Source organism: Phyllostomus hastatus, unplaced genomic scaffold (genome assembly GCF_019186645.2).
Source record: "Phyllostomus hastatus isolate PE091 unplaced genomic scaffold, TTU_PhHast_1.1 phas_contig_402, whole genome shotgun sequence".
NCBI lineage: Eukaryota > Metazoa > Chordata > Mammalia > Chiroptera > Phyllostomidae > Phyllostomus > Phyllostomus hastatus.
Window position 1 is genome coordinate 17,562,405 of NW_025333873.1, and position 64,846 is coordinate 17,627,250.

Here is a 64,846-nt window from a genome sequence, read left to right on the forward strand (position 1 = left end):
TGTCGGTGCACCTGGCGGTGAGGAGGGCAGAGTGGGCGGCCCTCTGCAGCACTGCCGGAGTCTGAGGGGGCAGCGGACGCCCAGCCTGCCCCCCCGGGCCTGCCCAAGCCAGCCTCGCCCACGTGGGGCCTCGGCGCCTGCCCCCGCAGCCGACCCAGCCGCTCCCAGGCTGGGCACGGTTCCCCCCAGCGCCCCTATCCAGCCCCCCAGGGGGCTCTACACTTTGGCTCTACACTGTCATCTCAGAAGCACGACCTGAACGTGACCCCGTGTCACTGAGGCCACCAGTCGGCCCTTGTGGGAGCCACCACCTCCTGTCGCTGAGACTACGGCCACTGGTTCCCGGGGGTCCCCTCCCGGCCTCGGACGGCCTGTTGTCGCTCACTTGGCCCACTCCGCCGGACCCCTTGGCCTGGACCTCCAGGGGGCTGCCCGGCTTCCCCACACCCGGCCTCAGCTGCAGGTCTTCAAACCACGTTCTCACCGGCTCTGGCCAAACGGCGGGGAATCCTGTTGCCCATCCCCCGCTGTTCGCTGCCCGGTGCTCCGTTTCCTTTCCTCCACTTTTTCTAGTTGGAAATTACTTCTTATGCTCCACTTATCGTGTGCTTACATTTAAGTTTTTCTCCGTTCTTCTGGGCATCGGCTTTCCCGCCGAGGGCTGTCACTCAGCACTTCCTCACCTCGCCCAGGCTGGGCCTGGAGAGCGGCTCTGTCCACGAGTTCCTGCCGGCTGCCCGCCCGCAGAGCCTCCGGGCTATGGCCGAGCGCTCAGGACCCGGCTGAGCATCACAGGGCCCACCATGCCACCTCTCTGCCGCCACCGAGCACTTGGGTCCTGGCCACGCCAGCAGAGGAACCCCTGCAGTCCCAGTGCTGCTGCCTCAGCAGCCAGCCCCTCCCTGTGATCTCAAAGCTCCTGAGACCTGCGAACCTGTCCTACACACCTGTGCACCTGACCCGCACACCTGCACGGTTGGCTGCTGCTCTGAGGTCATGAGTTGTCCCCCCAAACCCTAGAGGCACCCTTCTGAGTTTGACAGGTCTTTGCAGTCAAGATGCAGTATCACCTATAAGGACCTGTAGCTACTCCACATGCCACTGGCCATGCTGCTAAATTATCATTTATTGGCTTGGTCGCGTTTGGTATGAACTTCCCCGTTGGTGCGTCTCCCCTGCTCCCAGTGACGACAGCAGCGAATGGGAACAGAGCTGCTCCTCGACGAGTTCCTGCCGATAAAGAAAAGAATGAAGACCAAGGGCAGCAGTGAGAGCACACTTTTGTGGCTTCCGTCCTTCAATGATCTTTGAAAAGAAACGAGAAAGATAATTTTCATAAATTGTTAGATGTGCACATTTCAGCGCACACACACACACACACACACACACACACACACGTTTCTGACACGTGGCTGAGTCCAGCACCGCACCAGCCGCATTCGCCCGGACCAGCGGGCCATCTCAGGGCGGCGGGTTTCATGAGCTCTTCTCTCTTCGTACTTGACTGAAGTTATTCAATGTTTTACAGTAATATGCATATTTTCACTTAAAAAGGCAAGTTATTTGCTGAGTTCCACCTCTGGTTTGGCAGACTAAACATCTTGTGAAGACCTGAACTTCTGAACACACGGCAGGAAGCACCTACCGAGAGCTCTGAGAGGTGAAAGAGTGAGCAGGTTTTCAGAGAGTAACAGACGTGGGCGAGGGCGTCCCACCGGGCGCACGTTTCCCGTTGCGGTGGCTTTCACCTGCTAAAACGTCGGCGTTAGAATTCCCTCTGTCTTCCTGGCCTGAGAAGGACCCAGGGGTGACGACAGATGGTGGGGGAAGGGAGGCAGCGGGGAGGGCAGAGGGCTGGCGGTGGCTCTGCAGAGACTGGGCCCAGGTCCGCCTATGAGGGCAGCCCCCCACCACCCCCCACTTGCACGAAGGGAGAGTGGAAGGCGGTTATTACCACAGAAAAGGAACAAAGAGAAGGGGGATATGGAAATGGAAGCCACATCTACATTTTAAGTAAAAGAGGACGGAAAAATGAAATCAAGAGTGTTTTTAATCTTAGAAACCGGCATACACCCATAATGGACACCGGAGTCGAAGAAAGAGAGGAAATGATTACCTAAGAAATATAGACAAAAATTCCAGAAGCAATAGGTTCAAAATTGCTGTGTCTCACTGACTACTCTGAGTAATGAGCAAGAAGAAAGTAACGCCAGTATGTTATCACTGACTATCACAATATCTGAAAGTGACCTTAACGTTTTCCAGAAAAAGGACAAAGGTCATATACAAGGTAGAAGGGTCTTCCAAATGTCATAAAAATCTACACGTCAGCCTCAGAATCTGCGAGGGCTGCCTCCCAGACACACCCCGGTGGGGGATGGAGCCTGCAGCCTAGGCGTGTGCCCTGACTGGAGACAGACCCGAAACCTTTTGGGGTACGAGACGATGTTCCAGCCGACTGAGCCACCGGGCCAGGTCCAGAAGGTGCTTCATATTTCTAAGGGAAAGTTGTTTTCCACCTGGATGAATTGTAAACACACACGCATACCACACACACCACGCCACAGCAACCTGCTAAGCGAGCTGGAAGAAAGAACAGAACCAGTTTCGTGCACCTAAGGGCTCCTTAAAAGGCGGCTGGAAGTTGTACTCAGGCGAAAGAGGAAGTGAGTCACGACACAGGAGGACAAGGGCCCCGCCAGCAAGTGCCGGCCCGGGACAGAGGGGGCGGGGCCCCGGGGAAGGCAGCCCCAGAGAACGCAAGGTCACGGTCCCCGTGGAAGCCGATGGCTGCGGCTGGGAGGTTTCAACGACACAGAATGGACCCACACACGCGGAGGGACTAGCTTTGAACATTCGCAAATGTTCACACGGGGGCAGCAATACATCCGTGGAGCATTTGTGAACGAAATTACAGCCTTAAAGAAGAGTAAGCAAGTGACAATTAAGGAATTAATTAAGGAAAACAAAAAGCGTCATGGGAAAGGAGACGTAATCGCAGCGAGTGTGACTGGGCAGCCACAGCATAAACGCTGACTGCTGCTGCGGTGAAACGGCAAGTTCACAACGTTGGAAAGACATCAGGGACGGGTGCATGCCGACGTCTGCGGCAGAACAAGTGGGCAGCAAGGTCCCGTGTGGACAAACTAAGAAAGGGTCCTCTGAGCGCAGCCGGGAGGGCTGTGTTGGCACCGGCGGGTCGATATGGACCTTCCCCCGGGGCTGCCCAGCATCTGACCACAGGATGGCATCGCGAGCCCAGAGAAGCTGCAGGCTCCTTGTATCTGGTCACAGTGCCTGTCATTCCCTCGGGAAAGAGGTGGCTCCATTTATAAATTGACGGCTCTCCAAACATTGACTCACTGGGAAAAACAGCCTGCTTGCCACAAGGCATTGACCTTATGCTAACAGAACCAATAGCAATACTCTGGGCCATCCGGAACCTCTGGCTGGATATTAATTAACCAGAGAAATCTTTAGGGTGTGGTTAACCTTTGCGACTGGCCAGATCCTGGGGGAGATAAGGGCCCTGGCAAGTTGTGAGCATTCACGGGATCTCCCGCAGCCCCTGAAGTCCCACGGAAACAAAGCGGCCTCCCGGTGGGCTCCAGCAGATCGCGCTGATCTGACGCGGTGGGAACCGGGGCAAGGCGGCGAGGCTGCCTCCCCACGGTGGCGTTTAGTTCAGCCACGGTGGGCCCTTCCGCCGCCCAGCCGCCACACGCACCGCCAGGAAGCAGCGTTTCTTACCTTCCGCGGCCAACGTCCTAGAAAGCCCCTCTCTCCAGGGCCCAGAGGACAAGTGGCCGAGGGCCAGGCTTCCTCGACTCACTCGAGTTCTTCGTAAGCCATTTTTTGGACAGACTGCACACCTTTGTGTCATTTCCTCAGTCACCTGACCGTGTAAAAAGTGTGGTAAGGCACAGGATTTCCAGGCCTTCGTGTGTGTGAGTGGGGCTGCTGGAGGCACGAAAAGCCCACCCATGCGTACGACAGCGGAGGGACAGGAGTCACTGCGTCCTGGGGTCCCCTCTTCCTCTGAGTCTCCCCCACTTTCAGGTCCCGGAGGGCCGCACGGGCCAGGCCTCCTGGGGCTTCCATGTCCCCAGCCAGATCCTCGCCCTTCCTGCAGCCTGGTCTTTGGACTCCCTTCCCGGGGGAGTTGCGTCATTCCCCGCCCCCACCCCACCCCCCCCGTCTGTGTTAAGGAAGTCGGGGCCGGGTGGGGGGTGTTGCAGGGACTCTGATAAGTCAGCCGCTCCCCCGGCGACAGTTCTGCTCCACTGACAGTCCCCACGCATACGGACCACGGACCACGGACCACAAAGGCTGTGCCGTGTTTAACTGGCCTGTGCCACCGGGGGCTGCGGAGCTACACACCAAGCACCACAGGCCAGCTGTGCACGGGCTGTGGTTCGTCCGTCCGTCCCTCTGTCCGTCCATCCGTCCTGACGCTCTCCCGGCAGGGGCACCTTTTGAGCCCAGCTGCCAGGTCCTGACCACTGCCGGCCCCGGAGGAGAGGCTGGCCCTGCTCTGGCCACCGGGCACGGCTCACGGTGGCTCTTCTGCAAGAGGCACACGGGGGCGGCAATGGGCCTGCCGACGCCCGTCCTCGCGGGGCTCGGGGCTTTGCTCCCCAAACCTGACATCAGCGTGACTGCCGGGCGGGACTCACAGCTGCTGTGCAAACGTTGAATCGGCCCCTGGTCCTGAAGACGGGACGAAGGAGAGCTCCCGGTGGCACACCGTCTGTGACCCTGACACTAGCGGACGGCGGGGTCAGATGTCTGCTCACAGCTGCGCCTCAGCCTTGAGAGGAGCTTGCCAACCACGGAGGCCTCGGTTTCCCCGACAGCACAGTGGAACAAATGGACTTGAGTCTCAGTGCTGTTGTGCAGTGCGTGCAGGGTAGCGAAGGCGAGGTCGCCTGGCACGTGGCTGGGCGTCTCTTCGGTGCTCGGCTAACGGTGGCGGTCGGCACGGCTGAGCGAGTGGGTGGGGGTCAGAGGTCACAATTCCACCAAACCAAGGTTGTGCGGGTCTCCTGCGGGCCCAACCTAAACTTAATGACTGGTAACGCAGCGTCCAGATGTCATTTAAAATTGGTTACAAAATAGCATTTTAAATGTGGGCACCCACCGCGCAGACACACACACAGGGAGTGCAGCTCTGGAGGACCTTGGTGTGTAGGAATTTTAAGCATCGAATTAACAAGCTGCACGATTTTACCTGCTTTCCTCCCGGGCCTCGGTCTGTCTGCTGTGGACAGAGGTGGAGTAACGGTGTTTTGGAAAGTCCACTCGGTGCAGTTACGGAGCAAGACGGCTGCGCTGTGAGTACAAAGTGGTGCTTTTCCTTAAGAAAGACTTAGCTGAGGCGACAGGGAGACCCTTGCTTGTGGACTTATTCTCAGCGATAAAGAGGATGGAAGGGACTCAGTAACACTAGAGATAGAGCTCAGATGACCCGTACACATCATAGTCAAATTCCGCCTCTTTTCGGAGGAGAAATTCTGTGAAGTCAGAAAGCCATGAAAAGACCAAAAGCATTTCTACCCATCATCACCAAGGTGACCCTCACCAGAAGACCCAGGGGCGCGGGAGGGCGCCCTGAGTTCCAGAACTGCCACCTCTGCCGCCTCTGCCCCTTCAGCACCCAGGTCCAAGCCTCTCTTCAAAGTCCTCCCACCCGTTTCAGTGGGTGCGCCTTGGAGCCCAGCAGTCAAATAAGTCTGGGCACCTTAGGAAGCAGGAAAGTGTGGTCAGCAAGATCGTGAAAAACCCGTCCAGTCCCCTCCTGTAGGTGAGGGCCACGGGGTCTGCCGCAGCCCTGAGCTCCCTCAGAGGCGGGCCTGGCTGGAACCCCGGGCGTGTGTGCGCCCCCGGCCAGCTGTCCCGGGAGAGGCCGCGTCTCTGGTCCAGCTGCAGGGGATCCGTCTCCCCTCCTGTTCTAGGCCCTCGGCCCCGAACAGCGATCAGCTAGAAGAAGCCTTTTGCCAACATGAAGAGGGAGGGAGGAAAGGGTGAGTAACTGCTTGTAGCCCCCGCTGGAAGAGGCGTCCCTGGGAGCCGTCCTGCGGTGAGGGGCTCTCTCTGCCAGTAGCTACAATCACTGGTGGGGGGACAGCCTCCCAGTCAAACCCACGAGAGCCGGGTCTCAGCCCCTGCGGCCGCTCGGTGGGCCCTGGGTGCGGCTGGGCCAGCCGGTCTGAGGCTGCAAGCCCCCCCCACCCCCACCCCCCGACCCCAGGCAGGTGTCTGCTTTCCTCTCTGTCCCCTAACACCTGCCCCAATGCCCAACACGGAACCAGTGACCCTTCACCAGCTCCCCTGTGCCGCTCCCCCTGGTGGGGCCCCAGCTGCAAACAGCAGAAAGACGCAGGCCCTGGCCTCAGGAAGTTTAGGGGTCCGTGCAGGTATGGACGTCCAGCGTAACCTGATTCCACCATCTAACATTCTCTCCTGGGAGGGCAGAGGGGCAGAGAGGGCATGCGGTCCCACTTCCTGTCAGCGTGGCCTCCAGCCAGTTGCCTGACCGGCCTCCCCTCGGCCTCCTCGCAGCTGGGGGGCACTTCCCAAGGGCTCTGCTTCTTCCGCTCGCCCGTCCTGGGCGGCCAGGCTGTCTCTGGCCGCGTTCCCGGCTCCGGGACGTGAAGCAGGCCCAGGACAGAACTCGGACGCTCTGTGTGCCTCCGCCCGAACCCGACGGAGGTGGGTCTGTCCGGGAGCAGCAGAGAGAAGCTGAGCCCCTGGCCCCGAGCTCCGTGGTGGACGGGCGAGGGCGGGCTTGCTGTGGCGGTGGCGGCGGCGTCGCAGAGGCTGCGGTCTGAATCGGGCATTTTAGAAATGAGAGGGTCTTCCTCAGCCTAGAAACCCAGAACTGGGCATAAGATCTGAATGTTTAACAGGTTCGTGGGTGAATTTGCTTTCTGTCGTGATGGATGACTGCCCTCGCACGTAACGCTTCTCAGTGGCCGGAGCTCTCCCGGGAGACGCTGGTTTGCACCCGCGGGAACCGTGGGCCCACAGGCTCAGCCGCGGTCTTGACTGCGCTTTGACCGCCCTCCTGCTCGCTGGCTGCCCCGTCTCCCGGGCGTCCGGTTTCAGTCCTGGTGCCAAACGGCACGGAAAGTGCCAGGACACTCTTCAACGGGAACTGTCAAAGCTGACACTTGCTAAACCCCGTATTTCTGCTCGGAACAAAACAAGGGAGTTTGAACACGCACCGGGCGTCTTAGTCACGGAGCTCTGCCATCACGGATATTGCCCAACAGAGGCAGGCGGGGGCGGGGGGGGGGCGCGCTCAGCGGCCGTCTCTGTGACTCACTCTCCGGTCACACTTCATTTCCCCACAGAACTGCCTCTTCCCCAAATCAGCGTCACGCTGCTGTCCCTCCAGCTTCTTACACTCCTGGGGCCTGTGGGTGACCCTTCTGGACCGTGGTCACCTACCCCTGGTCAGCCTTGAGCCAGGGCCCGGGCCTCCGGTGTGCGGGCGACTGACTCCCTCCAAGCTGCCCAGAGTCGGCCTGCGAGGCCGGAGGCAGAACGAGGCAGCAACTCTGTTTTTCCGTCCGTCTGTCCATCCGTCCGTCCGTCAGAAGCAGCTACAGCCGGTCCTCTGGGCGCACGCAGCCACCGCAGAGCAGCCGCCTGGGAGAGAGAACCGCAGCTGCTAACCGTCTCTCCTTCACCTCGGCTCTCCCCACTCCCGTCAGGGTGGGAGCGTGCACACACGTTCTGGAGACTTCCCGCTCAGTTTAATTAGCCGTGCACACTTTTCGTGCGTCTGCACGTCCTGCCGCAGTCTGCCCCAGCGGCGAGATTCTCAAATACCGGGGCAATCAAAACCCTTACGCAGTTGCCACTCACGGGGCCGCAAACCCTAACAAACGTATCCGTTAACTTTAATTAAATCCTCAAAATATGCCGTTGGCTCTGATGGCCTGCGGCCTCACGGCTCTGCAGCCGGCTCCCGGAGGCACACGTTTGTGGTCTGACCCATCCAGGAAACGAGAGGCCCCCGCAGAGTCAGGGCTGCCGAGTCCCACATAAATAGCAACCGGACCAAGGGCAGCTCGGCCCCTCTCGGCCCCTCTCGGCCCCTCTCGGCAGTGGGGTCTTAAACAGTGCTGCACCGATTCAAGCAGCCTGGAAGCTCCGTTGGAGATAAACGAGGAAGGTTTATCCAAGCGTCTTGGCGTGTACAAATGGGGAGCACAGGTAGACGCAACCCCAGGAGGGTTCTGCAGAAGACGGGACGCTGAGTTCTCACGGTGGGAAGCCCCCCCCCTTGAGAACAGCCCGTCCTGCGTCCTCCGCCCGAGGACAGGCCCAGGACGGCTGTCGGCCAGACGTCAGGGTCTGGGCGAGGGACGCCCGTGTGGCCGGAGACACCCTGCTCTTCTCTCCGATGCAGTAGAGAGCTGCAGATCAGCCGGTGCAGCAGCTGTGACCCCGGTCCCCTGGGACTCGAACGTTCCCACGGAAGAGGGCGGCCTGGCCGAGGTCGGGGAGACAGGCGCAGGGGCGGGGCAGGGCAGGGCAGCGGGAGGTGGCCACAGGCCCGGGCCCTGTGTCCCGAGGATTTCTACTGGCGGCGGGATGGCGGGGGGGAGTTACCTGTCGACGGACGGGCACAGGTGGTGCCAGCTTTCCCCGGGGGATGTGACCACCCTGACACGGGTGCACGTGGGGTCTGTTAGCCCGAGTCCTTACTGTGTTCCAGACCCCGGTTGCTCGCCCCGCTGTAAAGCAGATGAGTGACAGGAGGCCGTTAGTTAAAGTTGGGGCAGTCACCCAAAGCTATTTACGGGCTCTTTCTGCAGACACGAGGGACCCCTCCCAAAACAGGCAGCAACCAGAGGCAGGTAATTAAGCAAAGTTGTGTGACGTGTGTCTTCTTTGGGCACTCCGGGCCCCCACCCCCTTCCAGGCCTTGGGATGAATGCAGAGTCTGAAAGCCTTTCTTCCCCGGACCTTGGAAATGATACACAGAACTGCAAGGACGTCCCTCCTCCGGTGCCGGCGTGGTGTTCTTGTGGTGTGGGAACACCTGGCACTGTTATCCGACCAGGCTCAGGACCGCTGAGCCAGTGGGTGAGCCATGCCTCCCTCCTCCTCCCTGCCTCAGTTTACCATCTATCCTCCCTAAGACCGGGAGGTCTGGTCACATGCTGTGGGCTGGACACCTGAGTCCTTTGGGGGCAAGCAGAGGGTTAGGTGCGTCCAGGACCAGAAAGTTAAAAAAGTTTAAGTCCGCACGCTAGTTACGTAAGAAGAGAGTCTTTCTTCCTGCCTCAGCCTCCATGATGTTAGTAATTTTAGCAGCTTAGTCAAAGTGAGTTTATTTTACACACTCCCTATCTTCACTCTTTTCTCACCGGTTTGGAATTTCCTGGTCAGCACTAGGGAGGGAAGCCGCCTGGTAGGGCCCCTCTGCTCCCCTGCGTGAGGCTCACGCTTTGACTCCCTCGCCCCACCGCCTCTCCGCCCATCAAAGCCTCCCCTTCAGCCCCTCCCCGCAGCGGCCTCGGTTGCCAGGGGGGACGGCGCCGGTGCCCGCACTGCCCAGTGGAGCCGGCCAGGTCTCCACACTCACTGGGCTGAATTTTGTTGAGCACTGAGCTTACCATCTGGGTGGCGAATGTCTTTGATTTGTATGCATTTTCTGCAGCCATATCTACACACACTCAGGTTTTGACCCATGAAAATTTGCGTGAGGATCACTGATTTCCGTAATGAGGGGGTTCTTCCTAGCCTGTTATCACCACGTTTCTCAACATAGTCGAGGGGGGACTACCCCAAGGCAGCCCCTGGGCCAACTCATACTTTCTGATTCACCAAGGAAATGCTGGCACCACTCGACTTCCATTTCGTCAGTCGCAGTTGTTGGTGTGAGTGCCCCTCCCTGAGAAAACGGGGGGGGGGTGTTGGCTGGTCTTCCGAAAGTCTTCCAGGATGGATGTCTTCATCCAAAACCACGCCAATCATCCTGAGATGGTATTTAACTTATTTTTCAACATTTAATCCATTAAGTAATTAAATTACTTTTTAATGTATCGAAACAGGGGACCAAGATTCTGGTCACTGTTCTCCAGAGTTTTCCATCTCCAACTACCACTGAGTTTAAGGAGAGTGGGTGCAGTAAAGAAGCAGATAAAAAGGCAAAGTGCCTCGTTTCCAGAATGACCAGCTACACAGAGAAGTGCGCTGACACAAGGTTAAACTCAGAAATCACACACAGCGAGTCCCTGTGGCTTGGAGAGGGACCGAGGGCCAGGGCCAGGGCGGAGGGTCCCCCTCCCACCGAAACGACGAGAACTGACCGCGCTGGGGACAGCGGGCTGCAAGCAGAGCTGGCACCGCCGCAGCGAGAACTGGAGACTCCTCTTGGCACCCGCCATCGCGCTGGGCAGCCTTCGCCTCACACCTTGTCCATCAGAACAAGCGCCCGGTCTGGCCTCTTACCTGCGAGAACTGTGGGCCCAGAGAGACATGCATGCCCACCGAGGTTCCCACAGGTGAGGAGGGCCTGACCTGGTTGGTGCCCAGTCCCTGGGACCCGCCCGGACTCGGAGAGGCCGGTGCAGGCGCCGTGAGGAGGCCCGTGCAGTTTCCGGAGCAGAGAGCGGGGGGACAAAGGAAATCATCCTCTCTCCTCGTGGAATTCTGTGGTGTCAGGTGTTTCAGAGGCGTTTTGATGAAACTGGCAGAGGTCTGGAGGAGTCACTTTTGCAGCGTCCCCCCCACAGGCTGCTGACCCCGCGGGGTCTCCCGGACCCTCTTCCTGGGCCTGTTTCTCGGCCCGACGCCCGTGACTTCTTTGGGAGGCTCCGGATTCAGAGTCTGCACCCGGGCTCCCACGCTGCGCTCAGTTCCTCGCCGGTCATCCGTGCACCGGACTTGCCTTGGACCGGTGTCCTGGCTGTGGTGTCGCCCTGGAGCACCCAGGCCACCCCTGGGGCCGGGCACCGTCTGCCGCCCCCGGGCCGCCTGCCCCGCCGCCAGCTCCCTCCCCTCGCTCCCGGCCTCCCCAGACTCAGTGGTTCTTTACCTCTAATGTGCTTCCTTCCTTCCTCCCCTAGCGGGTGGCCTCTACTCACTGTTCCCCTCAGCTCAGTGGGGAGCTCTCAGAACCCCCACCCCCACCCCGTGGCGGCTCTGCCCCGACACCTCAGTACAGACACGCACGGCGTCCTTCCCCGCTGCTCGCCTTTGCCTCAGCCCCGCCCCCCCCCCAACAGGCTGCGCGAGGAGCCCAAGACCCCAGCGCAGCTTCTGTGGCGCAGCGAAAACCAGTCCTCGGGGTGATCCAGGAGAGTGTCGGCTCCCCCCTGTGTCGGCCACTGTCTTCCTGTCGGTCCAGCTCTGGTTTCTGCGACCTGCCCAGTGTCCCTGCGACCTTTCTCTCTCCCCCACTTCACGCGCACACGCCAGACCCTCACTTACCTACCACCTGCCGGCTCCGTGGCCCACGGCCGTCGCTTCTCTGAGCCTGGGTTCCCGCCTGTGAGGGGGCTTACGGAGACACCCAGCTCCCAGCCTCGCCCGTGTGCGCGGCCTCCCCAGGAGCCTCCACGTCGGCAAGTGTCAGCTCCACGTGTCAGGCCGCGGTCTGGCCGAGCCCAGCTCAAGGACTCACTGGGTGAGTGGGGGTTCCAGCTGGGGACGTGCATGGTGCTGCTGCGGAGCCCCCTCCACACTGCAGAAAGTGCCCTCCCTCCCACGCACGTGTCGGCAGAGGAAGGTCCACAGAACAGGACCCACAGCGGAGGCCCCCTCCCCCCCCCTGCGCAGCCCCGCCCTCAAAGCGCGTCCCGGCGTCCGCAGTGCGGACTCGCGGCGGCACCCGCTCCCCGCGTCTGTCCCTCGGGCCGCCGGAGCCTCCTCTGCACCCCGGCCGCTCAGCAGTGCCGAGGCCTTGGAGACAGATACACACACGGTCCTGAGAACGGCGGGACCGATACTCCATTGATTAAATCTGGGGACCCTGGCGCGTGGAAGGGGCTGCTCACAGTGGCCCTTGGACAGCAGGCACGGACCCGGGCTTCCCGCAAACCCAGGTGCGCGGCCGCCCCGCCTGCAGCGGCGGGCTCTCCCCTCTGGGGGGAGGACCCCACGCCCGTGGAATGCCCGGTGGTCTCCCCTCAAGGGAGCGCGACTTCGCTGTCGGGGGTTTCCTTGCGTCAGCAGCCTCCCCGCCCACGAGACCCCCACCGGGACGCCCACGAGACCCGCACCAGCGTGACCACGGTCCACCACCGGGAACCGCGAGGGCGAGGAGACGCTCGCCTCCCGGACGCCGCGAGCCGCTGTCCGGGGAGCAGGACGAGGCCTGTCCCAGGCGCCAGGCGGCGGACGGACACGCGGAACTGTGCCTGGACGGTGCAGGCTTCACGCCGCGAGGAAGACCCGGCTGCCGGTTCCCATGCTTCCCGTTCCTCGCGGCAACGCGCGGGCGTGTCTGGCGGCTGTTACAGCCGCGGGAAGGAGCCAGCGGGACCGACCCGGGGGCCGCGGGCCAGCGAGAAGCGCCGCCCGGCCCGGCGGAGGGCCCCTTGGGGCGCTCTGCACCGCTCACTCCCGGGCTCGCCGGCGCCTCCTTTGGCCGCGGTGACGGGGGAGGGGGGAGGGAAAGCGGGGTGACGCCTGACTCACGAACGACCCCGTCACCAGGCGAGCGGTCTGGGGCCAGCCAGGAGCGTGCCGTGGCTTCCTGCACGTCACGAGAGCGAGAGTGGCAGCCTTCCCGTGGCCGGGGAGGCCGGTGTGTGTCGCATTCTGAGCCAGAGAGACCGGAGGAGACCGGAGGAGACGCTCCGGAGGCGCTGGCGGGAGGAGCCTCCGCCTCCCCCCTTCCCCCGTCCCCCCTCCCCCCACCCCCCTCCCCCCGCCGTGTGCCCGGGAGCTGGGCCTTCGCCCTCCCTGACTCTATTCGCCGAGTGTTCGGAAGCCACATGGTCACACGTGGTCGGCCAACGGAATCCTCCCAAAGGAAGGGACCAGCTAGAATTTATTTTCGTGAGAAAATAGCGCAGATGTCGGGAACGCTAGGTCTCCCAGTGGCAAGCTGCAGGTCTTAGGCGTTCTCACGGGGAAACACAGGCGCTAGGACCTGGAAACTTGAGAAGCTCATGTTAAAATGGGTTGCCGCTGACATGTAATTTTTAAAAGATTTATCTATTTATTTTTAGAGAGGGAAGGGAGGGAGAAAGAGAGACAGAGAGAGAGAAACATCAATGTGCGGTTGCTGGGGGCCGTGGCCCACAACCCAGGCATGTGCCCTGACTGGGAATCGAACCTGCGATGCTTTGGTTCACAGCTCACGCTCAATCCACTGAGCTACGCCAGCCAGGGCTCTGACATACAATTTTAATGCCGCTTTAATCAAAACGCACGCACTAACAAACTGGCAGGGAAACTGGAAGTGGATAAGTGATAAGAACAAGACAAGCTGACCCCAGCGGTCCAGCTCCGGGGGCTGCGGCTCTGAGGCCGGCCCTCCGAAAACTGAGCCCCCGGAAGGAAGAGCAGCGGGTCCCCAGGCGTCAGTCCGTCCGCCCGACGACAGGGAGGCAGCCCAGGCCTGAGGCCTCGTCGGTCGGCTCCCCGGGGCGTGGCCGCCTCACGGCCTCCGGCAAGTCTGGGCCCCGGCTTCACGCGTGGTGGGGTGGAAACTTTCTACGCTCCTGCACAGGTTTGTTTGTGCACCGTGTTTTAGGGAGCGGTCATCGGACTGTGACTCAGGAGTTACTGGCCAGAGACTCCCCACCCCCTGGACTGAGTCCATCCTCGGGCAACTCCGGACTTCCCAGAGCTGCGATTGCGCAGCGTCGGCCAGCGCTGTCTCCCCCAGCCTCTCACGACGCAGAACAGGGGCCCCCGGCCAACCTGGAGTCTGCCCGAGACGGGCCCGCAGAGGGGGTGTCCGGGGCCCAGGGGCCTGGCCCGCTGGCCCCAGTCCTGCTGCATCGTGTTTGTGTCCGTGTTAGGGCTCGTTCGAGAGCCTCAGTTTCTCCCTCTCGGCCAGAGCAGGGGGCTGTCCCAGCCCGAGTCACAGAGCCAGAAACTCAGGGCCGCAGACGCCACCGGAGGCGCTGGGATGTGATGGAGACAGGCGGGCGCCTGTGCAAGGGTCCGGCCAAGAGGCCTGCTAGCCCTGCGGTGCCTTTGAAGTACTCTTCTCCGCTTGTCTTCTCTCTTTCTGCGCCACTTGTGTGCTTCGGAAAGGTAGCTGGGGGCCCAGCAGCCGAGCTCCGGTCCCTCGGCTCTGCGGCGCGCTGACCGGCGGCTGGTGCGGAAAGGGGGCCCAGTCTGCGGCCTCTGTGTCCCCCAGAGCTCTCGGCTTTCTGGCTGAGCTTGGGGCAGGCAGCCGCCCCTCCCTGCGCGGCACTGTCTGCGTCCTACCTGCTGCCTGTGACTCTGGGCTGCACGTGCACACGCGGGAGCCACACACAGGGTTTGATGGGGAAACCATGTCCCTCCCAGGGGGCCCAGCAAGCACTTCAGCTCCTGGCTCCCGGAGCAAAGACTCCTGAACGGGCTGAGATAAGAGCTTGGGAATTTTACAGGCCTCGGACTGGGCCCTGACTCACCACTTTGTTTTTTTATTTTTTAAAGATTTTATTTATTTTATTTTTAGAGAGAGGAGAAGGGAAGGAGAAAGAGAGGGAGAGAAACATCCATGTGTGGTTGCCTCTCACGCACCCCTTACTGGGGACCTGGCCCACAGCCCAAGCGTGTGCCCTGACTGGGAATCGAACCAGCGACCCTTTGGTTCGCAGGCTTGTGCTCAATCCACTGAGCCACACCAGCCAGGGCTGACTCACTTTAAATGAACTCTGTAATTTCAGTTACCAAAAAATCTCATGAAAATACCACTGTTACTTTGAGAGGGCCCACACTAAAAATAAACCAAGAATGAACGGGGAAAGCAACCTAAATGGTACCTTGTATTTCATGACCAGATTGCTCGTTGAACCAAGGGGTAAGCTGCGCTGCTGTGGCCTCTGGGCCACTGCCTCACATGCCAACTTGTTCCCAGTGGACTCAGTGGTCACACTAAGCAACATCCTGGAGATTTTATTTAGGAATAGGAAATAGTCTAACGTGCATGCATGTTCAATGATTATGTGAAGTCAGACTTTGTAAATATTTTCAAATTATTTTTTTTCACGCAACTGTCGATTTCTGTCTCCGAGGATGTGATATTTGCTTGCAGTCAGGTGTTCATGGGTCTTTATCGTGTACGTGTGGGAAATAACCTGAGGAGTTTGAGTTTCCTTCTCTATAATTAACGAAAGCATAAAGTAAATCATTTGGCTTCCTGAGGAAACTGTTATCACCACTAATAGGAGGCGGGGTGCCTTGTCTAGGACGCGACAGATGTCAACAGCATTAAACAACAGGAGAACTTCCAAAGTGTTTTGGCATCACACGAAGAATGTTAATTGCTGTTTTCCGGTTTGGGTCCCCCAGGATCCGCAAGGTCCGGTTGCAGTCACGGTTACAATTCTGGCTCACCGTTCCCTCGTCACTGGCAGCCTTGGGCCTCGGGGGCCCCACCCGGGTGACGGGACGTTCTCGGACTCGACGCGTTCGTCCCCACGTGGCGACTCTTGGGCGGGCGGCCGACGTTGGCCAGCATGTGGCTGCCGATGGCCAGGGGGGCCCGGACCACCCCCTGGGACTTTCCTGGGCCTGCACTCCCTGAACCTCCGCACCACGCCTCCCCTCACTCGCCTGCCGCTTTGGGACTGGCTTGGTTGACTTGGGTGCCCCACCGTCTCACTCTGCCTGCCCGTGGCTCTGTGGACCTGGCACTGTCCCGTGGCCGTCCGGCTGCACTCCGTGGGCAGTCTGTCCCCTGCCTCAAGCTGGTCCCTTCGTGGACTCCACTGTCAGCCTCACAGTGTCTCCGCCTCAGCCACCCGGGCTCCTCCTCGGGCACCCGGGCCTCCAGGCTCCGATGGGCCCCTCTGACACTCCCTCCGCCTGCCCGCGGAGCAGCCCCTCGACTCACAATGTGACTTTGAGTTCAGCTTGGTTCCCCAGCGCAGGAAATGCCTATGAACACTGCGGTCAACGACTCTCTGTGCTTGAAGAGCATGATGTTTCTCAATATGCTTCCCGATGTTGTGATACTGGCACCCCGTGGTTGAGACCTGTTCTGAAGACAGAGCCAAAATCCTGAGAAGCTGAACGGTTTCTTCAGGGGGCAACATCGAGGGGTGGACAGCGACAACCGGGGCCCTGAGGTCTTACCTGGAAGGAGGTCTTACCTGGAAGGATGCTCGTCTGTGGCTTTAATGGCGGAGGAAGCGACCGCACGTGTGGGCAGCCGTTGGAGCAGAGAAGGCCGGCGGGAGCCCTTCCCCACTGGCCCGCAGACGGAACCCGTTTCTGCGGACTCCCGTATGCTTCTGGCCTCCAGAAACGTGAGCTGGTGCATGTGCGCCGTTCTGAGTCACCGAGGTTGTGGTGACTTGTTTCAGCCGCAGTAGGAAACGAGTGCGGCCGCACACCCACATTGCCGGGTGTCTGCGGTGTGAGCCGTGCACTCCCACGCGGCCCAGAGTCCGTGCCCCAGAACGAGGCCGGGCCTGTGAAGGCGGCCCCGCCCCCGAGCCTTGTCTCGGCTCGCAGGAACGGGGCGCGGCCAACCCACTTGATGTGGCTCTTTCACCACACCCGGAGGCGGCGGCCCGCCACTGACCCTGAGGGCCCTCCTGGACCCTAGTGGGCTGTGCTTTAAGGAGGAGAACCAGTACCGGTCTGCTCACCTGGACTGTGAACCCCACGACCTTAGCAAAGTTCCGACGGGCTCCCCAGAGAGGCTGCGGAGGCGAAGTGCGTTCTGGGAGGCGGTCAGGGAAGTGCGGCCCACGCTCCCCGGCCTCGGAGCTGAGACGGGGGCTTCAGGGAGGGAGGGGGAGAGAGCTCTTCAGAGGCAGGGAAAGCCCCCCCCCACGCTGCCCTCACCATCCCCATAAAAGCCCAAGGCTGCTGCAGTCCCCCCCTCCACTCCCTGCTCAGGTGCACCAGCAGGTGGCGGAGCCCCAGGTGGCCCCAGGCCTCCTGGCTCTCCAGGGGAGCCGCCCTGTGGGCCAGAAACAGGAGCCAGCGGGTCTGTCCTCCGGGTCGGCCAGCATCCAGGTCTTCCAGAAAAACCGTCTCAAAATCAATAAACTTCCTCCTGAAGGGTAAAATAAATTATTAAACTTTTCGATTTCCTCTAAAAGTACACCTCTGTACAGGTAATTTATTATTTGCCATCCTGTTTAATTAATATCCAGTTTAATATTTGGTTTCGGGACCTTCCTCGTCTGTCTGATTCAGAGGGCGACATAATGTCACTTCAGTGTGACACCGTTAAACACCGGCTGTATCACAGGAGGCTGCCCGTCCCTGGGCCAGGAGGGCACAGGTGTCAGCCACTGCCTTTCCCCGGCGGCCCCTTCTGTTCTGGGCACAGCCCCAGACACGACGGTCGTGTTTTCTCCAGGCCCACAAGCCGCACCTGCCCTCCCGGAGTGCGCTCCAGTGCCGTGCGGAGCGCCAGCGGGTGGCGCAGAGCCGCGCTCCCCGAAGACTGGCATCGGCCAGCGCCTGGGAGCCGTGGAGAGAATCGTGCGTGTGCGGCTGCAGTTCGACACCAGCGTTGTCTGTGTCCAGGTCAAAAGGTCAGCATCTGAGCTGTTGGCTGGGGACGAATCACACTGGTTCCTGGGAAGAATGAGGTGCCCCTGGCGGCTGGCGGGCTTCCCCCGTAATATTCCTGAGAAGTCGCCAGCGCCCCGCACCCCGCCATCCGGGACCCGCACTTCTGATCGCCTCCCCTGCCTTTCCCCAGCTGTCTCCCTCCTTCCCCAGGTTACGACGGCGAAGCTTCGTTAGTGTGACGAGCCCTGCAGGACACGGCTGTCTGCTGAGGAGCCGAGTCCGCCAGGCCAGGCACACAGCAAAGGTCGCACAGCAAAGGTCGCACAGCAAAGGTCGCAGCGCAGCAAAGGTCGCAGCCCAGCGTCTGGACCTCTGTTTCCTCTCAAGAAGCCGTCTCAGTGGAGCCTTTCTGGGAGTCTCTCTGCGAGCGAGTTCGCCCTCCTGCGTGCCAGGAAAGTGTAAGAAACATCCCGCATCAGACCAGCCGCGCTCCCTCCACAGGCGGGGGGTGAGGGCTCACCTCCCTCAGCCCCTTCACTCTGAAAGGCGGACCCCGGGCACAGGAGAACGCAATTCCCCGGCGCGAAGTCCCACAGGTGGTCAGACCTGCGTGCGACCAGGTGACTCTACAGGTCGTCATCCCGACGAGGTGCTCTGTCAAGAGAACGGGGATCAGTAACTACGTCAGAACAACGGGGAGGGACTCGCACCGTGCCGGAGACCACCGTCCCGCAGTCGGCCCCCCGGCACGGGTCAGCAGGAAGAGAGAGACACGTCGGTGCAAGGATTCTGCTGAAAATGGAAGTGGGCTTTGATGGAGAAAATAATGTATATTTTCTTTCACCAACTCAGCTGAAAAAAACATTTTCATGTTTATGCAATTTACTGTAATAAATTTTGAATTCATTCTTCGTTAGTATTACTCTGACATCATAGATCTGGATTATTATAACTAAAAAACAACAAAGCCATTTGGTAATAATATCATTTTTCAAATTCTCCTGCTGGAGTAAAAGGAGGCAAAAAATTCACGCATCAAAGATTGGAACTTAATAATTTTGAAAGTAAAACTTTATACTTTGCTTTCACATTAGATTCAGGGATATGCTGTTATCCATATGTGAAAACAAATTTTAAGTTTTGCAAACAAAAATATGACAATGTAATTAAACTTCTGATTATGGAGTGAAAATAAGACATAAAAACATGTTGTTATAATAAAAATCTGAGAGATGAATTTTAATGTTTGCTTTAAAGAAATAGCTGGAAATCAGAGATGTCATAATTGATCCAGAAAACACCAAACAAATCTACGAAGTGCAGATTCGTGGCTAGTTGTTAGGGATTCAAATATGGAAAACTGAAGTTTCTCATCCTGAGGGACTTACGTGATCTTTTTATTTATCTTTAGAGAGGGGGAAGGGAAGGGGAACGTGGGGAGGGCCTCTCACCCGCTCCCAGCAGGCCCCCACCCGGGACCGGCCAGCAGCCCAGGCCCTGCCCGCGGGGGAGTCAACCGGCCTTTCCATTTGTGGGCCCACGTCCAGCCCGCTGAGCCACGCCGGCCGGGGCCGGCGCACAGTTTTCCAACGGCACTCGGGACCGTCCTGCATCAGCACTTAGGGCCCCGCTCGCTGTTTTGTCTCTGGGCAATGGCTGTTCTGAGCTGTAAAAACTCGGAGTTTGACAGGTGAGAACACGCAGACCCCGAGAGGTGCGTTCCGTGTCCGGAAGAACGGAACTTGCGGACGGCAGAGCCAGGCTCAGACACAGTCCAGGGACCCGAAGCCAGGGGTCCCTCTGTCAGAACCGCTGCGCTCACACACGAGACGGGCAAATCCGAAAAGGAGACACTTTGGGCAAAACGACCCGACACAGTGTTGCTCCCCTCTGACTAAGGAGACAGCCTGGGCCCGGCCCCACCGGGCGCCCCCTCCCCGGGAGCCCCCTGTGGGAGGCGGTGTGTCCCACCCAGGAGTGCGTCTCCCCTCCCCCCTCTCCCCGCAGCCCCTCGCCAGGTTTGTGCAGGGGTGGGCAGAGGTAGGTTTACGGCTGTGAGTGCGTGTAACACAGTTCATTCTGTGTCACTAACTACTGTATTATGAGTAGTTTCCACACACGACTGTGAACCCCCTTTTGCCCACCCCTGTGTATGCGTGGCCTTTGCTGTCTACCTGAAGGTCCTGGGGCCCTCTGGTTCTCAGGGGACCTGGCTCCCTCTTTATGGGATTTGGCCTCACAGAGACTAAGGTCTAGAGGCCCACCTGGCACAAACCTGCCACCATCTGATTGGAGGGGGCTGGAGGTGGGCTGGCACAGTGAGCCACACCTGCTGCACCTGCTGAGTCACCAGCAGCCCTCTGGGGCCCGCAGGTGCTTGGGTGCTTTTCTGGAACATGGGTCCCAGACCTAGGGCACCTTTCTGCCGGCTGCCCTCAGGAGGGGCAGCCAACGGCAGCTCCCAGGTCTGCGAGCCTTGCAGTGGGCCTTAGCACGGCAGACGCACAGACGCTGCACTCTGGCAGGTATTTTTAGCTCTCTGTCCAGCTTTGGGAGATAATGCAATTTCGGAAACACTGTCTCGTACCCTTTCAGCATTCCTAGGCTGGCTCAGTGCCTTGTGAGCCCGTGGTGTATGTGTTGCCTTGGTTACAGCAAAAACAGCCGTTTTTCTGGGCCTTAGGTCAGGCCTCACCCAAATCCGAGGAGCCTTGCCCCCGGCTGCCCTCTGAGTCCCCGCACCTGGTGCCCGGGTCCGGGTCCGGGTCCAGGTCCGGGTCCAGGCCGCGCGGGTACCTGAGCCTGGACCTGATCCCGGCCCCGTGGGTCGTGGCCTCTTCTACCAACACCCGGACTCTCTCCTGCCACGCGCGCTCTGTCCTTTATGTCCGTTTACTTCCTGGTGGTAAAGATCTGTGCTCAGGTAGAGACAGAAAACCGAAGCTTCCAAACGTGTTGAGGTCACTTTAACAAGTCAAAGGACACGGGACACCTGCCGGGGTGGGGTGGAGTGCCCTTTCCTTCCGCCCTCCCCCACTCCGGAAGTGCCAGCCTGCGGCGGTGACCCACGGCCCTCCCCGGGCAAGGAGGAGGCCGCTGACGCCTGGGGCTGAACGAACTCGGCTCTTCCCGGTCCTTGGTGCAGAGGGGACACGGGGACGCGGCTGCCGGGCCCTCCCAGCGCCCGGAGCACAGGTGGGCGGTGAGGGGCGGAGCCAGGTGAAGGGAGAGGCGGGCGCAGCAGGCTGGCAGGAGGTCAGGGGCGGGGCAGTGAGTAAGGCGAGGTGCGGGGCTCGGGTGAGGGGGCGGGAGGGGGCGGGGGCGAAGCCTGTGGGAGGTGAGGGGCCAGGCTGAACCTCTCAAAGCGCCGGGGAGCGGGCGAGAACCCGTAGGGAGGAGTCGCGGCTCTCCAGTCGGCGCGGACCTGTGTTCCCCAGCGTCGGTTCCTGGGCTAGCGGACTCGGGGAGCCGGTCCCCACCCTGGGCGGACTTCGGAATTGATCCTGGACTGCCGGGCGCCGCACCTGGCGCCACACCGGGCGGTTTTCCGCGGGGCCGGAGCCCCAGCAGCTCTGCCAGCGAGAATGCACGCGCTGCCCAGCCTGGACGCGCCCCGGATGGAGCGGCTTCTGCCGCGGCGATCGGACGCGGCGGTGCCGGCGCGCAGGAGCGCGGTGGAGAGGCTGGCCGCTGACCGCGCCAAGTACGTCCGAGGCCTGCCGGGGGCAGCCGGGGATCCTGCTCCCGAGGGCAGCAGCCCTGGGACCGGTGAAGGGCCGGTGGTCGACCCTCGGCCCCCGGCTTGCGCCCCTGGTGCCGTGGCACGCAGGACAATAGCGCGGAAGCCGCTGAGGCCGGATTCGCTGGTCATGTACCGGCAGAAGTGCGAGTTCGTGCGCGGGCCGAGCACCGACAGCTTCGGGGGCGGCCTGGTGAGAAAGCTCCTGCCCGGGTCAGGCAAGGAGAAGACGTCGGCGCCCCCCGAGAAGTCCGCGGCGGGAGGAGAGGCCATGGCCAGGGGAGAGGAGGCGGCTCCAACCAAGCCCAACCCCGCAGTGGCCCCTGGTCCCCCCGAGCGCCCCTGCGTCGCAGCAGCAACCACGGCGCGCCCATGCGTCCCGGCAGCGACCCCGGCGCCCCCAGCGCGTCCCAGCGTCCCGGCAGCGGCCCCGGCGCCCCCAGCGCGTCCCAGCGTCCCGGCAGCGGCCCCGGAGCCCCCAGCGCGTCCCAGCGTCCCGGCAGCGACCCCGGCGCCCCCAGCGCGTCCCAGCGTCCCGGCAGCGGCCCCGGCGCCCCCAGCGCGTCCCAGCGTCCCGGCAGCGGCCCCGGCGCCCCCAGCGCGTCCCAGCGTCCCGGCAGCGGCTCCGGCGCCCCCAGCGCGTCCCAGCGTCCCGGCAGCGACCCCGGCGCCCCCAGAGCGTCCCAGCGTCCCGGCAGCGACCCCCGTGCCTCCAGTGCGCCACAGGGGTCCGGCCGGGCCCGGCAGCCCAGAGCCGCGAGTGACCAGGCGCAGGGGGCTGCAGCGCTCGCAGTCAGACCTCAGCTCCCGCTACTCCATGTCCGCGGCGGAATTCGACAACTTCTTCCAGTTCTGCGGCCTGGAGCCCGAGGTGGTGGAGGCGCTCGGGAGGGAGAACTTCTCCGCGGGCTCGGACCGCCTCGCCCTAAAGATTCGCAGCGTGAGCATGGCCACCTCCGACAGCGGCTTCTCCCGGCACAGCGGCAGCGACGAGGGGCTGCAGGAGGAGGAGCTGATGGAGCAGCTGCCCAGCTCCACCTCGGTCGTGGAGAGGAACGCCCGCATCATCAAGTGGCTGTACACCTGTAAGAAGGCCAAGGAGACCCTGGGCCCGCGGCTGCAGGGCCTGGCGTGACCGCTGCGCCCGGAGCTCGGGACCCAAGGGTGAGCCGGGGTGTCTGTGCGCGCGTCTGGGAGGGCTCCGCGCGGGTCGGCCAGGCCTCTGAGGTTGGAAGGGACCCTAGAGATTGAGACGCAGAGTGCCGCCCGTGACAGTCCAGGTCCCCACGGGCCAAGCGCCCTTTCTCTTGAATGTGCCACTTCTGACTGCCTGGAGCGGCACGCTAACACCATCCCAGCTGGTGCAGTACCATGAGAAGAAGGAAACTGGGAATTGTACAGAGCTGTCAGAAAGCAGCTTCACCCTCCGATATCACTGGTTTGGGTAGAGCTGTCTGTGCCCCGCCCCCCGCCCCCAGCCCGGGCCGCCGCCATCTCCCCTGCCCACAGAAGGGCACGCTGCTGGGGGGGAGGGGGGGCGTCTGCAGCGTCTGGGCAGCACTGGGGCATTCGTGTGGCTGGAAAGCCCTCCGCTTGGCTCGACGTAGTTTTAATTGTTCCAGAGCTTTCTAAGCGGCGCCCGCGGGGGCCGCGTAGTTCCCGAGAAGGAGCTTCCGTGCTGACTGCGCGCTGGGCCGTCTGGTCGCTGGGGTCCGACCCACGTGGCTCCGATGACGACGCAGGAGGTGCGCCTCTTGCCCCTGGACACCAGCAGCACAGGGCCGGCCTCGAGGTCTTCACGCGCGAGCTAAGGAACCAGATTCTCGCTCCCGCGTGCGCCCCTCCTTCCAGGCGCCAGCGGGGTGGGTGCTCCGGGGACAGGGAAGGGAGAGCAGGCCCTACTTCTTCACGGTTCTCTTAAGGGAACCAAGAATTTAAACCTACAGCCTCTTTTCTTCTCCTGCCCTTCAATGACAGCGATGCAGATTTTTTAGAAAATCACGTGGTGGCAGTAATTTTGTCTGCCCTTGAGATAAGCGCATTGAAGACAGCGTCAGTTTTTGGCGCGGCGGGGGAGGTGCCCGTGTGCGTGGCCACCTGTCACCTGCGGGTGAGGACGCAGGGACGCCTCAGCCGCGGTGCGGGCGTGAGAGTGAAAGGGCAGAGATGCGTTCGTTGCTTGTTTTGGACTCGGAAGGATCGCGGCGGAAGTGGGGCCTTATAGTTTATTGGATTTTATTTTCCACCAGCGTAAGCCCCCAAAGAATGTAAACAGGCAGTTAAAATTTTAACATGAAGGAGATTCACTTGGGCCTTTCACAGGCTGACTTTTTGAGCTGGGACGCAGGCGTCACGAATGTCTGGGTGTGGAGGACGGAAGTTGTAGCGGCTCCACTGGGCCCCAGGGGGCCCGGGCCAGGGCGTCCGGCCCTGAACTGGACGTGGGGGCTGTGCTGTGTCAGTCCCCGCCTGCGCTGACCGCGTCCAGTGGCCACAGGGTGAAGGCAGATGGTCCCCAGCTCCGCACGCGGTGCTTCTGTGCAGGCGGCGACCCGCGTGTCCCCACTTCCTGATTGGAGCCCAGAAAAGACAAACAAGGAAAACCGCTGTCTGTTGGAGAACATGAAATGTGGATTTATAAGTTAGTGTCCTCCAGGCCGCCAGAGCTTCGTGCACAGGCAGCAGCAGGGTTCGTGGCTGGGCAGTGACAAGGTGATGCACAAACAGACCGAAGTAGAACTCAACGACAGGAAGTGAAAGTCTTCCCCTCCCTCCCACCCCTCTGCACCCAGACCCCCCACCCCCACCCCCACCCCCGGGCCCGCAGTGTCGAGCAGTGTCCTGAAGAGAATCTGGGGTGCGGTCGATGCAGTGCCTTTTCCAAGGCCCGTCCAGGGTTGAGCGAAGGGAGAGTGGGCGAAGTTGGCTTGGCCCCTGAGAACTGCCCATGACCAGGAGGAGCAGTGGGGGGAGGGGGGGAGGGGCAGACACAGCAAAGTGCTCCAGTGGGTGGGCCACCCTCCCCCCCGCCCTTAGCCCTGTCTGTCCGAGGCAGGCAGTGCTGCCTGCCTCCTCAGCTGTGCCACACTGTTGCTCAGAAGGGAGACTGACCCGCCCCCTGGGCTGTGCCCCCAGCGGCCACCAGCTCTGTAAATATTTACTTCACAAGCTTACTCTCCTAGACCCCAAACAGGGTGTGAGATCCCGGAAACTTCGGCCCAGGAGACCTAGTGTCTGTCTGCTCGGAGGGTGGGGAGGAGACCTGGAGCGGAGACGGAGACGGGTCTGCTTCTGATCACAGCCCCTCGGCTGACGCCTGTGGCCTGAGGAAGAGCCAGCGGGACCCTGGCGTGCAGCAGGGCACCCTTCCCCTTTCTCCTGGGGGTCGTTAGCAGCTGCCCCCTCCTCAGGGGGTCGCTGGTCTGGGACTGCTTTCGTTCGTTACCTCTGGATGCTGAGGAAGGAGCAGTGAAAGCTGTGATTTCCTTCTAGCGTATCAGGACATTTGTGTGGAAAATCATGCAGCTTCACTTGAGGATTTCATGAAAAATTCAGAAAACCTGAGATGAACAAAGATATGCTTTCTAAGTGAAAAAGAAAATGTGTATCTTATATGGAGGTTTATGTCCTATTGGTAGGTATTATCAATTAAAATGAAAATATAGCCCTGGCTCAGTTGACTGAATGCCAGCCTGTAAACCAAAGGGTCGCCAGTTCGATTCCCAGTCAGGACACAGGCCTGGGTTGTGGGCCAGGTCCCCAGTGGGGGGCGTGTGAGAGGCAACCCCCATCGATGTTTCTCACCCTCTCTGTCTCCCTCCCTTCCCCTCTCTAAAAATAAATTTTAAAAAATAAAGGAAAAATATACCACCTGGAAGTAAGTGACAAGTTAATCAGTTTATTGTCCCCATGGAGTGAACACATTTGCTTTTCAAGCCGAGAGTTCAGAGCCCGAGAAGGGCTCATGGAGCGCGCCCCCGAGCCTGCCTGCGGGGACCATGAGGAGCAGGCGCTGCCACGTGGGTGGTGCTGGCTCCGCGTCCCACTCCCAGCGTCTGGGTGCTGAGCGCCGCTCCCGTCTGCTGGCGGTTACTCATCTTCCTGTCCTTCCAGTCACCAGGACGGCGGGCCTGCCCAGATTAGGTCTGTGGTTTTCGGGCTTTGGGGTGGAATAGATGTTGCTGACTTTAATATTGTTATAAAAGAGTGGTAACTTGTCCTGTGGGTTAGTTAGGGGTAAACACTGTTTAATTTTAAGGCAAAAGTCTCAGATGTCCCACAGCTCTCTTCGCCTTGCCCTTTGATAGGAAAGGGTCCCCGTGGGGTCTCCGCTGAGGGGACGGACAGAGCTGGTCTCACCTTGGGCGGAGATGCCCTGGGGAGCAGCAGACACGCCGAGGCCCCTCCTTCCTGACCAGCGGAGGCTGGAGGCTGCGGGCCCCTGACTCAGAGAGCACTGCAGGTGCGTGGGGCCGAGTGCCGTGAGGTGCCGTGAGGTGCCGTGCTCTGTCCTCAGGTCGTACCTGGGCCCTCTTAGACACACCTGTGGGTGCGTTTGCCTGCACCTGGGTACCCGGACTGCCTGCCTGTGTTCTGCTCCGCTGGCAGCTCAGTGGAGGTCAGCGCTGGCTTCACCAACAGTCAGAGAAATTGTCTACTGCCTGTGAGGAGTTGGAGGGAAATAAAAATGAAAGGCAGCCAACTTCTTTTCCAGATTTAGGGCGCACACAACATCACAAAGCCAAAGACTGCAGGGGGCAGGCTTGGAAGTATAATGCTGGGCTTACGACTTTTGCCGGGACTGGTGTTGACTCACGGCTTTTCCTTACCCCTCAGGATCGAGCCTTTCCAACAGCAGGGACCCCTGAAGCATGTCCCAGATGATCGGAGACCCCAGGACCACACTGCCTGCCGCAGGCTTTGTCCAGCACACCCTGGTGACCACAAGGAACCCACTGCAGGAGCTGGAGTAACTTCAGAAAGTCTGGAGCTGAGAAACCGAGAATTAACTGGGTGATTGCAGCCACCGCCCAGCCGAAGCTCCAGGAGGTGCTTCCTTGTTGGGGTGGCCCCGCCCCGGCCTCCGGCGGGCAGTGGACAGGACAGTGGGGGTGGGGGAGGGATATGTTCAGGGGCATCGTTTTGCCTGGTTTACAAAGAGGCACCAGGATGCATTTTAACCGTATCGAGATTAATTTTTAAAAGGAAGAAAGGCAAAGAGCAGGAGAACCAAGCATGCCGTGGTGTTTACTGCCTTCAGTCATCTTGGGCCATCGGCACCATCACATTGGCGTTCTGGACCCACGAGGAGGTGTGGTGCTGGGCACGCACACAGACACTCCTCGGCGTCACCGCCGCCAACCAGGCCCTGGGGTGACACAGCACTTTCAAAATCACTGGAGAGCTGCCCGGCCTTCCACTAATGCCACTCCCATTGGGCGGCAGACCGTGCAAAAACTGGGAAAAGACGGGAGTTGAGATGCTGCTAAAAACACTTTGCTGGTACCTGGGCAGTTTTTTGAGAGGCGGCAGGAGCTCCATCAGTGCCCTCAGCAGCGTCTGTCTGTCCACGGCTGTCTGGAAGCTCCGAGAAGGGGCGGGGGCCCTGGCTCCAGGGCACCGGCCTGCCCTGCGCATGTCACCCAGCCCTCCCTCCGAGGCGGTGCCGGGCACCCTGCGGGCAAAGGGCGTGTTGCAGGGGAGGGCAGGTGCTTGCAGATAAGGAGTCCCCGGGGTCCGACCGAGCCGTCCGGGCACACAGAGGGAGGCACCAGCCTTCGGGTCAGAGCCTTGGGCGAGAGTGTCTGTCGCCGCGGGCCACCCCAGAGAGACTGTCACCCGCCCAGTGCCGCCAGACTCTGGGTTTTATCAAAACACATCTCCTCCTGAGCAAATTTATTAGAGGGAAGAATATGGGCAGGAGAGAAATGCGTTTCTCAATGGTAAAATATTTTTGAACCAACTCATTTTGTTATATTTGTGTATGTTTTTAATGTTGAATTCTGGTTTTGTAAGTTTTACTATGAAAGTAGGTCTTTGAGTTACTTAAATATTTATTTTCACACAGTTATTAGTCTTGAAATGGTTTTTATTCACTTCATATAATTTTAGTTTCAGCAGAATGATTTTAAATCACTTTCCCCTTTCTCACTTTCTGCACTTTCTCCCAGCTGTCTTCTTGTAGTTGTTGTTTAGTTGCCTTCCGGCCTTGGACTGGGGGCGGAGCCTCTGTGCAGGGTGAGGGCCGTGCAGTCTGCACCTGGGGAGGTCCCCTCGGCTGGTGGGCGGGCCTTTCTCGCGGGGGTCCCTGGGGGGACGGCAGTTCCCTGCCCTAAGGTTGCACCCCCCACCCCCACCCCCGGCGCCCCTCTGAAAATGCTGCAGCTCCCTGGGTGGCACTTCATTAAAAACGATGATGTCGAGGATGAGGGGACCTTCACAGGACCTTCTCCTGCACCCAGCTTGTTTCTTCGCAGGTGTTGCGTTGGTTTTGCAGGTGAGCGCTTTAGGTGAAATTGTTGCGTGGCTTCCCACACTCAGAACAGGAGGAACGGAAACTTAGGTCAAAATTATCTCACGTCAAAATGGTGCTGACTCACCACCCATCTAATAGATGAAAAATGTTTTTCCAAGCCTTGGTTTAGTCACCAAGACCTCCCAGAAGTGCTTGTGCTTGCGTGGGGCACGGGAGGGATGAGTCCCTCAAGTGGATTCCGGAGTCGCCGTCGGAGGCGAGTGCGGGCTGGGGCGCAGGGTGTGCTGGGGAGGACAAGCGCTTTCCCGGCCCTGAGGCGTCCCAATTTGCCGAGGGACTTGGAGAAAATCTAACCGTGCAGCTCAGGCTGAATGGAAAAGCTTGTAATTGCTTTTCTGCTTTTTTGAAAAGTAGCGCAGTAAGTAACACAGTGAGAAGGAGACAGGAGTGGAAAAGCACGGAGCACAGCCTGGCAGCACGCCAGCCAGCGCGCCGAACCGCGGGGGGCGCCCAGGAGCAAGGCCCCGCCCAGGGGGAGCCTCCCTGCTGCGCGCGCGCTCACGTAGTTTTCGCCGGGGTCCCGGGCGCGGGAATGAAAAGACGCTTTGTGAGACGCTGCCCTGGGCCAGCGGGCCAGCGGGCCAGCGCCCAGTGTGGACGCAGCTGGTGATTCTTACTGCGGTTTCTAAGCAGAGTTTCCGCTACATGCTTACTTGCAACAGAAGTGCAATACGGGGCATGTGTGTTAAAGAAACAAAGTATTGTATCATTTATTGACATAAATTTGTGCATTTGAACAGTGTGAACACCATCGGAGCGAGTGTCTGCCTATTATACTTTCTCCCGTCTTCCTGATGTCACCCCTCAGGACATCCGTGTGAGCGAGGGGAGCAGCCACATCGGTGCGTCACGTGCCTGGGCCCCACCGCGGTGTTGGTGAGCCGCAGGGATTTTCCAAACGTGCGACGCCTGGCTGTTCAGTGGGGGGCACTGACCTCTTGTTCCTTAGAGCGTCGAGTAAAGAACGACAGCAGCCGACACAACCACAGCTGTGGTTGTCACTCTGGTGGGAAGAGTGAAAATCACACCTGTTTTTGGTCAGATGGGCCGCAACACGTATTTTTTGCTGCGTCGCAGAACTTTAGGAACTAGTTTGTGTGCGCCGTGAGATGAAGAAGGTTGGAAGTCGCCGCTCTGAGTCTTCCGGGAGGTGGGGTGCAGTAAAACCAGTTTCGAGTATTTGGGACGGTGTTTGTCTGTCACTGATGTGTCATCATCAGTCCCCGGTGTGGAGAGACTCCCTCCCCCGGGTGTTGTTGAGGACCTCATCGCAGAGCCAGCACAGAGGCGTGAGAGCCAGCGCGGCCACTAGCCTGCCGTCACCTCACTGAGCAGTGGAGTTCGCGCTCGGTGCCCGCGGGGCTTGGAGCGGGTGCGACGGGGCGGGGACCTCTGGCCTGCCAGCCTGGACCCTGACCTCGCTGACCGGGTGCGTTTGAGCCCTGCAGGCGCTTACGCCCGTGGCTCCACCCGAGTCCAGAGACAGGCATTCCCCGGGAGAATGAGGACACCCCTCCTCACGCCCACAGTGACCAGGGCCCGGTGCCGGGGGGCCGTGGACGCTCCGGTCTCACCGTGTGGGGCCACCGCAGAGTCTGAGGGCCGTTGTCTGCTCTGCCTTCACGTGAACCGGTTCTCACCCTTCAGTTGCTGTTTCTGCAAATCCAGTAAAACGGGAAGCGATGAGATGATGCCCGGTGGTTTCGTGCGTGAACTCTGCTTGCGTGCGCAGCAGGGAAATAAACGGATCTCGCAGAGTCTCCGTGTGTTCCCGGTCGGAAACGCCGGGTCAGAGAGCGAGTCCTCCTGCAGCCAGGGCGTGGGCAGCAGCGGGCAGCGCAGGGAAGCGACACAGGAACCCCGGAACGGGCGGCTGCCCGGGGTTCTCCGCGCTCGCTGCCCGGGCCTCCAGCTCTGCCGCTGACTGTCACCTCCGTGTTGTCTCCTCGAAGACTGTGGTTGGAATGAAGTGCTTTCTGAGGGGGAGGGCGCGTCAACCCGTTAACAACTACTCATCCTTAACTCAAAATAGAGTGTCGGTGTCCTTGGAGAGGGAGAGCCTGGGACGCAGGAGCAGCCGGGGGGCTGGGCCGCGGCGGCAACGGAACCTGCGGGTTGCTCGGTCTGAGTGTGTGTCGGCCAAGGGCCCGGACAGGGAGGCCCAGCACCTGCCGAGCCCACACCCTGCAGTGCAGCCAGTGTCGCCGCAGCAGCCGTGCCCCTGAGCTGTCGTGACCTTGACCTGGGATAAGCCACCGGTGACCACGAGCAGAACTCGCCCACGTGCGTTCACCACGGAGCCGAGGACACTGCTGGGCGTCCCCAAGCTCCCTGCCGGCACGGGCTCAGCCCCTCGGAGGCCAGATATGCATGAGGGTGGGGGTGGGGGACGAGTAACGAACAGTCGATGGAGCAGCAAACAGATGACAGATGCGGGCGGCCGGGCGGCCTGAACCAGAAACGCAGCCCAAACCCGAAATGCGTGGGAAGAGTCGAGCGGCGGGCGGCGGGCGGGGAGCGGTGTGAACTCTAAACGGCACGTTCTCTTCCCTGGAGGTTTGCTCCACTGCGGCCCCGGAGGCCCTGCTCCTCGGCGGTGTGGAGCTTCGGGCCCAATCAGTGAGAAGCAGGACATGTCCACGCGACGCCTCAGGACTCGGTCCGCATCTGGTCAGGAGGTCGTCGTTGGGAGGGACTGTGCGTCCCCCGTGGTTCCGTGAGTCCACTTTCGAAGCTGGGGAAGCGCACCAAGTCGATGCAGCAAAGACGTGGGGACTCGAGGACACGCCCAGGGAGGCGGGCGGCAGGGCTCGGGCGGGGACCAGCCAGGCCGATCACCAGGACGCGAGGACCGTGGTCTCCTGAGCCGTGCAGCAAGTCTGGGTCACGGCATCCGGAGTGCGGGGGAGGGGGTGTGCACCCCAGGTGTTCTCGCTCGGCGTCGCCCTGCAGGCGTGTCTGAGGCTCCAGAGAGAGCGCGTCCACGCGGCCCCCTGCTGAGACGGGCACACACCCCCCCCTCGTCCAGGGACCACGAGCTGGAAGTTACTGCACTGCACCGCATGGTGCCCCCAAAGCGCCCGCGCAGCCGCAGCGATCCTGAGCGGAAGCCCGAAGCCCGCGCTGCCCCACTCCCAGGTTGCAGACTGGGCGGAAAAGCTGCCGTAGCCCAGCAGGAGGACACTGGCACCAAAGAGCACGTGCGGACGCATGGAACAGAACGGGGCCCAGAAATAAGGCCACACCCACGCGGCCAGTTCATCCAGGACAAGACAGCAGGGGCGCACGATGGGGCAAAGACAGAAATCTCGCTGGCGCACGGCGTTGGGAAAACCGGGGCAGGTGCATGTTAAGAATGAAGCAGCCACTTTCCCACACCAAAAACAAAAATAAGCTCGAAATGGGGTAAAGACTTAGGGGTAAGACCTGAAACATAAAACTCCTAGAAGAAAACATGGGCAGCAAACTCCTTGGCACTGGTCCCGGCCCTGTGTTCCTGGAGGCGTCTCCCTGGGCAAGGGCGAGACAGGAAAACACAAGCAAGTGGGACCATGTCAAACTAAAAACCTTTTCACAGAGGAGGACCCCCCAACCCGCTGCATGACCGGAGGTATTCACCAAAGGTGCGTCCAATAAGGGCTTTAATACCTAAAACATACGAAGAACATACACAACTCAACATCAAAAAGTGAAACCAAGCGGTCCAATTAAAAATGAGCAAGGGACCCTCACAGACATTTTTCCAAAGAGGACCAGCAGACACCTGAGAAGATGCTCAATGTCACTAATTGTCAGAGAAATGCAAATTACAGCCACAACGAGGCAGCGCCTCACACCTGTCAGAATGGCCACCATCAATAAATTAACACACGGCAAGTGCTGGCGAGGACGTGGAGAAAGGGGACCCTGTCTCCGTGCGTGTCGGTGGGACACAGACTGGGGCAGGCCCTGTGGAAACCAAGTCTGGAGATTCCACAAAACATTGAAAATGGAACTGCCTTACCAGCCAGTGACTTCACTTCTGGGTTTTTCTCCAAAGCAGATGAGAACACTGGTTTGGGGAGCAGTGCGCCCCTGTGCTGACTGCAGCGCCACGTGACTCAGCCGAGGCCCGGAAGCGGCCGGACGCCTGTCGGCAGCAGACAAGTGGGTGCAGAAGAGGTGGCACAGTGTACATGCACAGTGACATGTCACTTGGCCACGAAAGAATGAAATCCCGCCATTTGTGACACCACGGATGGACACCGAGGGCATCGTGCTGAGCGCAGTGGGTCCGAGAAAGACAAGTACCACCTGGTGTCTCACTTGTGTGTGGAGTCTGAAAAACAAGAAACAAAACAGAAACAGACTCGCAGGGAACAGATTGGTGGCCGCTAGAGGGGTGTCCCGGGGTGGAGGGGACCAAGGGGTACGCACGCCCAGCCCCAGAAGTCACGGGGTGTCATGTGCAGCACAGACCGTTGCCACCGTATGCGGCACGGTGACAGGTGATTACCGGGCTTGTCCTGGAGACTGCGTCCTGAGGCAGGTAAATGTCACGTCACTACGCTGTACATCTGAGACTGGCGTAACACTGCCCGTCAGCTCCACCTCAATGGAAATAAAGTTGTAAGAACCACGTGTTCCCGCCCTCCCACCTCCCAGGAGGAACTCAAGGCCCAGGCCCACACCGCCCTGTGCTGCCCCTTCTGGCAGCCCCTGCTCGCCTGTCCGGGGCTTGCTCTGAGACGGCCTGGCAGGTGCACGTGAGCAGGGCGGTCAGCTGACCCTGTTTGCCCGAGACTCCCCAGGGTCAGCACTGGGTCCCCTGTCCCGGGAAGCCCCCTGCCCCTGCAGACAGGGAGGGGAAGGCGGGAAGCCCTGAGAGCCGACGTCCCCTGCACCTGGGGGGACCAGCTCCGGGAGGGAGCTCCCCACTGGAGGGGCTGCGGCCTCAGCAGCAGGACTGCGCCAAGGGCTTTGCGTTGGCTACTCCCGGTGACCCTCATGACAGCCGGCGAGGACCAGCATGGTCTGTAGGAGAGGCTGAGGTGTGGAGAGACTGAGTACTTGCCTCAGTCAAAGAACTACTCCGCTGGAGAGATAAGGGTTTGAACCCACGTCCGCCTGGCTGCAAAGGCTGCCCTCACTGTCTGCACCAGGGGCTCTTCAAGAAGCAGAAGCCAGCCGGAATGTGGAAAGGACTTACTACCTCCTCAAGTGCACACACAGATTCAGCGCCAAAGCCCAAGCAGGACCCAGGTGCAGGACACCACCCCCAACTGCTCAGTGCCCGCCTGCCATCTGCTGAGTGGCTCAGGCAGGTCGGGCTGCCTCGGGGTGACCGTGCGGCCCCAACATCTCCCACGCCGAGAAATCTCAGAGCAGCAAACGTTTGCGTGGCAGGAAAGGCTCGCGTGGTTCTCTTCATGCTGCTCACGTCACAGAAGACGACTCGGGTAAAGAGGGGGTCGGGGAGAGCACGCAAGCTGAGCCAGCAGAGCCCAGGGCGGTGCTGACCGGCGTCCGGGAGCTAAGCCACTAAACTGGGGGTGGCCCATGCGACCCCAAAGTGCAGCCGCCTCAGGTGAGTCACGGACCCCAAGGCTGGAGAATGCGGGGACCTTCCAGGTCCCTATGGCCAAGTGGGGCAGAACTGTGATCCTTGGGGGGGCCACCTGTTCACCATTAAGTACGTGGGGAATGACCAGAGTTAGGAAAGAGAGGACTTCTTTAGAATGTGTCACACATCTTTGGGTTTGTGATTTTTTCAGCAATAGTAAAAAAAAAAAAGGGCCCAGATGTGCACATTCCGAATACCTGCGTGCAGCCCATGTGCCTTTCAAGGCTGCACACCTAGTGCTGTTTCACAGGTGAGCAGACAGACGGAGCCAATGTCAACAAGCTCAGCGGGCAGGTAGGGGCAGAAGGAAGCATGACTCACCTGTGGGTGTTGTTGGCCTGGGCGGAGGGAACAGTCCCGACTTGAAGGTCACAAGGTGCGTCACACCGGGGGCTCACCTCACGCCAGCCCTGCTCACAGGGTGTTTTCGTGGGCTCCCCGGGAAAGCCACCGGGCCCCTTGCTGCCGGAACCCTGCCCACCCCGCACCCCGGCCTTCTCCCTGCAGGAAGGTTTGCTAGCGAAGGCACACCTGCAGCAGTGTAAGCTCGAACCTCCAGCAAAGAGAGGCGAGGCCTGTGCAGGCAGCTCCGTGAGGCTCAGGAACCGGTGCCGGAGCCGCTGGCCTGGCTGGGCCACATCCCAGGTCCCTCTCTGCTCAAGGCTGACAGTGGAGATAAAGGGTGGGGAACACCATTCAAGGCCGGTATTGCATGGGGAGCACCCAGTGGGCGGCATCTGTTATCATTATAATTGTGTTAATCCTCTCAGTATTCAACCTGTACCCTTCCCTGATGCGTCTAAAATGCGCGTGAACCAGTGCCCATGCTCCAGCTGCCCTCCCTCTGGTAGTTCCTGCCGTTCTGGGTCCTGCAGCTTCCTCGGGGACGTGGGCTTGCAAACCAGCTCTGGGTGGGTTTATCGCGTCACGTCCCTCGACGTGAACCGCCCGCAGCAGAAGGCAGGTCCGCGGCGGTCACCTCGGGGGGTCTGGAAAGCGTCCCCACCGCAGTTTAGGACAGTGAGGCGGGTCAGCATGTCCAGGCGGAGCGCCGGGAAGGAAGCAGACCCACGTCGTGGCCCAGAGGAAGCGCCCGGGACGTCCGGGGACCGCGGGCGCTCCGAGACACCTGGAGCCTGAACGGGGTTCGCGCTCAGTGACCGCGCCCACGGTGTCCAGAAGTTCAGAGTTCACGAGGCTCTCACACCCCGCTGTGGGGCTTCCCTGAAACCCCAGGGTCGTTCTCGTGAGACTCCCCTGAGCACCTCATCCGGCGCAGCGAGAGACCCAGTCCCAGCCTCAGGCTCACTCTTCTGCGTGGGGTCTCTCCTATGCTGAGTGCCACGTGCGTGCGCCTGCGTGTGGGGGTTGTGTGTGTGTGTCGCACGGCGACGCGGTTGTTGCCCTCTCGGCCCTGGTTGCACGCACACACAGCGGCTTGTGCGTTAACTTAGAGCAGCCTCTCTCTCTCGGGGAAGGAGAGCCCGTGCCAGTTATTTCAAGGCCGCCTGACCCCTCGCACCGGCAGAGCAAGTTCTGCCACCTCCCGTGAAACGCCGCGGGCCACGGCGCAGCCGGAGCAGGAGGGACCGTCCCCATTTTCAGACGGACTCCGGAGAGAGCTGTCACGGATGCTGACAAACGGCTGCTTCCAGTCCTCTGACTCCGCCCAGCATTCTGCAGTCGGGATTCTAGGGCCCATATGAGTTTGTGGGTTTTTTGTGTGTTTTTTTCTAGTTCTTTATAACAGCTCATGTTGCATATTCAGAGTCTGTAGAAGGAAAAGTAAGTTGCAGACTGTTGCCTGAGAACTCACAGCCTAAAATCCAAATCTGTTAGGTGGGAGTTCATTCCTGCCCCAACATCTCTTCCTGTCCCATCAGCCAACCAGCAGAACACTCGGGCACTGAACCCTTCAACAGCCCTGCTGCTGGTCAGCCACGAGGAGCCGGAGCCACCTGGTTCCGCGGCCCACGGGCTCGTGTGGAACAACACCCCACGCTGGGCGGGGTGCGCGACCCCGAGCAGAGGCGGCGGAAAGGGGACATTCCAGGCTCCGGATGAGGCCTCAGTGGCGCCGAGTCTCCAGCCAGGATCAGAATCTGCAGGGACGCGAGGCATCCACGCGTGGTCTGTGCTCCAGAGAGGAGTTTCCCCTACGCCACTGTCCGCCGTCACAGCCTGGGACAGGGGGCAGAAGCGCGGCCTGAAACTCGGGCCCGAAGGAAGGCGGCCGGAAGGGGGCGCTGTGACGACGGCGTCCCCACGAGGCCCCCCGGGGGGCGGGGAAGCCGAGAGCAAGGGTCCCGGGGCTCAAGCCGGTCCCCGCGGCGTGCGGGGCCCCGCCTCGCGCGGGCGGGCGTGTCCTGGGCCTTCTCCCTCCCTGGCGTGGAGGAGCGAGGTCCGCGTCTGCCGAGGAAGCGGCTGGGCAGCAGAGCACCTGCGTTTCGGGAAACCTCCGTAGTCACGAGAGGTGGCAGCGGGCAGGCGTGTCCTTTCCGCTCGGGGTCGGAGGGCGGCGGCGAGAGGATGCGGGGGCGGGGCGTCTGGCCGCCTGGCCACGCCCCTCAGGGCGCGGGCGGGGCCGCTGCTCCGGGGCCAGGGCCGGCCCAGGGCGCCCCCAAGTCCCCCTCTCCGCGGCGTCTCAGCACGGGAGCTGTCGCGGAAGGCAGTGTCTAGGGCTCCTTCAGCCACTGGGTGCAAACGTCAAGCCTCAGAACAAAAACAACGTGTATTTACCGCCCAGAGCAACAAGATGCTGTGGCTGATCATAAAAAAAGGGGTCGTACCACAAAAATCTCAGGCGAGATTCTCAGACACCTCGTGCCGGTCAGTGCGTGGCTCAGGCCCCGCGTGGTCCGTGGCCCTGCCCACTGCGGGGGTCTTCCTCACCCCTGCACTCTTGGGGGGTCTTTCCCGCCCCCTCTGCTCCTCCTCCCCCTCGGCAGAGGCCAAACACCGGCCGGCTCTCGGCTCTCGTGCCGGGCGAGCCTCCACCTGTGCCCTCGCCCAAACTCCCGTCCCCGCAAGCCTCTGGGCCCATCAGCCAGCCCCACTGTCGGCGTCTGCAGCCCCTTCCTCCGTCCCGTGTTCCCGCGGCATCGGCATCGGCATCGGCATCGGCGCCGTGAAAGAGGCCCCTGGGCCCACCCCTCTCTCAGTGACAACCACGGGGGCAGGGGGGAGGGAGGGAGGGAGGGAGGGAATCTGCTCCGGGAAGGGGAAGAGCACCTGTGAGAACCTTCTGAGGACAATAAACTGATGCGTGAAAACATGGAAAACTGCGCTGCAGCCAAAACCCAGGGAGCCAGGGAGCTCAGACACAGGACTGCGGAGACGGGGGCCGCTGGCAGGTCACAGGCTGTGAGGGCTTGGGGCCAGATAAAGAATACGGACTTTTTAAATCTCAAGGCTAATGGGAAAAATCATTTAAAAATTTAAGGAATTAGGTGGCGTCATCGAATTATGTATTTTCAAAAGATCACTCTAGTTGATGGATTCAAATGGATGAAAGAGACTAGGGCCCCTCTTGGAGTGGACGTGCGGGGCCCTGCAGCTGCCCCAGGGTGTGAGTCAGCAGGACCCTCGGGGAGTCTGGCCACAGAGGACAGGGCTGGGAAAGGGTGGGGAGAGGCGGTCAGGAAAGGGGTGCTCAGGAGAGGGGCAGAGCGAGAAGGGGCCCCGGCCCGAGGCCCCACAGCCAGTGGTGGTGTTAGGCCAGGTCAGGGGGGACCAGCGAGACGGCACCGGCCTGACCCACGGCAGACAGAGAGCCAAGAGGCCAGATGTTTCGTCTTCATTCGTTTCCTTCCTGGGGAGGGGGGTGTGTTCTTTCCAATGTGCTCAGTCAAGTTAGGACTGAAAGTGCCAAAGTTGACAAGGTGTGCCTGGGGGAGGTCAGGTGATACCTGGAAAGGGAGGGGCGGGCCCAGGCGAGCGGGCGGTGGTGGCAGGAAAGAGGAAGGACAAGGCCCTGGTCACTGATGACCGTCGACCTGGTGGAGGTGCCGACGGTGGCCCTGAGCCCAGGAAGTGCGGACGTCGGCATGGGCCTGCCCGTGCCCCTCTGTGGGGTGGAGCCATCACCTGCCCCCTCGGGGGCTGCCTGTCCCCCAGCGCTGTGCTCCGGGGACACCCCCAGGCTTCTCCCCCACCCCCCGCTCGCACTACCTCAGGTCTTCCAGCTCGGCCGTGGGGAAAGGCTTGTGTTTGAACGACAGGTGTGTACTCACTGCCGAAGCGAGAAGATTCGGGCTGGAGGAAAAGCCTGAGAGACGTTTGCTGTCGGCGGAGGCGCAGCCTGAACAAAACGTGGTTTCCACGGGACGCTGTGTTCAGTGAGTCAGAGCGTCGGCCCCAGGCAGGGCCCCGAGGGCCCCCTGGCCTCCTGCCTGCCCTCCACAGACGGGGCCACCGAGAACCAGAGGAACAGCGCACGGCGCCCGAGGCTGAGTGTCCCCACACCGGGCCCCGGGTGGTGGCGGAGCAGGAACTCCCACCGGAAGCAGAGCTGCAGCCCAGTGCGCCGGGCAGCGCACCTGCTGGTTTACCTGCAGCACAGGTGACACAGGTCGCCTCCACCCAGGTACGGGGGGCCCTCTCACGCCACAGGGGCCTGTCCTGAACGCTCATTCCCCATCCCCACCATCCCTCCGGGCTCCAGCGGAAGCTTCCAGATGTCTCGGCGGCCGCGGGCAGAACTGCGCCTGGCCTTGTCCCTGACGTGCGGGATCACGGTGAGGAAGGTGCCCACTGGGACGGGGAGCTCCGGGAAGAGGCAGCGGCTGCACGGGGGGAGGGCTGCGTAGAAACAAACTTCGTGCCCGGCAGTGTGGCGCGAGGCCCGGCCGCCCAGCTGAAGGGAAGTATGTCCCCGAAGCGAAGGGCCCAGAGCCTGGGTGGGGTCAGAGGTTGGGCTGAAAAAGCCAAAAAGGGAACATCTGAAAACAAATCCAGGCCTAAATGGTGAGTGGCCCAGAGCTGAGGTCTTCCTGGCAGGGCTGCCACTTCTCCCGCCCTTGTCGGCTGTGCCCAGCTGCTCGTGTGAGCTGCTCGTGTGAAACCGGCGTGGCCGGCGGAGCAGCCTCATGGCCACCGGGGTCTGTGCGGAGTGGCCAGAGGACCCCGGCCTGCTCAGCGGGCAGGACGCTCAGGCCCTACCTGGGCCCCGTGAGGGGGCGGAACAGATGCAGCCACTGGAGCCCAGCTCGGCGGGAAGAGGCCGAGTCTGCAGAACCCTGACCCCTGGGGGCGGAGAAGGGTGCTGGACCGTCCAGCACCACAGTCCTGGAAAGGACCCTTTGTCCCTCTGTAAGACCCACCGCCCCCTGCAGGGAACAGGGGGGAGGAGCAATTTTCCTAACCAATTCCCGAACCTCTGTCGTATCACAAACCTCGTTCCGTAGGCCGGCTTCCCCCGGCAGCAGGAGCCCTTCACGGCGGACGGCCAGCGCAAGTCCGCTGCCAGCAGCAGACGGGTTTCTCTGGAGCCCAGACCCAGTCTCCCAAGGACAGAGGACATGTGTCGCAAGCCAAGGAGCCCCGAGAACAATAACCACTCACGTCTGCGCCGCCACCGGAAAGCTGCGGCCTCAGGGTGCCGGCTGTGGCCCAAACCCACCGAATGGCAGCGGGGGGGGCTGAGCCCCCCAACACGCAGCACAGCTTCCCGAGGTCGGCGTGCCTTGCCCTCGCCTGGTCTCAGCTGCCTTGTAGGAAAGGCCACGGCCTTCCTTCTCCACAGTTGGTTTTCCTGCAAAACAACTGCTTTCCTGCAAGGAGCTGTGCAGTCATTTGAAAGACAGACCCCCCCCACGCGTCACACTGACGTCTCCAGCGGCGTCACTCTGAGCATGCGAACACGTGTGCAGCGACCAGTCGTTTGCTGTGAGTCTCCTTTGCGTTTTCCACTCGGTTTCTTGCACGTGCCACACCCGTGACACCTTCCACGGGTCCCCACTTTGCTGTCACAGCTTGGAGTGGCGTGGGGGTCGACCTTCGCACGCCCAGCCCTGCATCTCACCTGCACCTCGTCTGTACAAAACTCTGAACTCGGTTCCCTCGGGAATTGCAAAGCCGTCTCCACGTCCGCCTGTTGCTGGGGCGCAGCCCACGAAATGAGATGGTGCAGGCGGGACAGGACTGGCACGGACAGGCGTGAGGACCAGCTGCTGGCCCTGGTGACCTCACAGTCCCGTGTGTCAGCTGCGACGTGCGAGTGACTAGAGCGGCCCGAGCCCGAGACACAGGTGCCCCTGCCCTGGCGCGGGACCGAGGGGCTGGGCTGAGCTCTCTGTTCAACAGTGTCTGTAACGCCAGCCACTCCAGGCAGGAATATATGTGTCTCTGTCACTTTTCAAACAACGTCAGGTCCCTGGCGTCATCGTGTGAGAGGAAGGGAAGCACCACAGTCAGAGGACGTGGAGGGTGGTGGGCAAATGTCTCTCGCACCCAAGGCGCCCCTGCCGGGCCCTCGGTCGTCCGCCCCACAGCCTCCCCACTGACGGGGGAGCGCTGTTCTGATGTGGGGCGTTCGCCCGTGACTCCGTAAGTTCATCTCGTCACACACGCGGAGCACACGCGGTGTGACTCCCCACTCGGTTGCGCACTGGACGTTGAACGTAGGTGCAGCGGGTTGACGAGAATGCTGCCCGGGGAGAGGGGTCGGCGGACACCGCAGCGGCCTCACGCCGGCAACCCCCACGCTCGCTCTGCGGCGCTGAGTCGCCCCTTGTCCTCGCTCTCTGTTCGCAGGCCCCCGCCCCTCCACCTGCCTGTCATTGTCCTTCAAGCCGTGGCACTGTCTCGACCACGACACGGAAGCCCTGTGGCTCCGTGTTTGTTCCCGTGTTCGCAGCGGAACCTGAAGACAAAAGCCCATCGAAGGCGAGTGACAACCCAAGGGGCGCAGGGAGGAGCCGCCCCAGCCCCCGACAGCTGTGGCTGGTTCCGTTCTGCAGAAGCCACCACTCAGAAGTGTTCCTGGACGCCTCCCACCCGGGAATGCCGGCTCCCGTGTTGCGTCGCACCTGCCAGAGAGAGGCCCGCGGCTCCCCGTGTCCCAGCGCCGAGGCCTCAGGGAGGCCCCACGGAACTTCCTCAGGGCCGTGCGACACGTCCTCCCACGAGCCTCCGCTTCTCCTTCTCTCTCACCTTTCCCACGCGCTGCAGTCCACTCGACGAGTGTGGGTGCCTCCCTCGCGGGGGAAGAGGTGTGTGTGCAGAGCAGCCACCCTGGCTCCGGGGGCTGCCCCCAGCGGCCGCGGCCCCGGGCCGGATCTGGGCCTCTGGCCAGAGGGGAGGCGGGGCCCTCTCAGAGCGCACAGACAGAACTGCCCACGGCTGGGCCTGCGCTAAGTGCCGACCACTCAAAACCGGCCTGCGTCACCGTGTGGTCCTCTGGGCAGGGACTCACCGAGCTGTGCCCCGCCCCCCAGGCTGCAGTCCGCTCCCGTCGTCAAAGGAGAAGGAGTTCAGTGCGCCTGTGAGCTGGTTCTGTCTCTTGCAGCCACATGCACGGCAGCACCTTGTCACGGTTCGTCCCTTTGCCCCCGAAGTGCCAACGGTGGTGTCTGTCACCTTCCTCAGACGTGGGGTGCGGGCCCATGGACCCCACAGCCCATGGACCCTGTAGCCGCAAGCGGGGGCTGCCCTGAGTCCAAGCGGCGAAAGGGGACTGGTTCACAGGGGCGGGCAGAGCTGGTTTGGAGGCAGAGAGAGGGACCTCTCCGGGAGTGAGGGACACACGAGTTAGGGAGAGCAGGGCCAGCATGAGAACTGGCCCGAGGCTCGCCGACGGTCTGAACGAGGACTGACAGGCAAGGCCGATGCCCGCTGTGGAGCGGTGTGCGTGCACGTGAGCTCGCATGCTGGCGTGGACATGTATGAGCATGCATGTAGGTGTGCCTGGGTGCACTGAGGGAAAGTGTGCCCTGGGCAGACATGGAGGGAGGCACGGTGGCAGACTGGGGTGAGTTAAGAAAGAATCTTCCAGAAGGGAGAGTCCAGCTGCTGTATTTGGGGGACTTCTCCCCACGGGGCGTGGCAGGATCACTCACCGTCTCCGGCAACAAGCTCGTCGTGTCGGGGCCTTTCCAGTAGATGCTCAGTCAGTGCCGGGTGCCGACCTCACCTTCCTCTCCTCCCTTGCCTCCGGTGCCCACCCCCCATCACGGTCAGGTGAGGAGAGGCCCGGGAGAGAGTTCAGCCGAGAGCAGGCGACAGCTGCACGGCCCCAGGGCGCCGTCCTGGCAGGGCTGCTGAGTCAGGGAGAAGCCCCGGGGGGCCCCCCTCCTCGCCCGGCCCCCCCGCCCGGCCGGGAGCGCACCCGCTGCCTGGTGCCAAGGGTTTCCTGCAGCTTCAGCCTCTTCAAGCTTTGTCAGTGCTGGAGAGGAGTTGTCCCCGAGCAGGAGGGCCTTGTTCGGGTCGCCGCAAACCGCCCACTCGGAGCAGGGCTGCGACAAGCCCAGACCAGGTCCCAGTCATTAGTGGGACACAGGTCACCCCACTGAGGAATAAAACAGAATGGGCCACGATGACTTTGGAGCCGTGTGTGGATGTTGCCAACCAGGAAACAAAGCTCTTTCAGCCCTCGAGGTGTTCAAGATTAAAAAGATCTTCTGAGTGCCCCTCAAAATGAATTTCAAAGGAGTTCCATAGTAAAGTGCATTACTGTGACATTTAAAAACATTATGAATAAATAAAGGTCTGAATATCTTCCGTTGAGGCAGAAGCAAAGTGTCTCCTACGAAGGGTGAAGAGTCCACTCTGGCTGGTGTGGATCAGTGGACTGAGCGCCGGCCTGCAAACCAAAGGGTCGCAGGTTCGATTCCCAGTCAGGACACATGCCTGGGTTGCAGACCAGGTCCCCAGTAGAGGGTGAATGACAGAAAACCACACATTGATGTTTCTCTCCTTCTCTTTCTCCCTCCCTTCCCCTCTGTCTAAAAATAAACAAAATGAAATCTAAAAAAAAAAAAAGACGAGGAAAGCAGCATTGCAGAACCTCCGTCTTGACCAGCCCTGGCAAGTGTGGGTCGTTCTGCGGCTGACCCCACTGTCCTTGCCCTGCAGTTTGCCTCAGACCCCTTCTCTGCAGACCCCTCTCCCTACGCCAGGAACCGCAGGGACACTTATGCTCCACAGTCTGTGAAGACAGAGTTAGAGGCATTTTCCTAACATGCTGAGGGCAGTTGGAAGGTGAGAAGCTTCATCTGAGGCCACGACTGCAGGAGGGTGCCGGCTGGTGTCAGAGGAAATGGCTCGTCCTTCGGGGCCGCTGAGGTCCAGGCCTGCACCGACCATGACTGACACTGGGCTGGTGGACATCCTCCCCTCTGCTCAGGACCCCTCATGGCCCAGCTCGACCCCCACAGCCCAGAACGCTCAGCTGCACATCTGAGTCCCCGCGATCCAAGGTGGAGCTGTGTTTCAAAGTCTAGCTTCTAGTTATTCCCACAAATACATTCCTTGCTTGCTCCTCAGCCACCCCCAGAACACCCAGTGCTCACTGTTATCTTCTCAACAAGACTCCCATTTTTGCCCCCCGGGGGCGCCCTTCCCGCCGGTCTTCCAGACCCGGTTTCCACGCACCCGCAGCTCTCAGTCAGGTGGGCTGGCTCGATGCACTGTGAGAGCAAACAGCCTCGGAGCCCGTGCCAAGGGCGCTTCTCCTCGGGGTCTTCACGGGTCGGGTGGGAGGGGCTCTGCCCTGTGCCAGCTGCAGGGTCAGTGAGAAGCGCAGCCTCTCCCCCGCCCAGCCGCCTGTAGCACCTCAGCTGTCTGGCGCCAAACCAGAACCCCGCTGAGCGAGGGCCGTCCACGCTCCACCCTCTGCTGTGGAATGGAGAAGAGGGCAACGATGAGTGCCGTGCTGGCATTGGCGATATTTGTTGGGGTGGTCACGTGGTCGCATGCCCCCTCTCCTCACCTGCAGTGGCGAAGAAAGTTGCACGGCCGTGCCTCACTGTGAGGACGTGGCAAAGCAGACCCTGATGAGATCCTGGAAGTGTTTGCAGAGCACCATGCAAGACTCCCAAAACCTCAGTGTTGCTCCCGCTGGCCAGGGGCCCCAGCCTCCAGACAGCGCTCCTTCCTGCAAGTGTTTGGCATTTCCAGTGCAAATCCGCAGGCTCAGGGCAGCGGCCCACGTGGAGCACCCATCAGAGAGACGCAGGAGCAGCCACGGCGCTGGCTTGGAGGCAACACAGACGTACATTTGGCTCTGGGCACGGCCCGCCGTGGGAGCTGGAAGAATCGCCTCCAACATTCTTACCTCGGAGACAAAGAGAGGAGAAGCAGCAGGGGAGGAGGCCCCTGGGTGCCTCACGGGGCTGTGTGTGTTTTCCTTAGTTTACAGTCCATCATGTTTAGGGCTTATTTTTACTAGGCATCACCCATTTTCTTTAGGTTTCCAGATTGAAGTAATAGGTTTCCCTTATTTGCCTTTTAATTCTCCTCTCTTTCTAGCTTTTTACAGAATTGTTATAATTAATAAACAGATATTGATACATCATCATGAACTGAAGTCTGTATTTTGCTCAGTTTCCCACATTCAAGGCTCAGTCTCAGTGTGGGCACCTCTGTCTGTGAAAGCCCTCGCCATCTCCAACCGGAGAGGCCGATGCTGGCCTCTCGGGTTCCTGGCGACGGGGTGGGGTGGGGCGGTCTGAAGTGAAACCAGGAGGAGGAGTGGGGCCGAGAAAGGGTCTCAACACTGTGCCGATGCGGGAGACTATTCTCCAGGCTGGGGTGGGGGAGGCTGTGGGCAGTTCTCATGCGTGGGAAGGGAAGGGGTCAGATCCCTAACTTCGAAAGATCAGCTGGTCACAGTGTGGAGGCTGGGTTGGGCGAACTGGGGCCAGGAAGCAGAGGGAGCAGCGAGAGGACTGGTGTGGGGTGGTGTTGCCCTGCGCTGAGGCAGGACCCCGAGTTTGCGGAGGAGCAGGGGTGTGGGGACCAGAGAGAGGCTGTGGTCTGTGCCTCCCTGAGGTGGAAGCCAGACCGGTGCAGGAGTGAGTGCCCAGGGGAAGCTGGGCCGTCTGGACACCAGTACGAGAGCTCATTCTGCTGAAAGGAGCCTATTTGCTGGACTCTTGACTTATTCGGCCCAGAGAAGGTGAGAAGGGACACAGAAGGGAAGAGGGAGGGAGCGTGAGGCTGACCCCATGTCGGGCAGGAGTGAACACCCCACCTCACTGAGTCTTCCCTGCGCCCTGAGAGGGCCCGTCACCCCGTCTGGCAGAGACTGAGTTTACGTTCCTTTGCCTGAAGTCACACAGCTGGTGGGCGGTGGAGCCAGGAGTCAGCTCTGCCCCTGTCTGTGGCTCAGGCTCTTCTCCAGGAACTGAACTGCCACCCTCGACTCCATCCTGAGCCCCTAGGAAGCTAGTGCCAGGCGAGGCCCCCGAGGAAGGGAACGTGGGTAGAAGAACAGATTTCAGACAGTGTGGGGACAGGCAGGGAGTGGAAGTGGGAAAGTCACTGTGACAGGAATCTGGTGCTGGTTGTGCTCTTGAGAAGGCCCAAACCACCTCCTCCTCCCTGCCTGCCCCCTTCCCAGCTGCCTGCCCAAGTCCCCCCCCCAAACACCGGTGGGTGAGTGCGTGGCAGGCTGGGCTGTCAGGCCATGTGCAGATTTTCCTCAGATAGAACAGCCAAGGGTTCACCTAAAGCTTGGAGGACTGGGGGTCACTGCATCTGTTCAGGACCCTGTGGGTGCCTGCTCTTCTGCCCGTCTCGGCCCCGTTGGGCCTTGGTCTGGACTTGGAGCAGTTCGAATCAGCCCTCAGTTGAAATACCTGTAAAATGCAGATGGCGAATGTTCCTGCCTCACCTGGCAAATGGGAGCAAAAGGCATGTGATGCGCTTAAAATAGGAATCGTATCAAAGTGAGCTTATTAGCAAATCTGGCTTCTCTTTCTCTTTTTGGATTCTCTTTTTAATACGGAGTGGGCAGAGCCCTTAAGCCAGGAAAAGGTGGTCTTTGCTGCCACCTCGTGGGAATTTTAGGAATTTGTTGTTCAGTCGATGTACATCGAATTCAGCGGATGTTACTGGGGAAAGCATCGAGAAGGTGCTGCCCTCTCGTGTGCACCTTGAGAATAGCACCTGAACGCAAGGAACCAGAAAACGCTTTAAAAAAATTTTTTTAAATACATTTTATTGATTATGCTATTACAGTTGTCCTATTTCCCCCTATTATTCCCCTCAATCCTGCACACCCCCTCACACCCACATTCCCCCCTTTAGTTCATGTCCATGGGTCGTACAAATAAGTTCTTTGGCTTCTACATTTCCCATACTATTCTTGCCCTCCCCCTGTCTATTTTCTACCTACAATTTATGCTACTTATTCTCTGTACCTTTTCCCCCTCTCTCCTCCTCCCACTCCCCTGTTGCTAACCCTCCACGTGATCTCCATTTCTGTGGTTCTGTTCCTGTTCCAGTTGTTTGCTTAGTTTGCTTACATTCTTGTTTTAGGTTTGGTTGTTAACAACTGAGAGTACTCGTTTTACTCATTACAACTCATTTTACTGTTCATATTTTTTATCTTATTTTTCTCAGATAAATCCCTTTAACATTTCATATAATAAGGGCTTGGTGATAATGAACTCCTTTAACTTGACCTTATCTGAGAAGCACTTTACCTGCCCTTCCATTCTAAATGAAAGCTTTGCTGGATGGAGCAATCTTGGATGTAGGTCCTTGCCTTTCATGTCCTGGAATACTTCTTTCCAGACCCTTCTTGCCTGCAAGGTCTCTTTTGAGAAATCCGCTGACAGTCTGATGGAAACTTTCATAGGTAAATGTCTCCTTATCTCTTGCCACTTCTAGGATTCTTTCCTTCATTTTAATCTTGGGTAATGTCATTATGATGCGCCTTGGTGTGTTCCTCCTTGGGTCCAACTTCTTTGGGACTCTCTGAGCTTCCTGGACTTCCTGGAAGTTTCTTTCCTTTGCCAGATTGGGGAAGTTCTCCTTCATTATTTGTTTAAGTAAGTTTTCAATTTGTTACTCTTCCTCTTCTCCTTCTGGCACCCCTAGGATTTGGACGTTGGAATGTTTAATGATGTCCTGGAGGTTCCTAAGTCTCTCCTCATTTTCTTGAATTCTTGTTTCTTCATTCTTTTCTGGTTGAGTGTTTCTTTCTTCCTTCTGATTCACACTGTTAAGTCCCAGTTTCCTTCTCATCACTATTGGTTCCCTGTACATTTTCTTTTATTTCACTTAGCATAGCCTTCATTTCTTCATCTAATTTGCAACCAAATTCAACCAGTTCTGTGAGCATCCTGATAACCAGTGTTTTGAACTGTGCATCTGATAGGTTGGCTATCTCTTTGTGGCTTAGTTGTATTTCTTCTGGTGCTTTGGTTTGTTCTTTCATTTGGGTCATATTTTTTTTTTGTCTCCGAGGGACTGTTGTGTAGTGAGGGGCGGAGCCTTAGGTGCGAACCCGGGTGGGGTAACCCACGTCCCTGCGTTGTGACACTGTACGTGGGGAAGGGGTGGAGAGGGAACAATGGCGCTTACTCCGCTCTCTGCTGGTTTTCAGTCACTTCTCCTGCTCCCCACAAGCAAAGTGGGCCCTTCTGGTGCCGGTTCCCAGGTGGGTGAGCTTGAGTACATTCTAGGACCCCGTGGGTCTCTCCAACAAACTCTCCTGTGAGGCTAGGAGTTGTCCCCCAACCCCCACAGGTGTTTTCCAGTCAGAGGTTGGAGGCTTTATCTCCCCGAGCTGGAGCCCTGGGTTGCTCCCTCTGTCCTGCTCCCCAGTCGTTCCCCCGGTTCACCTGCGTGGGACCGTGGGACCTCCACTCCCCAGCCGCTGCCTCGCCCGCCCCAGTCCTCCACCGCCGCTTTGCACAGCGTCCTCTCCATCCGGCTGCCTGTCTCCGCCCCTCCGACGGGCCTGGATGAATGGATGAATGTGTCTTCTTGAACTCCTTGGTTGTGGGACTTCCATGCAGTTCAGTTTTCTATCAGTTCTGGCTGTTTCTGGTTTTTAAATTGTTGTTGTCCTTCTTTGGTTGTGTGAGGAGGCACAGTGCCTACCTACGCCTCCATCTTGGCTGGGAGCCAGGAAACGCTTTTTTCTGAGGCTAGTGTGCGCCTTGGGAATAAAAGTGGAAAAGTTCTGCTATTTCCTGCGCACCTTGAGCACAACACTTCAGAGAAAGTTGCCAGAAAACGTTTTTCCTTGCCGCCTATAGTGTTGAGTGAGTAACAGCGCGATGGGTACCATGAAATATTTCACTCTGCTGCCACCTAGTGTGCGTCTTGGGAGTAACGCCTGGGTGTCGTTAGGAAGAGCGCTCCTTGCTGCTGTGTCCTGTGCAACTAGTGAGTGACGACTGAATGCGTGGATGGCGACCCCCGCACTGCCGGAGACCACCGTCCTGGAGGAAACACCCCAGCCGCCAGCAAAGCCCCGGAGTAGCGTGGCCGCCCGTCGGGGTCCTCCGCGCCCGGGTAGGGCGGCCCGCATCCCCGCCGCCCCGGTCTGGGCCGCACCTGCGCTGCGCTCAGCTCGGCCTCCTGCGGCCCGGCCGCCCCGGCCGCCCCGCCGCCTTCTCCGGGGACCGCAGCCTCTCGCTCCTCGGCCCGCCTGGCCCTCCCTTCCCTCCCAGCGGCCGCAGGACCTGTGGGCGCCCGCCGACGCCCCGGCACGGGCCGCGGGAGCGAGGGTCCCGGGACGGAGAGTGGAGGGGGCGCGGGCGGCGTCCGGCCCTGGACCTGCTGCAGCTGCCGAGGGAGGAGCGACCAGGACGCTGCCCGGCGCGGGACGAAGGGGCCGCGGTGCGGGGAGAAGCGGCGTTTCCGGCTTGAAAAGGGCGCAGGCGGCGCCGGGAGGGCCGTGGGGCGGCCGAGGTGCGAGCGGGGTGCGGTTCCTGCCGGCGCGGGTGGGTGTGGGGGGGGGTCCCGGGGCGAAGGGAGGGCGGGGCGTGTCTGGAAGGACCGCGGGACGCGGGCGCGCGGCGCCGGGAAGCGGTGGGTTTGGAGAGGGCGGACGGGAGACGCGTGAGGGAGGTTTCGAACCGGTTACACGGGGGGCGGGAGGGGGAGGGCCCGCGCAGACCTGGGTGGGACGGAGAGCACTGAGGTTTGGGGCCCGGAGCGGCCGGCGGGCGGCGGTGCCGGAGAACTCAGTGACTGGAGCGGGGGGGCGGGGGGGGCGGCGGGGGGAAAGGGCGGTGGGGGAGAGAGGACGCGGGGCGGCGCGCTCCAGCGGGTCTGCGGGTCCTCCGCCGGGTGGCGAGGGCGGGAGAGCGCGTGGGCGGACGGGCGGGGGGTTCGCGGAGCCGGAGCGGACTCAGGGCGCACGTGGATGCGCTCTCGAAGGCCGTCTGGTTTCCTCTCCCTTCCCCCCTGGTTATGAGAAGAAAACAGAACGGGAAACCGGCGTCCCCGCAGCGGGGCGGAGGAGCGCGATGCAGGGCAGGGAGTCGCGCTGCCCTAACGCGACATTCTGCTCTTGGCACGTCGGTGTTCACCTGGCTGTGGAGAAAGGGAAGACTGAGAAATTACTCAGGACTGTCCTCTCACTTCTTCCTGAGAGGGTTAGTTGCCACAATTCGGTTTAGGAAGAGAGCTTCAGGACAATCACCTCAACCTCAGACAGTAAGACTCCTAGCCAGAGCTTGTTGACCCTCTTACTGTCCTCCTTGTGCTTAAAGTTGTGGGAGCTGCCCAACAGAAATCAACCTGCCAGGTATGCTGCCTTTTTTCCTAATTTACCTGCATGTCCCCCACTTCACCTTTGAAATCCAAGACTCTGTTCTTCCATTTTCTAAAATGCCCCATATACTCAATATTACCTCATTGTGTTTGGTATTCATTTTAATATGAATCCCCCTTGCCCCCATGTATTAGATGTTGAATTCCTCCCATTAATCAGATAATGTGATTTTGATTGTTATCCCAGCTGTCCAAATTTAGAAGGTAAGGCAAAAGTAATTTTTTAATGCCCCACAGTGTTGGTGAACTGGCCATGTGACATTCATGGGCGGGACACTAACTTCTGGAAAATGCAGCGTCTGAGAGATCATGGACATCTCCTGGCAAGAGTAAGCATTTTTGTTATTTTTTGTTCTTCAGCCTCTTTGGTGTATTTCTGCAGGGCTTGGTATAATTTAGTAGTGCCGGGAGTGATTTTCTTCCATTGTACACTTACATTGTCATGAAAAGCTATTTCTGAGGCCAGCTGCTTGGACTTAGAGAGTCAGGAATGTTCTTTATCGGCTCCTGGCTCTTTTCACTCTGTGAGGACTCGCTTCTGCTCCTGCATCTGGGAAGTGGGCTCCATTGCCCAGCTCCAGCTCTGGAGTCTGGCTGTGGGGTTCTTGTTACAGATCTGGGTTCTGTGTCCTGGGTCTGTGGCCTGGGGTTGAATCTGTGTCTGTGTGTGTGGGATCTGGAATCTCTCTGGGTGTGGCTTTGTGTCCTGGGTGGGAGTGTGGGGTCCGTGTGCAGCTCTGGCTCTTAGCTGTGATGTGTAGAGCCTGGTGTCCAGCGTTTACCTTCAGTCTCTGGTGTCTGGGGTCTGGCATTCAGGGTCGATGGCCTGGCCTGGGTCGTGGGGACAGTTTTGGAATTGGTGCCAGAGTCTGGGGTTCAGCGTTTGGTTCTGGGTCTGCTCTGGGGCCCAGATTCTGTACTGCAGGGCCTGAGTCCGTCTTTGGCATCTGGTGTCTGTAAACTGATGGTCATTGTCTACCCGTCATTGATCATTGATGGTCATTCAATGCCAGCAGGAATTCCAGAGTTGGGGTGTGGAAACTGTATTTGGTGCAAATAGCTCAGTTTTTGACACAGAATGGCTGCTAAGAAGCTCAGTGTTGTTACAGGTGAATCATGAAGCAGCACCACTGGGGGTGAGCCCAATGGTGCTGCCGCTCAGGCTGTGAGGGGGGCCTGGAGCGAGGCAGCCCTGGGGCAAGTTCCCTCTCAGGCTGTGCTGCTCAGTGCCCATCTGGTCTGGTCCCTCATCTCCTCTCTGCTCGGCTGCATTTGCACACAAAGAAGCACTTTGGAAAAGGGGCCCCTCTGAGTGAGGAGACTGGGCTGCAAGAGCAGAGAAAAGGCCTCTGGTGTTGTCACCACAGCAGTCTGGGTTATTATTATTATTTTAAAATTATGCCGAGTTTTCCTCTCGTACCTTCTTTTTTTTTTAACCCAAACTGAGATTGCCTTTTTTGTGGCAGTTTACTTAAATTACACAGAAAAATAAAAATTAAATCAAAATCCTACCCAAACAGGTAGTATCTGTTACTATTTTAAGGATATGCCCTTCAGGACATCTCTCCTTGCACATTTCCATTCTTCTGTTTTCCTGGATTTAATTTATTATTCTGGGCTTGTGACATGGATGCAAAAGTTGTGAATTTTCAGCTGTTTCCCCTTAATGTGCAGATTTATCACATTCTTCCCATAGGTTTTTGATGTATTATTTTTATTATTATTTAGTTCCTATTATGTTTTAACTCCAATTGTGATTTCTTTTGAGGGTTATTTAGAAGTGTATTTCATAATTCTTAAATGCAAGAACTTTCATGTTAACTTTTATGACATTTCTAGGTTAACTACAATGAGAACAAGAAGCATGCTTTGTATGATTTCAATCAGTTGAATTTTTTTGAAACTTGCTTCATTACAATATGGTCAGTGTAAAAACTGTTCCAAGCATGCATCTCTGCTGCCATCCCGTGGTCATTTTGGGAATAACACCTTAGGGCAGGTCAGCAGAAAAAGTTGTATATACTTGGTTATCTGTGAATGTTGAATCCAATTTGCTGCTCATGGTGTTTTTTACATCCTTACTAAATTTTTAGCTGGTCTCTTGTTTCTGAAAGAGTCATGCTCTATTCCTGATGAGAGAGGTTTGTTAAATCTATTATGATTATAAACTATTTTTTGTGTCTCTGTTCTACATAATTTAAGTTATGATGTTAAACACATGGTGAATTTGGATCTTCCTGGTAAATGAAACTCCTTGATAGGAAGTGCTCTTCATCTCTAGTCATGCTTGTTACCTTGAATCCCACTGCATTTTATTATGTAATTTTCATGTGGTTTATGTGTGCATAAGACAGGGTGGGGCAAAATTAGGTTTAGAGTTGTGAGGATGAGAAACAAAGTTTATTGTTGTCTTTTATTTAATAATTATGATACTATTCTCCATGTGAACAACTGTAAAGCTGCTTTTTTCACCATCCTGTGTACCTTTTCCCATTCTTTCACTTTCAATCTCCTTTCACCCCATGTTTTAGGTCATTTATATTTTCTCCCAGTTTGTGTCTTGTCCCTTTATTCACTGAACTTTTTCAGAGTATTCTTTAATTTTGTAAAGTATATGTTATTCATGTATTTCTTTATTAAACTGCATGTCCACAAGTATATCTGATTCCTGGCTGTTTTTTGTTTAAATGAACCACTAAACATCAAACCTACAGATGAGTTAGAGGTGGAGATGGGCTGGAGGTGAGAGGGGGCCACAGATGTGGGTGGGGCTGGGTGGGAGGCAGACTGGAGGTTAGGCGCTGCTGGCCTCTGGTCTCCATGGTCACGTAGTGATGCTCACAGCCTAAGGTGATACAAGCAACTTGGTCCAGGGACAGCAGGTGAGCTGCATGGGGGCTATGAGTTGAGGGGGGTGGGGGGCAGATAGAGCCACCCTGTGGGGAGCAGGAAAGGGGGGCCAGACTGTTTCTGGGGTACATGTCTGAGGACCCAATGTAGCTGACCACTTCCTGTGGGACCACGTTTCTATATGTATCAGATTACATTTCAGTTATAGATAGCTTTGGTAAATGGATATACATTGATACCAATTTTTTAACCCAAAAACAAGATAATATTTTTTATTTGTTAAAATTTCTGTTATTGAATAGCAATTTCCAATTTCATTCATACAGATCCTGTACATTGTTGTTAAGTTTATTTCCAGGTTGTTGTGGGGTTTTTTTTTCCTGTTTTGTTGCTATTGAGTCTTTTTAAAAATTATATGTTTAATTTACTATTTCTACATATTTATTTCTGCAGTTATTTTCCCATCACTGTTATAGGGTGCAGCCAAGAGGGGAACCCCAAATAGGAATTTGGAATGGGGCCCAGAACTCAGAGTGTCCAGGAAATAATAGAACCACACTATAAAATGTCCTCATTGCCCCCCCACCCACCCCCACTCTGCCAGGTGTGGGTTGGGGGAAAGGACAAATGGAACAGGGCCATTGAAAGCTGTTTTGCATAGCAACAGCGTTGCAGCTAACCTAGTGTGGTCATTTAACATATCTATAGCCTTTAACTGTTACACAGATACGTTAAATAGCTGTGGCCATGCTCTGAGCCAGGAGAATGGAAGTAACCCCCCCCCCAAGATGTAACTGGGGGCAGGTCCCCCGAGTTACAGCGCCTGTCTGGGAGCTTGGAGAAGATTGGCTCCATGATGTGGGGCCACGCCTGCCCATACTCACGATGGCAGCCCCGTGAAGCTGGAAGGATATGAGAGTGCTGGCAAGTGTAGCCAATTGTGGGCTGAGTCGGAAATGGGGCTGCAGAGGAAGATTGGCGTGGGGATTTAAACCCAGAAGCAGCGGCCAAGTGAAAGAGAGAGACTCGGAAGCCACTGTGGAGGAGGACCACAGCCAGTGCAGAGGGAGAGAACCATTCAGTCTTTAGCAGAGTAGGGACTCTCGCAGCCCTGTGAGAGAGAATCACCATGCGGCTTTAGCAGAGAACCGCCACTTGGCTTTGGCAGAGTGGCGACTCCCCTCCTTGCAGCCATTGCGGAGAGGCAACCATGCAGCTGTGGCAATAGAGGGGAGAACCACGCAGCTTTGCCAGAGTGGGGACTCCCATGACCAGTGTGCAGAGAGGATCACTCAGCTGTGGCATTGCAGAGAACCATGTGGCTGTGGCCATGTAAGAGAGCCATGCAGCTTTGCCAGGGTGGGGACCCCCACAGCTTTAGAAGGGGGAACAACCACACGGCTTTAGCAGAGAACCACCACTCGGCTTTAGCTGGAGATCCCAGAGACACAGCTGATGGTGATGGGAACCGAGGGAGGCCTACCAGCCAAGCACGGATTACTGGGAAGAACCGGGGGGCTACCTAAGCCATGAACTTCTATTTCTTTTCCTGAGATACGGTACCCCAGACTGGGCAAAGGGGGAAGGAGGACTGTGTGGGTTTGTGGGTGCTTTAAGGGACTTTGGGATTTTGATGAAGACATTAGGTCACTACTTTAAGTCTGTATAGCATTAAATAAACATTTCCTTTCCTTTTCATGCATCTCTGACATTGAGAGATGTCTTTCCTATAAGGCGGCAGACATAACGAGCCTGGTAGGGGGTCCTTTCAATAATAGTATATCGTCCTTGGCCCCCTCTGTTCTGTAACATCACTGCACTAAATTCTGTTTGTGATACTTTTCAGTTGATTATCATGAATTACGAGGGTAAACATGCTCTTATGCAATAATGATCAGTACATGGTTGTAGCTGTAGGTGACCTAGAAATAGTTAAAACTTGAAAGAAAACAGGAAGAAGTGAGGTAATATGAGGAGCTACAAAAATTTTCTTTGTTAGTCATAAATATATTAATGACTAAATAAAAGAGTAACATCCTTCTTAGCATTTTAAATGAGTTTAGGGTCTGGAAGCACGGTGTTCTAGAAATCAGAAGCATTTTGTTGCATGAAATGTGCCCCAGGTAGGTCATCTGAGGAACACAGAACGTAGCAAATGTCCACATTTTCAAAGAGGAAAACTTTAGATGGTGAAATCTGGAATCCAACAGAGTAAGATTCTTTGCTCTAAGTGACATTATGAATCAGTTATTAAAGTGATATGTGAGCAATGGAAAGAAGCAGGGATCCTCAGAGGACTACTCTGTTTAGTCACAGTGTGATCTGGTCTCCTAAGTGGACAGATCTTCCTTTGCCTCCTGACTATTGCCTAGGACACTTCTTCCTGACATTTGCAAGATGACTGGCATTTTTTTATTCTTTCAGTTTTTGCTTCCATGCTTCCTGTTCCAAGAAAGGCAGCCTTTGAGATCTAGGATGCAAAAGGACATACTCTTTGTATTCTAATGGAGTCTTCATGATACACAGTAGGGTTTCTCATTTTCAGCACTAGGGACCTTTTTGGCCACATAATCCCTATGATGCAGAGGGATTGTCCTCTGCATCATAGGTGCTTATTAGCATCCAATAACCCTATTCACTGCCAACACCCTCCCTTCCCTTCCCCTCAGGACAATCTAACATGGCTCAGTACATTGCCTAAAGTCCCCTTGGGGACAGAAATCACCTTTGGTTGAGAAACAGTTTGAAGCTTTGATCATTTTTGAAACCACAAAGATCTTGGTCTGGTATGCAGTCTTTTTACTATTTTTCTATGTAAATTATTTTCCACTCTGACTGTGATTTATTTTGGGAAGGTATTTAGAAGTGTATTTTAAAACATCCAAACATAGGGACTTTCTAGTTACCTTATGAGTGGTTCCACATTAATGGCAAAGGGAACAATAAACATAGTTTGTGAGACATTTGTTGAAACCTGCCTGATAGCTAAATATAGTCATTTTTTAAAAAGTTCCAAGTGTGCTTGAGAAGCATTTTTAATTTACTTTGTTGCTGCTTAAACAATGAGAAAAAAAAATATTCAAAATTCTACCCCAAGAGATACAAAGAACTGCTATCATTTCATGTAGATCCACTTGCAGGTATGTCGACATGCACGTTTCTGTCCACTTTCTCTGGGTTTCATTTACTATTTTAGGTTATAAGTACAGGCACAAAACTTGTATATTTTCAGCTTTTATTTTTGATACTGTGCATTTAAGGGTGAAGATGTTTAGTATCTTTATCCCTATTCAGTTTACTTTGTAATTCAAATTGTTTTACTTTTGAGGTTATTTAGAAGTGTGTTACATAACTATCAAATATAAGGACTTTCCATTCACCCGTTTGTAGTGAGTTCTGGCTGAAGTGCAATGAGAGCACTTAAGAAACATATTTTATATGATTGCAATGCTGTGATGCTTGTTGAAACTGGCTTTATATTGTCTTGGCCAAAACAGGAAAACTTTTGGGAAGATGGAATTATGAAGATGCCTGAAAGATTGAAGAAAGCAGTGGGACAAAATGGTTAATATGTTGTTCAATGAAATTATGGGTGAAAACGAAAAACATCTCTTTCATTGTGTCTTTACCTAAAAACCAAATGAACTTTTTGGCCCAGCGAATAGAAGTGTTCCAAGTGTGCATCTCTGCTGCCATCTCGTGGGAATTTTAAGAATAACATGTTAGTGCAGGTGAGCAGAAAAAGTGGTTGGCTGTAGGAGAGTATCCATGAATGTTGATTGAAATGTTATTTGGACATGCATCTAACAACTTTTAAATATCAGACTTACTAGTTACCTTTTGTTTTCGATTTCTATATTAACAGCAATGACAGAAAGAAACATGCTGTATATAATTTCAGTCGTTTGAAATTTTTTAAAACTGGCCTTAGCACAGGATGGTCCCTTTGAAAAATGTCCCAAGTGTGGCTCTCTGCTGCCATGTCATGTGTCACCTGAGATGACAAATCTCGTCCCGCCTGTGTGGCCATGGGTTGTCTCCTGGTTGTGGCTTCATGGTCACCTGCCTTGCACTCCCAGGCCTCGCTACACTCCTCCAGCTGCAGGCAGAGGAGGATGGTCCGCACTGCACTGCACTGGACAGGGACGCTCAGTCCTTTGACCCCCTGTGGGCGATGCGAGGCCCTCCTGGCAGCTGGTCACTCTCTCAGGCCGTGTCTGCTGCTGTTACCACAAGATGTAACAATTTTAGCAAAGCAGCTTATTCTCAACTGAATGATTACATTAATGAAATTTGGAAGAGCTTATTAGTTCAGCTTGTGTCCTGTAGTTTGTAGGATTGCCTACCAAAAAGCAACATTCTGCGAATGCTGCACTTTTCATAAATTTCCTTGTCTATCGCCCATTTTACCACTGTAAGACCCTGTCTCCCCATACTCCCAAAGGTTCTGTGTACCTGAAAGCACCACACTATCCAGTATTCATTTGTACTCATGCACACATTAAATGTTGAATATCTTGTATTGATCTGATTGTTATTTTGATTATTATCCCACAGGTGTTAGCACCAACAAGGTTTGTGGAAAATAGTCCCTTTTTAATTCCCTACAGTTTTGAAAAGCTGGCAGTGTGGAATGAATGGTGAGACAGCGCTAACTCCTGAGCCTGTTGCAGCTGAGAGATGATGGACGTCTGCCTCCAAGGTCAGCATCCTTTTTGTTCATTCAGTGTCTGGCCCATCGTTGCTGGGTTTGGTAAAATTTTGAAGTTTACATTTCGAGAGACAAGGTTTTAATCTTATTGAATCGCGGGTTGCTTACAATGGGAGGATCTGATTCAGCTCCTGCCTCTGGCCTCTGGCAACCCAGGCCCAGCATCTGGCTCCAGTTCCACATTCTGGCCGTGGCATCCTGGTTACAGATCTGCGTCCTGTGTCCAGGGCCTGTGCTTCAGAGTCAAAGTGAATTCGGTTGTGTGTCTGCAGTGTTGCACCTCTTAGGATGTGGCTATGTGTCCTGGGTTTGCATGCGAGGTCCATGTGCAGATGAAGGTTTTGGTACTGGTGTATGGAATCTAGAATTAAGGGTCCGATGTCAGTTCCTGGCATCTGGTTTTGGCCTTCGGATCTCATGGTCTGACTTGGGTGTGGGCACATGACTTTGAGTTTGGGGCTTTGGGCCTGGGGTCCAGGTTTTGGTTTGGGTTCGTTCCAGGGTCCAGGTTTCGGAGTCAAAGGTCTGTGTTCAGGCTCCTGAGTTTGGCTCTGGTGTCTGGTGTCTGTCAAGAGATGATCATTGTGTCAAATTCAATGCCAATATGAGTCTCCAAGTGTATGGAGTTGAGTCAGGTTAGTAAAAAAGGTAGGAAAGTTCCTTGGCAAATGGAATGGGAAAAGTGAGTTTCAGAGCTAAATAAGGCCAGCGATGTACAGCCCGGTCATAAGTCTGAGGATCCAACTTCCCTAAGCAAGGGCATTGGAGAGCAAACGGTTTACAAGTTTCAGTCCACGCAGAGGAAGGCCCACCTCAGTCCCAGTCCTTCTCTGGTGACTCTTCTGAAGGAGAAGTTCACCAGAGAAGGACCCTGACCACTCTGTGTGCTCACTGTGTTGCATCAGCACATCAAAGGGCACCCCTGGAAAGCTGAGTATTCTGTGGAGATGACTCTTCTGAGACCTCCTCGAAAGTCCTCAACGTTAGAAAACAGGTAAAACCCTAAAGACAGAGCACCCAGCACGCACTGTTTGTTGAGCACACATGTGCCTTCCCTGCTCTTCTTTGCTGCGTGTCTTCACTGTGTTTCTCCTTATCGCCTTATCCCTGTGGGACTTGCAGCCAGGGCGCAGTGGGCAGCGGCAGCTCGTCCCGGGTCACCCCCGATTCTGTCTCCAAGGACCTTCTTTGCATCTGACTTTTCTGTTTCCCCAGAGGCAGTGCCACCTACGCTCACTCTTGTTGCTGTGACTGTGCCTCTTCTCTCTGAAGCCCTTTCTTTGTTTCACTGTCCTTGGATTTAATATTCAAACTCTCAAAACTCCCTAGCTTTGCGTTGTGAAATTTTTACTGCAGGAAGTCAAGAACCTACACACATGAGACCTTCCCAGGGCAAACCTGCCTTGGGTCCAGTCCCTTTTCAGTGACAGAATAACCAAATTTTGTGTATTCATTTACCTGTGGGTGGACATTTGAATACTGTCTACCTTTCAGTTGTTGTTACCAGTGTTGTTATGAATAATCATGTTTAAGTTTGTTATAACATCTGCCTTCAAATTCTCAGGTATGTGTTTCAAAGTGGAGTTATTGAATACAATAAGGTTATTTTTTTGAGGAAATGCCAAACCATTTTACACAAGGTCTGCGATATTTTACATTTATGGAAGAACTGGTCAATTGTTCTAATTTTTGTTTGTGCTCATAAACATTTCTCAGTTTTGCTTTCTTGTTACAGCCTTTGTAGTGACTGGGAAGGGTGTCACGCGGTGATGTAGGCCTTGAACATCCTCTCTGATTTTTTTGCTGCTTGTATATATGTCTTCTCTCTAGAAGAGACTATTCAAGTTCTTTAAAAATATAGATATCTCTCCATTGATGAGTTATAAAGTTCTTTGTTGTGGTAACAAGAGTCTTATCGAGAGTATAATGTGCAACCATTTTCTTCATTTCCATGGGTGGTCTTCTTACTCTGCGAATAGCTTCTCCTGTTACCCAGAATTTTTTAATCAGGAGGATACCACATTTACTCATTTACTTTAATCACTTTTGCTCTGGAAGAGTATGCCATGATATGCCAGCAGCAGCCTCATGCGTCTTGTGTCTAATGTGCATCATCATTGCATCATTTAATTTGCTTGATGTAATATAACTTTTTTTACAGAAACATGCTTTATGTTTTTAGACATTAGATGTTTACATTTCAAGGGTTTACAGGTTTAAATAGGAGGACAGACTGTTCTCTGTGGCATGATGTCCAGAGCCAGGCATCTGGAGTCAGGGACAGGCTTTGGACACCCAGTCCAGTGTCTGGTGCGTGGCATGGTTCGGGGTTAGGGTTAGGGGTTGGGGTTGCAGTTGATTCCGTGACTTGTCTTTTTTTTCTTCTTTTAAAGATTTTATTTATTTTTAGACAGAGGGGAAGAGAAGGAGAAAGAGGGAGATGAACATTAGTGTGTGGTTGCCTCTCATGCACCCCTCATTGAGGAACCTGGCCTGCAACCCAGGCATGTGCCCTGACTGGGAATCAAACCAGTGACCCTTTGCTTCATAGTCTGGTGCTCAGGCCACTGAGCTACACCAGCCAGGGCCCATGACTTGTTTTTAACCTCATTCGAAACCCCTTTTTTGGAGGGACTTTATTGTGATAGCTGTCGTATCAGCAGCATGCATTAAAAACACTGACCAGAACTGTTGAATATTTGTGTGGCCATTTTTGCACTGAAGATGGATGAGCATAGCAGCAGTATTGGCATATTAGGCTTTGTCATTTCAAGAACGGTGAAAACACAACTGAAATGCCAAAAAAAGGTTGTGGTGTGTGACTGACAGAACGTGTCAGAAGTGGATTGTGACGTTTCATGCTGGAGACTTCTTACGTGCATTTGCCCCCTGGGTCGTATAGACCAGCCGCAGTGGAGAGTCATCCAGTCCAGATGTTAACTGAGGACAGACCACGTTACTGCACTCGGGAGCAGGTGACATACTCAAAGTATCCTAATCAAGTGTTGAAAATCATTTGCAGCAGCACAGTTACATTAATTGCTTTGATGTTTAGGTTCCACAGAAGTTAAGCAGGGAGGAGGGGGGAACTCTTCTTGACCGCATTTCCAAATGAATTCTCTACTGAAATGTAAAGAAAACCTTCTAATTCCAAGACAAACTGGGGAGGAAGGATGAACTGTTGATATTTGACACTAATGTGGAACAGGAGAAATTGTGGGCACATGAAGGGAACCACCACCATCCACTCCACAGGGTGGTCTGCACCCAAAGGAGGCGATGCTGTGTATGTGGTGGGGTCCTTAGGGAGTCCTATAGTAGGAGCTCCTCACCAGAAACTAGGTGGTTACTTCTGACAAGTACTGCTCCCCGTCAGACCAATGGAAAGCACCACCACAGGGAAAGAATCTGGAGTTTGTCAGCAGAAAACATGTAATCTTCAGACAGGATAAGGCGAGAACACACGTTTCTCTGTGGTGACCAGGAGAAAACAGTTGCAGCCTGGCTGTTCCAATTCATCCGCAGCACTCACCCACCCACCCCTTTGGATTGCCATTTATTTCAGCCTTTCCAAATTCTCTTAATGGAGAAAAATTTGCATTCTGTGGAATCGTACCTGGGAGATATCTCTGCTCCAAAATGTAAAATGTTGTGGGAAGATGGAATGGTGAAGCAGCCTGAAAGATGGCAGAGGGCAGTGGAACAAAGGGGTGAATATGCTGTCTAGTCACATTGTTGGGGAAAATGAAAAATGTGCCTGCCATTGCATCTCACAGTAAAAACCGAAGGAACCCTGTGGCCAAGTCCATGGTACAGTGTATTCTGAGTGTGCATCATTTCTGCCATCTAGTGGTCATTTTGGGGAATTACACCTTAGTGTAGGTCAGCAGGAAAAGTGGATCATTTCAGTGGAATAACAGAGTTTTGATGGCAGTGGTATTTCCAGGTGCATTTGAAAACATCTAAATGTAAGCACTGTCCTGGTACATTGTGACTCATTTCCAGATTATGGGCAAAAGGAGGAATAAGTGTGTCTTATGTGACATTTGTTGGAACTGGCTTTGTAGCATAACAAAGTGAGGTTTTTAAAAGTTCTAAGTATCCTTGAAAATTGTTTGTAATTGGCTTTGTCTGTTGCAGCTTCCATAAGCAATGAGAAAAGTAAAATTTATTCAAAACTTTCCACCCAGAGGTTAAAAAAAAAAGCTCTATCATTTCATGTGCATGCCTCTCCGGACGGACATGTCTGCAACTGCGCCTGGACTTCTTTTCCTATTTCAGGTTCCTCGTACGGGAACAAAATTTGTACATTTCCACTTCTGTTTCTAACGTGTGCATTTAAGGGTGAAGATTTCTTTCTGAAGTTTTTGTATGTAGTGTTTTTAGAGTCATTCAGCTCAAATTATTTTGTAGCTCAAATTATTTTGTAATTCAAATAGTGGTTCATTTTGGAAGTTATTTATGAGTCTATTTCATAATTACCAAACAACAGAACTTTCCAGTCACCCACTTTCAGTGAATTCCAGTTTAAGTGCTATGAGAACAAAACACACACTGTACATGATCTCAGTGCTGCGATGCTGGGTGAGGCCTGTTTTATACCCGGTTGGCCAAAAAGTTAGTTTGGTCCCCACCACCCCCGCCTTTATTCCCATCTCCCCACCCCCGTCACGTGGCTCTGGTTCACGTACTTGTCTTTAACTTCATTCAAAACCATTTTATTATACTGTACCATGACAAATGTCATATCAGCATGAATTAAGAAAAACTCATGAAAATTGTTGAGTGTTTGTGTGGCCATTTTCATATTGAAGGTGGATGAACATAGTAATATTTTCAGTACATTAAGCTTTGGTATTTCAAGAAGGGTGAAAATGTCAGTAAGCAGAAGAAAAGATTTGTGGCGTGTACGAGAAGGTGTTGTGACAGATCGAACATGTTGGAAGTGGTTTGCTGAGTTTTGTGCGGGAGGTTTCTCAGACGAAGATGCCCCAGGGAAGAACAGACCAGGTGCAGTGCAGAGCCATCAAGTCCAGATGTTCACTGAGGACAGGCCACGTGAGGCCAAGTGGGAGAGAGGACACATACTCAAAGTACCCAAATCAGTTGTGGAAAATCATTTTCACCAGCATGGTTATGATCATTGTTTTGGTGTTTGGGTTCCAAACTAGGGAAGCAGGGAAAAAAAGCAACCACCATTCTTGACAGCATTTCCATGTGGGATTTTCTTCAGAAACATAAGGAAAGTCTGTTTCTGTTTCCAAGACAAATTGTGAGGGTGGATGAACAGTTGACACTTTACAATAACGTGAAGCTAGGGAGATGTGGTGGGGGGGCGGTGCAAAAGAATGGAACCACCATCTTCCACTCAAAAGGGTGGTTTTCATCCAAAGTGTTGTATAAATGGTAGCTTAGGGTTAAGGTTAGGGTCAGGGTCAAGGTTAAGTTTAGGGTTAGGGACCCTGTCTGTAGGCCCACACTCACCCTGCCCTTGGTGTCAAACTAACTGTCAGGCTGAAATAAAATGTCCAGGGTAAGGCCAGACCATGGAAAATTAAGTGAGTGGTGGGTGGATGTGGAGTGGGTTGGGTTGGGGGTGTTTGAAGTGAGTGGGGGCAGGGAACAGCTGCAGTCAGTCTGTGAGGAGCTGAAAAGGGTGCTCAGACTCTTTGTGGGGTTTGAGTGTGAGGTCTCCATGTAAGTGATCCATTCCTGTGGGACCACTTCTCATGAGCACATTATGTAGACCGTGTACTGGCTTTGGGAACACATGACTTCTGGTCCCTGTTTGCTGAGCATTACTAGGTGCAGCCTTACAAGCTCTCAGGAGGCAACACTGAGTCTAAAGTCTAGGTACTTCAGGGGTAAGTGTTGTAAGCTACAAAAATGAGAAACGTTACCAGTGACAAAGCCAAGACCCTGGGAGGGTTCTTGCGTGTCCAAAAGAATGTAGCTTGTAAACGGCAGACCCAGGCTCACATCGCTTTTAGAGACAAAAGGTTAGGAGTTTCCTGTGTCAGAACTGCTGCAATGCACATGAAGAAGTGCAAATAACAAAAGGAGCCATTTTGGGCTAAACAGTTAGAATTTTTTTCCCTGCGGACTGTCAAGAGACCCCACTGGACAAGTAAAGAAAAGGCTTCTGGTGTCCCCACAGCAGTCTGGATTATTATAATTCAATTGTTACAAATATTCTATATAGAATTATTTATAATTCTATAAAACTATTCCATGTTTCTCTGTGGTACTTTTTCCTAAAATGAAAATGGCCTTGTTTGTTGCAGCTTACTGAAACTATACAGAAAAATTAAGTTAATTAAAATCCTACCCCAAAGAACATTAACTGCTACCACTTTAAGTTTATCCCTCCCAGACATCTGCATGTGCACATTTCCTTTCTGCTAGTTTCTCTGGATTGGACTCACTACGCAGGGGTCTTTGTGTGGGTTCAGAGCCATTGGAGTGCCAGCTTCTGTCCTTTCCTGCTGTGCGAACTGAAGACTGCCCATTTCCCTGTAGCTTGTGGTATGTAGTGCCTTTAAGTTCAAATTCTTTTCCGACTGCAATAGTGATTTATTTGGGGGTTAATTAGAAGTGTGTTTCATAACTTCCAGATATAAGGACTTTCCAGTTACCTTTTGTTACTGAATTCTAGATTAATTGCAATGAGAGCAAGAAACGTTACTTTCTATAATTTCAATCCTTTGAAGTGTGTTGAAACTTGCTTCATAGTACCAGTGTGCTTCTGTGCTGCCATCTGGTGTTCAACTTGGGAATAACGCAGTGCAGGTCCGCAGGAAAAGTGCATTATAGTGGATCATCTAGGAATGTGGAATCCTATGTTATTTAGATGTGTGTTTCATCACTTTTAAAAATAAGGACTTTTTAGTAACCTTTTGTTACTGATTTCTAGATTAAGTGCAATTAGTTCTAACAATATGCTTTACATAGTTTGAATTTTTTGAAGTTTGTTGGAACTTGCTTTACAGTACAACATGATCACTGAAAAAATGTCCCCTGTGCGCCTCTCTTCTGCCATCTGGTGTTCATGTTGGGAAAACATCTTGGTGCAGATCAGAAGGAAATGTTGGGTAGAGTGGATCATCCCTAAATGTTGAATCCAATTTTACTGCTCATGTTAAGTTTATTTTTTTTAAAGATTTTATTTACTTATTGGTAGAGAGAGGGGAGGGGAGGGAAAAAGAGAGGGAGAGAAACATCGATGTGTCTATGTGTATAAGAGATACATCAATCGGTTGCCTCTCACACACCCCAAACTGAGAATCTGGCCCCCAACCCAGCCATGTGTCCTGACTGGGAATCCACCCATCACTGTTCGGTTTGCAAGCTGGTGCTCAGTTGTCTGATCCACACCAGCCAGGGTTCATGTGAAGTTTTTTATATCTCTACAGGGTTTTTTTTTGGGGGGGGGGCTTGGAAACCAGTTTGCAGATTTGATCCCTGGTCAAGGCACATGCAAGAAGACTCAAGCAATGGCTCTACTGGTGTGTCTCAGTGGGCTGGGTGTCCGCCTGCCAAGCAAAAGGTCTCCAGTTCCATTCCCAGTCAGAGCACATGCCTGGGTTTGAGGCAGGAGATAGGAGAAAACTCCAGAGGTGCTCCAGAGCTGAGATAAAGAACATTGATACAGGACAGAGACCCTGTTCTAAAACCAGTTGTTCCTGCTTTCTTAAAAAGTGCTGAATCATGGTGAATCATGAATGCACCTGCACAGAAGATGCTACGTGACCCCTGCTTCATTATAATAGCATTGTAATAAATTAGCATTGTGGGACCCCCCTCCCTGGTGGTCAGTCAAGGAAGATCATGGGAGACCACATGCACAGTAGCTTTAAAGTAATGCATGAGCAATAAAACCCAGCCAAAACTAGCCAGGAAATATCACCCTATAAGGACAGAATCCCTCCATCCCCTGAGATCAATCTCTGCTCCAAGTCAGTTCCCATGTTCTGTGGAGTGTACTGTCACCTAATAAATCTGCTCTCTGTG

The 64,846-nt window shown here is 56.3% G+C and overlaps 2 protein-coding genes and 2 long non-coding RNA genes across 8 annotated transcripts; 2 read left to right on the top strand and 2 right to left on the bottom strand.

Moving 5' to 3' along the window:
- Nucleotides 1–15,068: 15,068 nt before the first annotated feature.
- LOC123822620 lies at nucleotides 15,069–20,637 on the bottom strand. Of its 4 annotated transcripts, none has more exons than XR_006786380.1 (4): nucleotides 20,407–20,637; nucleotides 17,522–18,318; nucleotides 16,284–17,197; nucleotides 15,069–16,171 (listed from the first exon to the last, which is right to left on the bottom strand). It is a non-coding gene; the product is annotated as an uncharacterized LOC123822620 (long non-coding RNA). The 4 variants fall into 4 exon arrangements; XR_006786379.1 differs by lacking the exon at nucleotides 20,407–20,637 and having other exon boundaries at nucleotides 17,522–18,105; nucleotides 18,185–18,890; XR_006786381.1 differs by lacking the exon at nucleotides 20,407–20,637 and having other exon boundaries at nucleotides 15,069–16,166; nucleotides 17,522–18,890.
- A 360-nt stretch (nucleotides 20,638–20,997) lies between these two features.
- On the top strand, nucleotides 20,998–27,469 carry FAM110C (family with sequence similarity 110 member C). Its single transcript, XM_045844714.1, has 2 exons — nucleotides 20,998–22,567; nucleotides 26,240–27,469. The coding sequence occupies exon 1, from the start codon at nucleotides 21,249–21,251 to the stop codon at nucleotides 22,536–22,538; it is 1,290 nt and encodes a 429-aa protein (XP_045700670.1). The 5' UTR covers nucleotides 20,998–21,248; the 3' UTR covers nucleotides 22,539–22,567; nucleotides 26,240–27,469.
- On the bottom strand, nucleotides 25,291–26,368 carry LOC123822608. Of its 2 annotated transcripts, none has more exons than XR_006786369.1 (3): nucleotides 26,233–26,368; nucleotides 25,763–26,064; nucleotides 25,291–25,562 (listed from the first exon to the last, which is right to left on the bottom strand). It is a non-coding gene; the product is annotated as an uncharacterized LOC123822608 (long non-coding RNA). The 2 variants fall into 2 exon arrangements; XR_006786368.1 differs by having other exon boundaries at nucleotides 25,291–25,622.
- Nucleotides 27,470–37,364: 9,895 nt separating the features above from the next.
- LOC123822482 lies at nucleotides 37,365–41,173 on the top strand. Its single transcript, XM_045844471.1, has 5 exons — nucleotides 37,365–38,276; nucleotides 38,946–39,426; nucleotides 40,032–40,086; nucleotides 40,332–40,425; nucleotides 41,048–41,173. Exons 1-5 carry the CDS (start codon nucleotides 38,217–38,219, stop codon nucleotides 41,171–41,173), a joined length of 816 nt encoding a protein of 271 aa, XP_045700427.1. The 5' UTR covers nucleotides 37,365–38,216.
- The last annotated feature ends 23,673 nt before the right edge of the window (nucleotides 41,174–64,846 follow it).

Excerpts from the sequence above, each read along its gene's own strand:
- LOC123822482 (XM_045844471.1), top strand. The coding sequence starts at position 38,217 with ATGTCTCGGCGGCCGCGGGCAGAACTGCGCCTGGCCTTGTCCCTGACG. Across the intron at positions 39,427-40,031 it reads GCAGCGACCAGTCGTTTGCT|CCTCCCCACTGACGGGGGAG; the intron begins GTGAGTCTCCTT and ends TCCGCCCCACAG. Across the intron at positions 40,087-40,331 it reads GGGCGTTCGCCCGTGACTCC|CCGTGGCACTGTCTCGACCA; the intron begins GTAAGTTCATCT and ends TTGTCCTTCAAG.
- FAM110C (XM_045844714.1), top strand. The coding sequence starts at position 21,249 with ATGCACGCGCTGCCCAGCCTGGACGCGCCCCGGATGGAGCGGCTTCTG.